General features: G+C 35.4%; 1 protein-coding gene across 1 annotated transcript; it reads left to right on the forward strand.

Annotated features, from left to right (window-relative positions):
• Window positions 1-1,724: 1,724 nt before the first annotated feature.
• On the forward strand, window positions 1,725-40,116 carry Rrp46 (exosome complex component Rrp46). The gene is made up of 5 exons (XM_081729937.1): window positions 1,725-1,892; window positions 8,186-8,299; window positions 26,057-26,178; window positions 29,880-30,020; window positions 39,874-40,116. The coding sequence occupies exons 1-5, from the start codon at window positions 1,811-1,813 to the stop codon at window positions 40,057-40,059; spliced, it is 645 nt and encodes a 214-aa protein (XP_081586063.1). The 5' UTR covers window positions 1,725-1,810; the 3' UTR covers window positions 40,060-40,116.
• Window positions 40,117-72,089: the final 31,973 nt, after the last annotated feature.

Consider the following 72,089-nt stretch of genomic DNA (forward strand, 5'->3'; position numbering starts at 1 on the left):
AACATGATGACTAAACCACTCCAAAAGAATGCACACTGGATATGCGAATATGATAGTACAACACTATGAAAGCAAGCTTGAAATATGCACACACACAAGAACGGCTCACGTGGTGAGCTAAGGCGGATGGCCGTTTCCCAACACCATTTGAAATTTGATGCTATCCAAACTAATTGCACACGAGAAATATGTGAGAAATTGTTCACCAGGTTGCAGGGTAAACTAAAACCATTCTTGAATACTACGATGATCACTAACGAGTGAGATTTAACAAAATTATGTTAGTAGGCAAAGATTACTATCACCATTGCGTCTTCATGTCCCTGATTGAGTGCCCAGAAGCCTTTGCGCCAACCCGCGAACATGATGTTTCAACAGGGTTGCCAAATGCATATATTTACAAGAAGTACATTGTAAATTGTACTAGTAATACAATTGTAGACAAGTTGTATAGGGGCGTTACAAGGAGAATACTCACCTATTTGGACTTTAATCTGAACATTATTGAAGACTAATAATTAGCTGATCTTTTTAAATACCGATTGCAATATTAGAATGCATGTAATGAGCAGGGCACCCTGTCCCAGATTACTTTTAAAAGACATGCCACTTATATATATAAGTGGTCAATACAATCCCACTGATAATTTTCGGTTTTTGTGCGTATGCGTAAGTTATAGATAGTTATTCGATGAGTGAGGGTGGAGTCACTGAGAATTTTGCCTAGGGGCGCGAAAGGCCATTTTGACGCCACTGATTTTTCGTATGGGTTGAATAGGTCTATGGGAAATATTTGAATCCCTTTCTTCTTTAGGATATTAATTTTAATGAAAGTGTAGTGATAAAAATGCAGAAGAATGGAAAATTTTTGAATAAATATTGAAACATCCGACCGCTACAATATACAGCTTAAATCAAAGTGATATTGGGCGGTATTCAGAGAGAATTCGTTAATCGTAGGTTAGTCATAGAGTAGCTAGACAGCATACTAAATCTTTACTAAGGAAGGTGCATTTTTTGGTATTCAGAGTCTACTTTGAGTACAAATACAATGATGATTTGAGTATGATTAACTTATAGAACCCCAATGTATCGGTGAGTAAAATAAATGTGGCAAGTACGGAAAAGTAGATGAACGCATGCGTAGTCTGTAAAAATGAAAACACATGAATTACGAAATACGAAAAGTTGTGTCGCACGCTAAACCGTGGGTAAAAGATTAGCCTCTACTCTAGATTAATTAGTCACATGTGATTAACTTCGTCAAATACTACGTCCTAATGAGAGACTCTAAATACAATTTTGAAAACCATCCGTTAGTCAATCTCGTAGTATGCCTTTAATCAGACTTCAAAACGACTCTGAATAAGGCCCATTTATTTTATCAGGAATTGGACATTCAACAAACTAGGGAAATTTTCATAAGGAAATGGAAAATTTTGTTCCGCCAAGGGAAATTTTCAGAAGGAAACCTACTAATACTGGTTCTAACCCGTTCCTATTACTTCTTCTACTACTACTGCTACTTATACAATGGATCCATATAATAAAACTGCACGCAATTTGGTTCGTGTCATCTATGTTTTCTTATTTTTGCAGTTGTACTGTAGATTGTTAATTACTTTCTATTTTTAGAAACAATTTCAGTGATTTTGTCGACATAGCTCGAAGCTCCGACCGTAGTTTGAATTCATTTATTACAAAAAAAAAAGAAAGAAGAAATAAAAGAAAAGAAAGAAGAAAAATTGAGAAGCATGATTTGATTTGGTTTGCGGCACTTCTTGCATTAAATGAAAATATAATTTAAAATATGGAAGAGCAGCGGCTTCGTCCCGTTCACTGTGAATTAGATGTTCTATCAAGACCCGATGGATCAGCGCTGTTCACTTTGGGTTTGTACTATATGGAATTTCTCTATTATCTAGTATCCACTTAAGTTTGTATTCAGCTTTACTATTTGTGGGGAGAGAAATAATAATTGACAGAAGTGCACTTTGAGCAGAACATTCATAGCAACTGATTCACAATAAATAGCAATACAAGAAATTACACACTGTCAATTTTAACAAAATTGGTTTCAAACTATCCTAATCCTAACTAAGCTAACGCGACCTATCCTACTTATCCCTATCCTAACTTTCGTGAACAATGCCACATCGTGTGACAAAATCCCTTGGTCTGCTCAAAATGCACTCTTACCGAATAATTCAATCATATATGTTCGTATTTCTGTATTTCTAACGCTGTTGTGGGCAAAATCTGTATCGCCGGACTACATGAAAGTAATTAGTAATAGAAAAAGATAAATATTTAGTCTCTTTTGCCAAAAACTAGGTTGCCGCATCGCCGGACCAATTTTAGAAAATTACCAGATGAATAGCAGAATTTATTTTAGTTTATGAGGAAAAGTGATTAAAATTAAGGTGAGGAGAATAAAAATAAAAAGTGTCAATTGTTGAAATTGTGTGAAAGGCATGGTCTACTAAACAGGCGAGGAGTTTGTCGTAAGTGTAGAAACGAATTTGGCATTACTGCTGTATCGCCGGACCACACGAAAATAAATAAATAAAATAAAAGGTAAAGGATTAACTGCCGCTGATGGCGTCCCCGAAATACAAATCCCAAAATGATAATATTATACATCAGAACCCCCTGATCTGAGTTTCTTCTGTGTTCTATTACCACTTCTACATGAAATACCATACATTTTCTACGTAGTGCAATAGTAAGAATCTGCACATCTGTATATCTGCACAAGACTTGCGATATGCGTTAAATTCTCCACACAGAATCATAGATAAAGTACAAGGGCACTACGTATGCAGATATAAAGTACAGGTACGTTCTTTTTTATTTTCGTATCAGTTTCTAAGTAGGCCTAAATAAAAGTCGCTTTGTTACCCCCTTTGTAAGTTCGTACATACTCAATGAATAATCCCTAAAAGTATGAGCGTCCTGCTACTTCGGGAACTGATGCAGCTTCATGTATACTATATCCCAGGCGAGCAGTTTGTCGTAAGTGTAAAAACGAATTGGGCATTACTACTTTATCGCTGGACCACATGAAAATAAATAAATAAAATAAAAAGTAAAGGATTAACTGCCAGTGATGGCGTCCCAAAAATACAAATACAAAATTTACGGAGAAAAAAGAATCAGACGAAATGTGATTTAAGAAAAAAAATATTTAGCTTCTTCCTCAAATACTAATTTGTGACCCTGGCTGACTTGGTACTGTTTATTGTTCGAAATAGAGGTAGAGTGGACTAAAAACCAGTCCACAAGATACAAACCAACGTGACCACTAAAACACACGAATACTATTTAACTGAGTCAGGGCAGGAGCGCAGCATGGGGTCCCGAGCAACAGCGAGGGGGTGCGTCAGTACGAAGCAGGCGCGTCAGCGGCGGTGGCTATATGCATAAACGAGGATAATGGAATTCATTTTGTCATAAAATGCAGAGCATTGATGGAGATACTAAATCCATTCCAAAACTAGCAAAATGTTTTAAATTACATTAGATTAGGTTTCGGTAGGGTAGGTTTTTTTCTGTAGTTTCAATTCGCGGGTGAGTGAAAGTCAGGTGAGGGGAATGGTTGAGTTAAGAAAATACATGTTGTAGTTGTTTTTGAGTTAAGCGGCATTGTATATGGAGGCAGAAGAAAGTATTTGGTGGAGAGGTACATTTGTTATGATTTATGGTAAAGGCAGTGGTAACAAGATTGTGACATACCGTGTGTGAGTTATGCAAAAATAAGGAGTGTCAGGTGTTGAAATTGTGTGAAAGGCATGGTCTACTAAACAGGCGAGCAATTTATCGGAAACAAATTCCGTACGGACGCACCCCCTCGCTAATGCTCGGGCCCCCGTGCTGCGATTCTTTCTGACTGGGTTAGGTAGCATTCCTGATTTTTAGTGACCACTTAGCACAAGTTGGTTCGTGCTTTATGCACTAATTTTAATGCCATACGTTCACATTGTATTTCGAAGTGAACTAGGGTCACAACGTAGTATTTTGGAGGAGAAACTAATTAATAATCTTTCTTTTTCTTCGATTTTCGTATGGTTCTGCGATTAACACTTAAAGGCCGATGGGGATTTAAATTTCAAAACTGTTCTGTCCGGCAGAAATCAAGGGTTATTTTAATACATCATATCTTGCTTATTTTTAGTAGTTGGACACAGAAATTTTGTGAAATGTTTGCTAACATACTGGTGCATCAAGATAAACATATTCATTAACTTACCTTTCTTTCTTCTCCTGCTTTCACAATTTGAATTTAGCACAAAAAATTCACCTCAGTCACTCCAATAAATATTCACAGAAGCACATAAATAACACAACTATTTGCATATAGAGCTATGATACATTGAACAAACTGAATGTTTTTCTAGAACAAATTACACTGGTGCTTTCTAAGTCTCACTAACCTTCCCAGTATTTTTCTTTTGTGTGATACAACTGAAAACATCTTCCGACACACAGCCCGACATCACACTTTGGGCAATAGTAAGTTGTATCCTTTCTTCCGGCCTTCCCTGTGCGAAATTTCCCACTATCATAGCACACTTTACATTTCCTTTTTCCCTTACGTGTTGGATCGGATTGTGATTTTGGTATTTCAAACGGATAATGATCCTTGGTCAGTAACCTGCCCGCGGTCAGGCTCTCCGATTCTTCAGTAATTTCCAGCCCTGCACTGCTGACTAATCCTTCAGCTACGCAAATTAGAAACTGACGAAGCGTGATCTTCTTCTGGGATATTTTGCTGTACAGTATATGTGAATTCACAAGAACTAGATCAAAGAAATGAAAAAATAATTTTTTCCACCATTTTACTGTTTTTCTCTGGAAAGCGTTGTATGATAAGAGCTGATCAGATTTATCAACTCCAATTTTGTGTTTGTTATAGTCTATTACTGCACATGGCTTTCTTTTTTCGTGCTTACCTCTAGATGTTGATATTTCAATGAAATCGTCGTTATGATGAGTTGAAAGCATATAGACATCTCTCACATCCCTCCATTTGATAGCAAGAAGATGGCCTTTTTGTCTTACAATATGTTCCCCCCTTTTTAGTTTTCCAGCAAATGCTTGTTTTGGCATATCTTTTCTTGTAGCCATGACTGTACCTACAGCTTTTATCTCGCACATCCACAAATGTTCAAAGAGTGCAGGACTAGAAAACCATCTGTCCATATACACAACATGCCATTTATGTTTGTAATGTTGGCAAAGTCGATCCACAACTTGTACAGCTGTATTATAGTCTGGTTCATGCGCGTTTGCACCGGTATACACCTCAGGATTACAAACGTAACCACTTGAAGATTCGCAAAGCATAAAAATTTTCATTCCATATTTGTGAGGTTTTGATTTCATATACACGCGGAATGAAATTCTGCCACGAAATGCGCAAATCGCCTCATCAACAGTAAGGGATTCCGCGGGAATGTATGCTTCACGAAATTTGGGAGTAAGGATTTCGAGTATTGGACAAATTTTGTACAGTGCATCATATCCTGGGTCACCTTTTCCTTTTTGCATTTCATTATTATTGAGATGCAGCATTGCAAGAATTTGCAGGAACCTATCCCTGCTCATCCCAATAGCAGTAGCGTAACTTGTTTTCAGAATGGGGTTGGTGCTCCAGTAATCCCGAATATTACGCTTACGCACAAGACACATGTGTATTACGACGGCAAAGAATTTCCTTAGTTCTAAAGAGGAAACATTTTTCCACAACGCAAAAAGTGATTTCGGTTTCAGGGGTCCCTCCTGTTTTTTCTTGTCAATTTGTTGCTGCGCATACCTATTTGTTTCATTTTCCAAAGTATCAAAAAAGTTTTGCCCAAAAAAGTATGAAAATATATCAAAAGGGGAATTTTCGGGAGCAAGATTCACGTTTGGATTTACGCTAGGTGCACCACAGAAAGGGGGTTTAGTTTTTCTTTGAATTTGATCAACCCAACCCAACGCTTCATCACCCCTGGGAACAAAAACGCTTCTCTTCCTTTTTCTTCCAACCGGCATTTCAGTTGTAAGTTCGTCACCACTGCCGGAAGACAATTCTTCTTCAGATTCTTCCCATTCATTTTCGGTATCTGTGTTAAAACCGTCCGAATCTGAATCATTCATTATTTCCGCGATTACCTCATCACTTAGATGTTCTTTACGAGTCGAACCACGTACCGCGGTTATTCCCGTACTTGTACTCGGACGTTCCATCACTGCCTATAGAAACGGAGTAACCGAGAAAATACAGAGACAAAAGCAAAACACACACACACCACATGCTAAGGCCAGACTATATGCATGCTGCAATGAGCTGTGCTTTCTTTGCTGTGGTTCCTTATCACAACGAAGAAGAAACATGTTACCTCTGCGACACCCACGTAAAGGGCAAGAAACAAAAATATGAATGGAGCACGAATGTCTGGACACCAAGGACAAATGTTTTGCATATGACTAAATATCACGAGCAAAATTTTAGTGTTGCCATCCTGCAACACAGAATAGAGTAGGAAATCAACTAATTTTTAAAAAGTGTGAAATTAAGTGTAAATACCCTTTCCTTTTAAATGTTTAAATGCCAGGACGCTCGTGAGCGTCCAGCGGATTCAACGTTAGTAAAGGGTTGGACGCTCAGGATCGTCCATCGGTCTTTAAGTGTTAAGCAGTAATGCCCTGCAGGACACAGTGTAGTGGAGTCATAGTTTGTGAGTACAGATTTTTTTTTTTTTTGGCACGAATTCTATTGTAAGCACCGGTAATGATAAGCAAGCACATATACATGAGTAAGAAATATTAAGGGCAATGCTTCATTAAACCTAATCCGTTAGTTATATAAACAACTGTTTGTTAATATGAAGAAATGTAAAATAAAATCTTTTTTTGGTGAAGAAAAGGTTATCAGTAGAGAAGAGTTTTACAAGCAAACTTCATCAGTAATAAATTTCTTCAAAGCAATATAAATGGTTCATCGGATTTCTAAGATATGGCGTGTTTCGAGTAAATAGGAACAGAGTTACAAGAAGTTTAAAAGTTGATTTTTTTCTTCGAAAGGCTTTATTTCAAAGAAAAAAAAATCTTAGATGAGTATAATATCTAAATACTTCTGTGTTTTGCAATGGACGAACAAATCATTTTTCCGTTTACCGCTCTTCGATATCTCAAACCGTTTCGGAACTATGATAAACATTAGTGAAGTTTGCAGCACTGCTTAAGTTCTGAAGTTACGAGTATGGTAATTATAGCTACCTAGAACTATTACTAGAATGTTAAAAACGGAAGGCAAAACAACAATAATTTTAAATATTTTCCATAAGTACGCTATTTTAACCAGTGTCAAATTTCATCAATGCCTATCGTATCTCCGGAACGGTTTGGAATATCGAAGTGTTGTAAACGGCAAAACATTGCACTTCTAACGTCATTCCTGTCTATCCGTAATATGTAATGTCCCGCCCATGATGTCCAACCCTGTAGAGGCTTCCAGATTGTGAATGTTTGTGATACTATAGCCTCTTAGTTTGCAACACTGAGTAATAAATGTGTTGTTTTAACTTTTCGTTTAACATGTTCATTGGAAATATGTAATAATCTGACGTAGTGCCATTAAAAAAAACAATATTTTATTGGGTTGGTAACAGTGTTCATTGGGTGTTACTGCTTAATGCGTGCGAAGTTTTTCTCTCTCTTTATAGTTAATTCGTGGAAAGTTTCGTTTCCGTTATCATGGTTGCACATTGTAAATGCTTCACCTTGTATATAGATTTATATAAGGGTTGTATGCTTGAATGAGTTGTGAATTGTTTCTTAGTAGATATGCATCCTGTGAGTTCAGTAAGCATTAACAAGGTGTCTTGATTACGTCGAACTGCGTTTGAAGTCTTCGACAAGTTCTGATCAAATTATGGATGGCCAAGATCATTGAAAGGAAAGTAGTATCAGGGCAACAGTGGAATAATCATCGAAAAACAACTTCTATAGAAGTAGGTGGACGCCCAAATACACACAATTGTTTATGTGTACATTTATTGTCGTCTTTGGTTTTTGAAGGGAAGCTCTTTAAATATAGTGTAATCCTCGCTCCAACTTTGGTTTTCGAGAACTTATGTAGTTGGTTATGTAAAAGAAAGGATTTACGTAAGTTTTTAATTATTATTATTATTGTTTTCAGGTGAGACTGCTATGATGGCTGCTGTGTATGGACCTGTCGAAGTGAAAGTCCAAAGAATACGAATAGACAAAGCAAGCGTTGAAGCAATATATAGACCGAAAGTAGGATTACCACGTAAGCATGGATTAGTAATAGTCACTTATTCTAAGACTTTAAAGATATAGGAAAATTTTAAAATTATTTCGCATATTAAAAGTAATTTATCAACCGAACTAAAGTATGAATTAAAAAAAAAAAAAAAAAAAAAAAAAAGAAGAGAGAGAGAGAGATTGTCAGAAAAACAGTATATCACGTAGGTGATGTTGGAGACATGTTTGTACTTTTCATTATATAAAAATGCACATGATAAACAAAACAATCTACTGGAATTTACAGAATAGATTATGAATATTATTTTACAGTTAGAAAAATAGTTATTAAATTTAAAATAAAGGAATATCGTTGAGAATAGTATTTGAAGAAAATAAAAAGAAATAGGGCTCATTCCACGTCAAATCAGCCAGGCCATCTCACCCGCTAATTCAGATTTTAATGAAACTTCGTGTACTTGTCAACATTACTAAGGTATGAACACCTGTAAAATGTTTCTTCCGAAATCCTAATAGTTTGTGAGATCCCGGTCGTTCTCGAGGCCATCTAATATTTCGTAGAGCTTAATACAAAAATTCATATCTCAGTATCTACGCAATGTATCACTTGGAAATTTCTACCCGAGGTTTATGTAAGTCTGTAGAGCTAATTAAAAAAATGCACCATTAAGATTGCTGTACATTAAAGGTGAAAAATGCACCCTTGCACTTCAAAATAATTAACTTTTTATGTAAATTTCTAATTTCACATAATGCGCATTATCGCTGTGAGGCGGACCAATTACCTTGCCGCTCTTTTTTTAAAATTAAACCTTAAGGTATGTTCTAAGAGACTGTAAAATAAAATTAGTGGTTTTTTGAATGCTTCGGTTAGTAATTCTCGTTTAACCCTTCAAGGCCAACGCGTCAGCTTTTCGTGTCATCTGTAAAGTGTTACTGCCATTGATGCAAGCAATGTATTGGCACATTATTGCTCGATTCACTCATACAGGTCTCAAGTAATCACTAAATATACGTGTTGTTTGTGTTGAAGTATGTGGGGGTTCAGAGAAGCGGGATAAACAGGGTAAAAACATTCACTTTCGAAATTTTATAGTTTTTTTTTTTTTCTGTTTGCCGAACTATTAATATAATCAAAGTTAATTTAATGTTAAAATTGAACTAATTTTCCAAATCTATAGTTCATTATCTTTCAAATAAAGTAGAAATGACGGTTATATAACAGTCAAGGGGAAGCCAGTGCCTGATAAAAGTCCTGCCAACCCAACTTAACCTAACCGCACAAACTAAAGTACAAGTTTTTAGTCATAATGCAAAGTTTTGTATGACTTGAAGAGTATACATTTATTTAATATATTTGGTGATATATGTACCTATAGTGTCAAAGATCTTACGTTCGTAGTTGTTAAGTATACAGGGTGTCTCAAAAGTCCCCTGACATAGGGTAACTGTTTTTATTATAGTTACAACAAAATGTAAGAGGAAAAACAGTTTCCAAATATGATGTTTTCAATCTAAAGTGAAGGATTTTTTTTTTTTTTAAATCGGACTTGCCGTTTGGGCTGTGCACTCTTTATGCGCCGAATGTTAAACGAAAATGCAACGTTGCCATTAATGGAGGGGCTATCGGAGGTGGATCAATTTTGTAAAATTATGGTGAATAGGGGGTTAAAAGACAATAACTACATTTACTTATGCTGTGGGTCCAGGTAAATGGCAATGTTGCATTTTCATTTAACAATGGGTACATAAAGAGTGTACAGCCCAAACAGCCAGTTCGATTTAAAATATTCCTTCACTTTAGATTGAAAACATCATATTTGGAGACGATTTTCCCTCTTACATTTTGTTATAACTCTGATAATAACCGAGTTACCCTATATCAGGGGACTTTTGAGACATCCTGTACACAAGGACAAATGTTCGTTTCATGAGCACCCGAATAAAATACTTTCTCCATCTGAAGTTCTAAACTCACTGTTATTTTTAGAGTTATTGTGTAGCTTTCAGTATTTGAGACGAACTGAGATTGACCGAATTTGCAATTTTTTCTTCATCTCAGAACTTTTAGCTGTGAATGTACACAATGAATAATAAACTATCACATCTAATATAGGACTAGTTACGGATTGAAAATCATTTAGTTAACGCGAACATGCAAGTTGTGTCTTGAACTACCCTACCAAGCTGACGTGCAAAATCTTGTCTGCGCAATGCAAGTAGGAACATGTCTAATCTTGCCTGATTCTGCATTGTGGCCGTACATAAACTTGTTCATTTCGGTTTCAGCTGTGTTTCTGTGCAGATGTTTATGTCGTATTGAGTGCTTAAAACTGAATACTTATTGGGGTTGCTGCAAGATCCTGTCGGTGTTGTTCATCCTGTCAAGTGATAATTTGACCTACAACGATGACGCGAAGTGAATTAGAACAGTGGAATGTAGGAAAGGAAACTAAAAGTGAATGGCACAAAAACAGCTATACACGGGTGGTCAAATTGCATTGTATTATCAGTGCATCCGAGAAAGAATTGTTATCCCAAAGGAGTGTAATCAGTTATGATTTGTTAACTAGGGTTTGTGAACATCATAAAACATAGTACTTGAAGAAGTATAAACATATCAGACAAGTTGTTTTGATCCATTTAATTGCCACAAAAAACCAATCACTAAGGCTTTGCGAAAAGTAAGTGTTGATTTTGGTAATGAAATTAATAAAAACATTGACTCTGTAAAGGCTATTCCTGGACAAAAGATATGCGGTAATTGCAGAAACAAACTTGGAATTTCCTTTGAATGCAAAGACGTGGGCGGATTTAGTGAACACGATGTATCTGTTTTAGAAGAATCTGTCGCAAAAAACGAAACTGTAGAGCATCTTAATGTTTCACTTACAGCATTAGGGGAGTTACCTCTAAAATTCCATGCCATTCCGTCACACAGCAAGCCTGCATATGCTAAAAGAAAGCGTGACTCAGCAAGTTCTGCTCTGAAAAGTAAAATAAGCAAAGTTGTGAGAAAAGAGCTTGGCTCTAAACAAGATTCTTGTAAAATTTCAAAAGATGTGAAACAAAAGGCTCATGATACGGATAAACGTCTTGATTTAATAAAGGCCAAACTCCAAGGTAAAGTAAAGGCCAAACTCCACTAGAAGAAATAAAATACAACTGCTAACTTTAGTACCCTCATCTTGGAGCAGGAAACAGATTGTCGATGAATTTAAAGGAGCAGTTCGACTTAAAAACAAGTTTGGTGCAATAGAAAGAGAAACAAAAAATAAGAGACCCGTATTTTTTTATATCTTGATAGGCCGTCTCGTTCAGCTTCTACAGGCATTTGTTTTTGATGAATCGTAAATCGTGACGTCATTGGTGGGATACGTGAGAAACTCAATGTGAGTCAGCAACCACTCCCTTGTACGCAGCTGATAAACCTTTAATAGTGCATTGGATTTAATAGATTGTGTTTTGGATTTGTTAGCAGTCTTGCTGTGTGTTGAATTCTTGAGGGAAGTCTTTGTTAGTTGTTTTTCCTATAGCATTAGTATAAAAAAAGAGTAGAGAGCAGTAATTACGTTTGTTGTGCGAAACAATGTTTCTTCCAGACATGTTTTTAGGGTGGCACTGTCTCCCGGAGCTCTGAGAGATTCCCCCGGAGGAGACCAAAATAATACGTCTATAATGTAATAAATATAATAATACTGTGTAAAAATAATGTGCCTCTCCGAATACTGAGTGTCCCTCCCCCCCCGGATTTTTTTTTCTGAAAGAAACACTAGTGTGAAGTAGAAAACACGTGTTAGTACAGCGCGTGCTGTGTCTGTGAAATGAAGTAGAAATGCCTAACAAATGCTGTGTTTTTGGTTGTAATTCTTGTGCAATTGAAGCTGAGGACGTAAAGTATCTTTTCTTACGTTTCTAAGTCGTGAGAAATCATCAGATCGATATAAATTATGGCCCAAGAAAATCAATGGGAAAAAAATGTACCAAATAAAATCACCCGTGTTCCAAACATCTTGAAGAGCCGGCCTTCGAGAAGTCAAGTTTACTGAAAGAAAAGTTAATGCCAGTGGCGGATCTAGGCTGGGGCCGGGGCCTAGGCACCCCAGTTTTTGAGTGACAAAATTGATTTAAGCAATTATTTAGATATTTTTGAAAGTTTTTAGTAAACATGATATACATATCATAGTCTGGGTTCTGACTCCCCCCCCCCCCCTGAGTTTTTAGCGTCTAGATGCACTTCTGGCTAATGCCAGAAGAATTATTTACACGCAAACTGAGAAAGAATGCTGTTCCAAATATATTATTGAAAGGTTTAAAATCCGAGCCATTGAACAAGCACCGATCTATGTCCAGTTACCAACGTACAAATATCGTACAAGACGCAATTGATGGTTGTAGTCAAGACGAGGCATTAGAGGGTAATTGAGACGATGTCACTTATGATTCTAAAGATACTGCTTTAGAAATAAGGTATACAATGTGAATTAGGGAGTGAAATATACCGCTTGTAGAAGGAATCAGTGACGATGACTGTTCCTCAAGACATTGAACCATCGTTTAATTTCTCTGTATCATGTGACAATGATGATGAAACGGGTGATGAGAGTTGTTCCGCGGACAGCTATGAGAATAAAATAAATTTAACCGGTGAAGTGTTTTTCGTATTCTGGCAAACTTTACAGATGTTATTTCATTTTGCCTCATATGTTACGCTCCTGTACATACCTTGAACTACAAAATTATAGGGTCAGCGTTAAAAATTGCAACAAAACGTGAAAATGAACATACTTATGTTTGAGAATCGGAAGAATGATTAAAGAAAAGGTACTTAGGTGTTGAAGCAATCTCGTCCGCCATCTATTTACATATTGGTTTCGATTTTTTTTTTTTTTTTTTTGAAACGCTGAACTCATGCTTTATAGGATACGTTTTATAATATTATAAAAAAATGTTTGTACAGCCCACCATCAGATATCATTTTCTACATGCAGATGATATTTGTAAGTCTTTGCAATCAGTTCTGAAAAAGGAAACCGCACTTAGGACGTGCCACCGCACCTCTCACAAACGAAATGCTTGGCACTGTGAAGTATGTAAGCCTGCTCTCGCTTCTTGCCCACCTATGACATCATCACAAAATCTTTCTTCCTCTGTTACTCGCTAACGACTGAACGTATCGCGATCAAACAAACACCATTCCTTTTAGAATTTTCAACTCTACAAATGGAAATAAATTGTAAAAAATGCATTTCTAAGTCGAACTGCTCCTTTAATGTGAGTGAATATGCCGTCCGGCAAGCAAGGGAGGTTCTGAAGAATGAAGGAATTTTAGCTATTCCTGAATTGAGAAAGGGAAAACAGCTGAGTGAAGGTACAATTCAAATAGTAACGAATTTCTACGTTGATGATGAATATTCCAGAATTCTACCTAGAAAAAGTTAGCATTTTAAAAAAATGTACACACAGAGAAGCGATTATTACTTGGGAATTTAAAAGAATTATACTCCTCATTTAAACATCAACATCCCAACATTAAAAATTGGATCTTCTAAATTTTGCACGCTACGTCCTAAGTGGTGTATATTAGCAGGTTCTGCTGGGATACATTCCGTGTGCGTGTGTACAATACATCAAAATGTTATTCTCCTACTGCATGCATGTCATATAGAAGAGACATATCAAGACTTAATCCGTCATCTGGTTTGTTCTGTGTACAGTCGGGATTGCATGCTGAGGCATTGTTCCGAGTGTCCCTCCAGTGAAAATTTGAGGCAGCTTCTGATTGCAAAATTCGAGGATTTTGATCTTGGGGAGGAAGTAACATATTACCAGTGGGTATCAACGGGCAGAACAGAATTGGTAAGGAGTACTGTCACATTGGACGAGTATATGACAATTTTGATACGAACGCTTGAAAAGCTTGTGCCACATTCATTTATTTCCAAAGCACAGTCACATTTCTTAAAGGCCAGAAAGAAAAATCTTGAGCCAGAGACAGCCGTCATTCTGATGGACTTCACTGAAAATTATTCCTACATAATTCAAGACGAAGTTCAAGGGTATCACTGGTCTACTGATTCCTGTACCCTACACACAACAGTACTATATACACGTCTTCCTGGATCTGCAAACCTGACTGTTTCTAGTTTGTGTGTGATATCGGAAGACTTGGAACTCATGTCGCATTTGTTTATGAGACTCAGAAACAAATAACTTCTTTTCTGAAAGAGCAATTTCCATATGTCAAAAATGTAAATTACTTTAGTGATGGATGCGCTGCGCAGCACAAGAATTGTAAAAACTTCATGAACTTGTGTTACCATTGTGAGGATTTCTCCTTAAGTGCATCATGGTCATTTTTTTGCTACAAGCCATGGTAAATCCCCATGTGATGGTATTGGTGGGACAATTAAACGTCTGCTTACTAAAGAAAGCCTTCAAAGATGTTGATTTTTTAAATACGCTGGAAAAAGTTTTTACCTTTTGTAGATCTCGCATTGAACATATAAATTTCAGCTTGCTGAAAGAAGAAACTCTCATAGATACACGCAAAAAACTACAAAATCGTTTTTCTTTTGTGAAAACAATTCCTGGAACATGATCATATCATCAGTTCTCTCCTCTAAGCCAAACCTCGATTGGGACAAAGCGAATCAGTGCTGATCCAGATTTAAGTTCCATTTTTCATTTTACAGAAGAAAAGACATCTCCAATAAACATCGCGGACATCATCACTAATTCGTATCTTACATGTGTTTACGATAACCATTGGTTTTTTGGGTTAGCGTTAGGTAAAGATGAAGAGGAAAATGATGTTGAAGTCAAGTTTATGCACCCTTTTGGACCGGCTCCATCCTTTTACTGGCCTTCTGCAGGAAAATATGACCTGTGTCATGTTCCGATATCCAATATTATTTTTTCTGTGTGCGCCCCCTTTACTAACGGTACTGGAAGAGTATATTATTTCTCAGATAAGGATGTTCAGTTTGTGGAGGAACAATACAGGCTGCGTTTTGCTTAAACGAAGTAGCAAGTTCCTTCAGTCTCAAATAGGGAAATCCAATCACTGGGATTGGCATATGTTGAGGTGAGAAATTGATTTCATGCACAAGGAGTTTTGCATATTTCTTTGGTTACAAATTTTCAATTTAATGTAGTGGAAAAGTTCAATCATTATTTTTATTTCGTTTTGAAGACTAAAATGTAACTGTCGTAAATGTTGATAAAAAGAAGTACGAAATAGAGTTTTGATCTGTACTTTGTATTGGTCCTGTTGTTCCTATTTGTAAATTACGTTTATGAAAATACGTCTTCCCAAACGAAAAATAATCCCTTCCCCCCTTCGGACTGTCATATAGCCTTCATTTCTACGTTATTTGAAAGATAGATGTAGATGGATTGTAGATTTGGAAAATTAACACAATTTTAACATTAAATTCACTTTGGTTATATTAATAGTTCGGCAAACAGATTTTACATATACATTTCGAAAGTGAATGTTTCTAGCAGGGTTATACCGCTCCTCTGAACCCCCGCACACTTCAACACAAACAACACGTATACTTAGTGATTACTTGAGACCTGTGTGAATGAATCGAGCAATGATGTGCCAATACATTGCTTGCATCAATGGCAGTAACACTTTACAGATGACACGAAAAGCTGACGCGTTGGCCTTGAAGGGTTAAACGAGAATTACTAACCGAAGCATTAAAAAAAACCACTAAGTTAACTTTATTTTACAGTCTCTTAGAACATACCTTAAGGTTCAATTAAAAAAAAAAAAAAAAAAAAAAGAGCGGCAAGGTAATTAGTCCGCCTCACAGCGATAATGCGCATTACGTGAAATTAGAAATTTACACAAAAAATAACTATTTTGAAGTGCAAGGGTGCATTTTTCACCCATAATGTACAGCAATCTTGATGGTGTTTTTTTCATTAGCTCTACAGACTTATAGAAATTTCCAAGTGATAGAGGAAGGTTACCAAAGAGCACGCACTTAATATTCATTTTCAAATAGCTCCGTAAGTAATGAAGCAAAAATTATATAAATTGTACAAAATTTTAATTGAAGTTTAGGCTATATTGTAAGATATAGAAAAGTTTACTACTAGATGTAGAAATGGAGATATACGTTAAAAGGTTAAAAAACTCAAATGCGTACTCTTAAGGACCAGTGTCCCAAAGAGTGCGTTTTGCGGTCCCTAAGATGGCGCACTCACTTACCAAACGAAGGGGTTTAGGTTTCAAGTACCTATCATACTTGAAACCTAAACCCCTTCGTAAGACGAACACTGCTCATGTCACCATCGTTTACAATTAATGCACTGAATCCAGTCTTCGTCAATTGGTTCTTCATTCAATTCGTGACAAACTGCGCATGAAGTTTTGGTTGATCTCAGCTGCAGTATTCTCTGGTGAAGTGGATGATTCATCGGGCTGATCAAAGAGTTTTCTCTTTGACTTAACATTTCCTTTGACCCGTTTGCTCCGAAGAAACTTGTGAAATGGAGAAATAGTAAAAATTTCAGATCGACGTTTGATACGTGCAATTTGTCTCTCTTTCTTCTTCTTCTTCTTTTTTTTTTTATTTCGGAAGAGTAATGATGTATTTCGGATGAACAAACGTGCTTGAAGTTGCGGTTTCTGTAGGTCGAAGACGTTTTCCTTTCTCCATGGTGTAATGAAATTATAAGACTTGAGTTTGGAAAAAAGAATAACATTTTCTGAAAAATATTGTTGTTATCTAACGATGAAAAAATAAAAAGTATTTTAAACTTTAATTTACCCTAAGGTTTGCTTTCAATTGTTGGTAATTTTATCCAAAATGTTAGTTATTACTAATAAACACTATATTATTTAAGTACAAATGATTCTAAACTATTTTGCTTTTGCTTCCAACAATTTCTTGAGTACACGTCCATGTGGTTTTAAAAATTATATTATGAACATACACGAAATATAAAATATTACAGAAAATCTTCGTTCAGTTTCACTCACAAATTATGATTTTTATGAGTAAAATTAATGATGATTTTTTTTTTAATTCATAGTTCGTGGTTTCATTACATTATCCTACCAACTGGGAAAAAAAATCCTGAACATTATCTTTAGTGTATATCTCTTTTTTTTTTTTAATTCTTAGTTCGTGGTTTCATTATAATCGTAATCGAAGCCCTGTTTAGCTCAGCGTCTTCTTCCAGAACACTTCCAGAATCTTCATATGAACATTTCCTCACTTCTTAGGACGATGTCATCATACCATGAAAGGCAATTGCAAACTACCATGGACCAAAGGCCTGCCTTCGGGCAGAACACCACATCACCATCATCATCATCATTGTAATTTAAGAAATTCTGTAAATTTAAAATACTTCTTATAGATGATTTACAGTTGATGCTTGAATCGAAGACAAACAATTGCAAATAATTCTACAATCCATTCAAACATCCCATTATACTCTGAGAGTAACTGATAAGAATAACCACACAGTTTGTAATATGAATGCCACTATCCACACACTCTCTCAAAGAAATTGTCCCAAAGAGTACGCGCGCGTTCTTTGGTAACTCACTAACGCGCACTCTTTGGGAAACTGCAGTCAACTCGAGTAAAATTCATCCAAGTGGCTGCACATGCAAGACCCCCGAAATAAAGCCATGGTAAACAATTCTATTTGCATTCATGTTTTCTACCATGCAACAAGGGTACTGTAGTTAGCTGCTATATCAGAATAATTTCTTAACTAAGAGTACTAAGATATTACATCAAGAATTCAAAAAAGTTATTTTTATCCGTATTTTCTGTTTGCATCGATACATTAACCTCCCTTTTCTTCATATCAACTCTCATACAAAGACGCATTAAACAGCGTAGCAATAATAATTCTGTGTGTTACCACTTCAGCGTAATTGTCACTGCGCGCTCTTAGGGCGTGCGTGCTCTTTGGTAACCCTCCTCTACATTGCGTAGATACTGAGATATGAATTTTTGTATTAAGCTCTACGAAATACTAGATGGCCTCGGGAACGATCGGGATGCCTGAAATTCTGAAATTTTGGTCTCGTATTTCTCACAAACTATTAGGATTTCGGAAGAAAAATTTTTACAGGTCTTCATACCATGGTAGTGTTGACAAGTACATGAAGTTCCATTAAAATCTGAATCCGTGGGTGACATTTCGGAATTTTTTCTGGGTGATTTGACGTGGAATGAGCCATAGGAAGTTCTTTTCTAGTCGGTGTAAAAGACCTACGTAACACATATCCTACCATTCTGTCCACTAGAAGGGCGTATTTGATTCACCAATATTTTGGGAATCTGAAGTTGTAACCGACCGTTTATCGGTTACATTTCTGTTTAAGTTGGCTCCCGTACTTTTAATGTTTACCGGTTGTTCATGCAGCGTTAAAGTTGGTTCGTGTATTGTAACACTGCACCCTAGTGCTTCCAAAGATTCGTTTTGATGTTAATTTGTTTCGTTGCAAATAAAATAAATGGTGCAAATGTGATTAATTTTATATAAGAGATGCAAAACATACCCATAAACTTACTCCGAAAATTTTCAAAATGTTTATCTACAACTGTTTCACGTTTGTATGTTGACCTTACGAAACCCCGAGCTTAATATACATTTAAATTTAATTTATACTTTTACTTTACCTTATAAAAATATTTTCCATCAGTTTCGGAATGTATGATTTAACATACCATTGCTGTTGTTATTCAGTTGTGATACTACCCGTCGTTCATTTGTTAAGCATTCCGGCGTTCATTTGTTACTCATTCTGGCTATCACTACAAGAGGGCACTCGAATCGCTGTCAAGCAATCGCTGCTAATCAAGATGGCTACAGTAGGTGGGAAAAACACGACTAACTGTCATGGAAACTGTGTAAATAACACCGGGCGGATATAGGTGAGTCACAAAATTTTATCATATTTAAGGTTTCTAGGATCGGAGTATTGAATTCAATATCCAAATTGGTTCGTTTCGGAAGTTAAGTATCGGTACTGATGTATAATGACTATAAATATTATTTCATTCGTAGTCAAATATCTTATATCGAAAACACGTTTATAAAGGTCTGGTATTGTGAGAAAAATGACGTAGTTTACCACCATGATGTAAGGAATACAGAAGGCGGTCTGAGTTAGGCTCCTCTAAATTTGGAAATTTGATAACTAAAGTAGACGTTTGGAAGTTAACCTTGTTTGAATTTTAATCTTTTGGTCAACCTAAACAATTGGAAAGGAACGAAAGCAACCGAGGAGCCTGACTTCGAAATTAATTTTAAATACCTTTAGGCCCAAGGCCGCCAAATACCATCTCCGCCATTACTGGTGAGGTATAGTGATGGCAGGGGATGTAGTTTTTCAAAGTTGACGACAGCGGTTTACCGGGACGATCCCCTACGACTGTAGGATATCGAACTAGTGCTCCGGTGGCATCAATTTTGGAATTTAAGAAGCAGGTAGACGAAACCCACCTTCTGGACTGAAAGGTTGGACTTGCATAACCTGTGGAACCCTTTGAAATGGTAATATCTTTTCCTTGTTTTTCTTGTTCAGTCATGGAGTTCTTCAAGATTACTATGTTTAGTTAAATCGAAAAGCGTTACGCGTCTTCAAGCTCATCGTCATCGTCCACTCATATACATATAATTGCATGCCATAAGCATGTATGATCGAAGTATTAAATCTTATTTATTTGATATGTGAACCTGAAAAATTTGTATGTTGATATGGTGAAACTTTACTTTGGACGCACTTCTCCATAGTAATGTACTTTGAGATTTTTGAATGTTTAGGTTAGGTAGGGTTAGTTTAAACACATTGCTATATTATGTCCCATAATGGTGTTTTGTTTTGTGAAATATTTGCTGTAGGTTAGGTGAGGTCAAAATTTTAAGTGTGTGAACAATAATATTTATGTCGGTTAGGTTAGGAAATTTAATTTTGTCCGTGCTTTCGAATCTAATATGTGCCTGTAGGTTAGGTTAGATCTGGATTTAAAGATAAACGTGTATTCCATAATACTTTGGTTAGGTTAGGAAATTTAATTTTTGTCCGTGCTTTCAAATCTAATATGTGCCTTTTGTTTTGTCGTGTGATATATTTTGTTTTTGCCGGGGTGAACTTTACTTTGAACGCACTTGTGATAACTTGACGGTTTATGTTAGAATGTTAAATGCTCCGTAACGTATGTCATTGGTAAATGTTAATGATGATGAAATTTCTTTGAGATTGTCTTCACATATATATATATACCACTGTGTCCTTTTAAAATACATTTGTGTAGGTTAGGGAAAAGTATATCGTACTTGTAGAGCCGGTAACAATTGTACTTTGAACGTGTTTTCCATATTCTGCCGTGTGTCCCTGTGTTTTCCATATTCTGCCGTGTGTCCCTTTGATATTATTTTGTAATATATTTTGTATATGCGCTTTCCATATTTTATCGTGTGCTCTTTGATATTGTTTTGTAATACATCTCTACATGCGCAATACGTGTGAAATCGGGAAAATTTGTACTTTGAACGTGTTTTATTATTCAGTTATGTGCCCTTTCATAGTGTCTCGTAATATATTCGTAATTTAAAATTCTCTTTCATATGTCGTGTCACATTGTTTTGCACCGTATATTTAGTCTTGTAGGTTAGGGAAAATTAAAAAGAAAATAACGTGTGTTCTTTGATGTTGATATCGGGCTGTGCTAATCCGGTAAAACTTTATTTTGTACATACTTCCGGATTTAATATCATTATTTCTAAAATTACCATTTCGTGCGATGTTTTTTTTTTTTTTTTTTTTTTTTTCAGTAGGTAGATGTTTACTTTGAACGTGCCATGATTATAGTTACGTGCCTACTTACTAAACATATATTTTGCCTCATCGAAAACTAATAACGTTGGAATATGTCTCAACTTGCTTCGCCCAATTAGAATATGATTTTTTTTATGCGTATCCATCCCTCTTCGAGCTTAACTAGTTATGAACAGAAACAATAATAAGTTAAAGTGGTAATAGTTTGAAAGGCGTTCTAATATTTGTACCTGTCGAATAGATGTGATTTTTTTTTTCTTCTCTTTCCTTTCACTCGCTATACATTTGTAAATATTTCATTTTTCCATTGATAGCAGTGCCTTTCACGTTATATGTATTATGAGAATGATGGCCTACGGCTAATGTAAAGTAATGATGCTACTTATTTACTGTAAGTTAAAAGAATGTCGTTGTAGTAGCAATGATATGGCCTACGTCTATATTTCATTTGATAAACGACAGGGATATCATAAAGAACGAACGCCCAATTAAGATGTTTTTTTTATAAATACATAAGTAGAGAGGATGGATCGCCAATTTTGTTTTAGTATTAAGAATTTCCTATATGTATCAACGTTGAGAATCATGTTTGATAATCTGAATATGTTAAACCACTATGATAACATAATTTCATAAAATGTTGATAAAATATCTTTGAGATACCACGATGGAGGCAAATGTTTAATGACAAATTCTTTCTCTTTGAATATGTTATAATGTAATTGTTAACGAATGGCACGAATAAACTAGTCATGAAAATTTAACTCTATGATTTCGAATATAATCTATAAACTTGAACTTATACAGTTCTAATTGCTCATTTTTTTTTCTTTTCTTTCTTAGTAATATACTAATTAAGCTGAACAATGTTGACTTTTCATTCTTGGTTGGCCACAAAACAAGAATTTGGAAATCTTCTGATGATAGATAAGAACTTTATTGTTTTGTCTTCCTTCTCTTTTGCTAAAGCTAACGCAACCTGGACATTAAGTCTAATATAACCTTGATATATATTTTTTTTCAATACCCTGAGATGGTGTTGTTATAAAGTGATATTCTTACCATTGAAACGGTGATTTCCATTTTGTGTTAGCTCTGCCCGCTGATCTACAGGTTAGCGCGGGCGCCTTGGTGCACGGGATCTATTCTTGGTAGGACACCCTTAAAACTAGAACATATTACAGTGGTTGGGACTCCACCTTAAACGGTAGACCAATCTCGATGCTGGAAAAGGATGCTAAAATGCAACCAAACAATCCATTTTGTTTTTCACGAAACGCATCTCGTATGTAACATAGAAACATCTTCAGTATTTTATACTTTTCAAGTTGAACAACAGTAGCAGTGGATACTTAACTGAACGAATATAACCTTAATACGCACAGGAAACTTTTCACAATTATTTTTCCATTAACGCTGTAGTTATTTCAATATTATAAGCTATAAAGGGTCTTGGTTTACAAGCAAAACTGATGGCCGCCATTGTAACAGTTCGAAAGTAACGATCACTTCCCCAGTGAATAATAGTTCAGCAGAGTCCTTTGTTTTTCTCATGGTAGACAATTTGTTTTTAAGCTTGTTTCATAGAGAAAACAGCATGCCAATCAATTAGTGTTCTTTTTCCAGGTACCCCTCGCACATACTTTTCCCATCGGATATGATAAATCTATTGTTGCAATTTGTAATTCATTATTATTATATACTTACTAAAATACCAAAATGAGCTACATCGTGTATATATTGTTGCGGTCTTTTGGGACCTACGAGGACTTAACACAAGAACCGCTCGTGTGCGAGAAAATTTCGTTTTTACCTAGCTTTAACCAAAAGACATGTACAGAAGGAAGTATTTGAAGGAAAGTGTGGGACTTACAACAAATATACAGTGTGTTCTGAGAATAAACTGACAGTTACCTGTACTTTCACGTGGGAGCTAAGTTAACCCTTGCTGTTGACTCAGATCAGTTTGAACTTTCTCCAGTTGCTTTACGATTCCTGAGAGATTCTGAAGCGAAGTTGTGGTTGTGAGGTGTTACCAGAGTGTCTCTCGGTCACGAAAGTCATGAAAAGGTCACGAAATCACAAAACGGTCATGGAAGTTTAGCTTTTGGGTCACGATTTTTTAAACATCTACAAATGTAAGTATAGACTGGAAAATTTTGTTTTATAAAACGTCAAAATTTACCACCAAAAATGTTTATGGTCGGGCTTAGACGCTACTAAATCGGAAGCAAAGCACGCTTCTATCGCATGGATGAAAATTCGGCTCAATTCGCACCCAAATTTGCTCTTGAAAATGTTACTAAATTTTATGGTTTGGGAAAGAAAAGGTCAGGAAATTTCATTTTTTAATTTTAGTAGACACCCTGGTTACGAAAATGGTCCGCAAGACTGTATCATCAAGTTCTGTGTAAATCTTGGCAAATCCATTAGTGTGACGTATGAAAAGTTACAAAAGATTCGCATCCAGGGCCCAAGTCCATTTTAGAAGGCGGAGAAAAAATTCAAAATCAAATTGATGCTCATTTGCTTTTTTGATACTCAAGGGATCACCCACAAGAAATTTGTGTCACCAGACAATCTGTCAATCAAACTTTTATTCAAGAAATCCTTGAAAAACTCGGGAAGAGCGGGCATTTTACGAACTTGGATGCTGCAATACGACAACGCATCATATTTCACGGCAGTCTTGATCGATTAATTTTTGGCAGAAAAAAAAAACATTCCTGTGGTTCCTCAACTCCCTATTCACCGGATCTCAGTCCCTATGACTCATTTCTCTTACTCAAAAACCACTTGAAAGGCTCTATTTCGGTACTTTGGAAGAGAGGAACCGACAAGCTGAAAGATACTCCAGCAGAAACCTTCCAGCACTGCTACGAAGAATGGAAACAACGCCTCCTTCGCTGTGTAACTACCGAAGGGGACTTCATTTGTAAAAAATAATAAAAATTGATCGTAAACAGAAAATCAGTGGCATTATTTTCTAACACAACTCGTATTTTCTGAATTGCGCTTTCCGCTTAATAATGAGGAAAATAAACTTGGTGTTAAGCGTAAAAGAGCAGATATTGTTTTCTGTGATTAATCGTGGAATTTTATTATGCTACAATATTTCACATTGCCTTTTCTAATTTATAATATTATACACGTTCTTCATTAAGCCATGCAGAACATTCTAATTTGTTTTGCTCTTCATTTCAAATGCTTCCATAAATAGACGCTTTCTTGTTGGAGAGTCCTATTCAGAATGTGATTGAAGGCTAACAATATTAATGATATTCCATAAAATCAAAATTTATAGTCTCGAGTGGCTATTAACACAAACTAGGGAATAGTAAATTACTAAGGATAAAATTGAATAATTTATTCTATCGAAATGTTGATAATTCCATTATTTTAATTTGTACATCATTTACTTATTTCTTTACATAATAAATAGCACACTTATTAAGGATACAGCAGGGTACCAACAATCGAGTATTGCGTTATGTAATCTAAATTTTACGTGTTATATATGATAAATAACTAAAAAATATTATTATTATTATTATTTCATTGCTCCAACTGCTGTAGGAAAACGTGTGGCTGATAAGAAAACATTTTGAATGGTTTATTTTTTGTTTTATAGATCTTCATCCATAACTTGTTTCGGGTTTAGAGACGAATCGTTATTTAGAGTGAAAAGAATGGAGCAGGAGAATATGTATATTTTTTGTTTTCCTATTTAGGACACTTTTACAAAATACTATCTGGCTGTCGTGAACTAATTTATTCCAGTAAATTTAGGATTTTGTTCGTCAATCTTACTCAGTCGTGAATATAAATATACTCCATTTTTAGTTTTCGCTTTCAAAGTAGGTTCATCTTATTTTTTAAATACAATAAAAGTGGTAAAATAGATTAAAGTAGGCAAAATGTCAACATGCACGTTTTAGACAAGACAGAACTGGGCTTTTTGCGTCTAATTGCTTATGAAATATACACTACATTTGTTTTACTAGGTCTGCAGTTGATTCATCACATAGAAATGGGAGGGGGATAAACGAAATATTATTAGCAACTGCATAATATGTGATAGTGCTACAGTGTTGAAACTGAAGAGAGAAAACTCATGCTATAACGAAATGATTATATTATTATTATTATTACTTCGGCTAAAATTTATGGCTAAGCGGTTAGTGTACGCACCTTTGGGGTGGGAGACCCGGGTTCAATTCCTGGCGGGAGGTCCACGTCTCATAGTCTCGCTGCTGAAAAGAGACGCTAAACTGAATATAAAGTCAAAATCAAATACTTTGGCTAAATAAAAAAGTACCCGATGTTGAGTTCATCCTCCAGATACTACGCGTAGCTTCTGAAATATACAATGTATTTGCAAAGAACAACAAAATATTTTTGGCAAAATCCTCACGTAGAAACGTGGGGAAAAATATAGTTTAAATATTTGTGTACGAATGCGTCACTTGGGAGCTGTAGCGCGCCGAAAATTAGTAAGAGGTATAACCCGAGAATGAAAGTTCAGGAGCCTATTTTCAATTAGTCTCAAAAGATGTGAAACAGGGACGCTGACAGAAGTATAAAAGTACATTTATGAAGTCTTCTGGGACAGATCAGAAACTGGAAACATTCCATATTAACTGGAATATTAATAGAATGTACGTTTAAAATAATTGCTATGTTCTTTTACCCGATTTTCATAAAATATTTTGTTCTCATTTGACAATTCTTCATATCTTCCGCGGGTATAACTCCCAAATAATCTATTCGGGGATGCGAATCCTTTGTTTATCAAAAGAAGCGAGTAAAGCATAAAAATGTGTTATATGTAATAAATAAATAGTAACAAAAATAAACAAAACAAAAATATAAAAAAGGTAATAATTTTAAAACTCAATTTTATCTTGAAGGTAATAAGTGATTAAAAGTGATTATTTGTCATGTATCGTTTTGCAGGTGTTGCTGATAAAATGAGAGAATCGTTAATTCGAAATACATGTGAAACAGCACTTTTAGCGGCCCTTCATCCTAGAACGTCAATATCCGTTATTTTGCAGGAAATGCAAGACTGTGGTGGAGTAAGTAGTTCCATAGGCATAGTGTGCGGTACGTAAAGAGTGGATCTTCTATATGTTGAAGGCTACGTCCTCGAAATTATAAACATATGTTGGACCATTGAATGAATTAGCTTCCTTTATGTCTTATATAAAGCCACTGTATTCACACCATGAACTATAGCAGTATATTAGTCAGATATACCTGCGTTTCTAGGCATTAAAATAATTCTTATGTTACGTTTTAAAACGTGTATAAAGGAGGTCGTTCGCGTGTCCTCTTCATTTTGTGATTTTCGGATTGTTTATGTTGTGAACTTCTTTCTTTTCTTTCTTCTGTGGGAGAATTCTTCACAGTTACTTTTTTTTTTTTTTTTTAAATGATGGTTAACATTTTCAGCACTGCACTCTCTCTCTCTCTCTCTCTCTCTCTCTCTCTCTCGTTCTCGCTCTAAAGACAGAAAAATTTATCATTATGTTTGTAGCTTATGAGTGAAGTAGCTGAAGTGATAGAGCGTTGGCTTCGCATTCTGGTGGTCGTGAGTTAGATTCCCGCTGGCGACTATCCTGACGGGTTTTCCAGGGCTTTCCTCAGTCCTACCAGGCAAATGCCGGGATGGTACCTACTAAACAGGCCGTGGCCGATATCTTCCCAAATCCTTTCTGTTGTTATGTATCCAGTATAAAATAGTCTCTGAGCGATGATTGTTAAATAAATAAAATAAGGTTTAACAACCAGTGTGAAAATTCCATAACAGACAGATGATGATGATAAGGGGTTATTGAAACTGGTAATTATAATACGACTGCTTAAGTGGAGTTCAGGGTTGATATTTCATTAATGAATATGAATCGATTAGATCATTTAGCTATAATGATTACATAATTTCTGGAGCGTAGGAAACATAAACAGTCTTTAAAAGAAATTTATAGAGAAGCGTTATTGGGAATATTCTTATATCAAAATGCTGTCTTGTTATATATATATATATATTAAAAAAAAGTAACAACCTCCCATATTTGTTGGAAACTCGTGTATTCTGAATCATAATTCGAATTAAATCAAAAATGGATTTTCTTTAACCACTTGAGACCTTTATTTAGGGTCCAAGTTTTACAGTTTCGTACGCAAGATTGTCAAAATATCGCCTTCTAAATCAAATGTCCAAGATTTTTTTAAACAATGTTATGTATGGGAATAACTTAAAAGAAATATAAAGGCTTTTTCGAAGCATGTTTGAGAGTTAAAAGAGAAAATATCAATACAATTATCGAATTCTTTGAAAACAAAAGAAAATCCGTAGTTATTCTTCATAGATAGAACCCCACCTCATGTTAATTTGTAGGTTCTCGTCTTCATAGGTTGGCTGCTACAAAGGGACGTTCAACTAAAAATCATCATAATGAATGATGGTATGAAATCATAAAGAGGAGTAGAAACAGAAATACAGTGAAACCTGTCTATGTTGGCCACCATCGGTTCCATCGAAAAGTGGCCAACTTAGACAGGTGGCCAACTTACAGAAAATAAGTGTGATTTTGGTATTTTTAGAATAGGATTTCTAGTATTACTTGATTGTAAAATTTTAATAAGCAGTGGCACGACAGCTACTTATAAACGTATATAGAGTAGTCATAAAAATATACAGCACTAGAAAATATTAGTATAGCATGCAAGAGCGCCGATTTCTCTGTAAATTTGGGGGGGGGGGGGAATTCAGATGCAGAATGTATATATATGAAGATTTTAAGACAAATTGCACTCAAATTATACCAAATATTGTATACTCATGAATAAAATAGGGGCCACATGAGCTTTGGGGGTCCGGGCCCCATTGGTCCCCCCAGGATCGGCGCTCTTGATAGTATGTCTAATATATATGCATACTATCCTGAAAATTAGTCTGGTACATTGGATTATTCGGATTGAAAACACAATAACACAAACAACCATGAAATAGAAGTGCATGTACGCAGTTTATTGAAATTGATATTATAGCACACTGAGTTATTCAGATTGAAAACAAGAAAAACTAAGTTATAAATTGAGAAATTCATATGGAATTTATATGACTTCTTTTAAGCTGTTACTGAATGGTGGTTCATTCTAGACATATTTGCTTTATTCCTTTTGTCAGATATGCACATTCTAATAAGCTAGAAATGTTTCCCTCGGAACAAAAGATGTTTTGAGAAAATCTTGAGCGAATTCATATCTCAAAACCTCCGCTACCTTTTGACATGCAGTCAGGTGCCAATAAATGACAATTGAGCTTTAACCTTGAGAATTTTCCGGAATTACTAAAGCTTCCCACTGATGAAAAGAGACGAGCTAATGGTTTTACCAAAACAGACAGGATAAACAAATAGGCTACGTACAACCATTTCCTGAATTCCTGTACGTGCTTTTTCTTATTCACATCTTCCTTCACCACCCTTTTATGAGGGTAGTGTTCTGGCCATTGACCTTCAAGAACAAATCGTGCGAATCTATGCTTTTTTGTGTCCAGTCACAAATACAGAACATCTGCCTCTCATATGGGAATTCGAAAGAGTTAAGAAAAATAACAAAACTGTATTTTTCGTGGCCAAGATACGCAGGTAAATTTATCATTATCATCATAGGGTAAACATTGCTTCAGTGTGGCCAACTTCCAAGATAGACAGGTGGCCAACTTATAGAGTACTAAGTAACGAATGTCCTATGGGAAAATGCAGGTTCAAGACGAACTAGGCCAAGATAAGCAGGTGGCCAAGTTGACAGGTTTCACTGTATCGATATTGCTATTTGCCGCTCATTTTAACATCTTTATAAAAGTAAGGAAGTCGAATCATAAAATAAGGCAGAAATAAAAGTAGTATCACACACATATCGTTGGTGAAGGGGCGAAGTGGCGTATCTTGATTTTTGTAATTTTAGTGGAGACCGATTTAAAATGTTCAACGTAATACCGTACTACACATTTCAAGATATGTCATTTTCTAAACGTTTATACCTCCGTTAATATAAGGAATTTCAGTATGAAATTATTTGTAGTTGATAGAGCAGGTTAAGTAAGGATGGATGGTGATCGCATTTCAATTACGCCATTTCGCCTCTTCACTGACCAATAATAATAATAATAATAATAATAATAATAATAATAATAATAATAATAATAATAATAATAGTATGTCATCAAAGTCTCTTTGGTAAATCAAATTTAAATTTTAAACTTAGTGTAGTAATAATATAGGGTAAATTTCTGAAATAAATATTCGAGTATGTCGGTCCAAAGCAATGGCAACCATGAATTTGAAATTGGGGGAGAAAAGAAGATGAAGGAATGATGTAAAAGTTAGTATATATTTACAAATCATTTTGTTTAGCTACGGAAAAGTGGGCTAAGAAGGTGAAAGAACTTCGAACATAAGTGAAATCAAAGTATTTGTGTAATTTGCAGCTAACTCATGAAAACTAAACACCATTCTATAGACCATGAAGAATTTACTGCAGTAAAGTATCGAAACTTATGTCCACAACAAAGCGTTGGACTGCTAATTGAGAAAGTAAATGGTATTTTTATATCTATTTTAAGGGGTATATATTTAATTGTTCACACAAATGTGGTGATAAGCACTGCAATGCTAATGCGAATTGTTTCCCACTGTTTAATTTCATTGTAATGTGTTTGATATTGATGAATCGTAAAGGTAATGAGAAATATAATATTCCTTATTTTCAGCTGCTGGCATGTGCAGTTAACGCTTCGTGCGCCGCTCTAATAGATTCTGGCATTTCCATGAAGTTCCTGGTGGCTGGTGTCAGCTGTGTTGTGGATGATGATGATAATATTATTCTCGATCCAGACAATAAGCAATCTAAGGTTTGTTACTTCTGAGCTTTAATATAACTGATCGTTTGATCGATTGATTAACAATCTAAATTTCAATCATTTCAAGAATTAGCCATTTGTAGCAAGTACAAATCTGGGATGTAAATCCTAATAATACAGTAGAGCGTCGATTATCCGAACGTCGGTCAACCGAACGACCGCTTAACCGAACTGTGTACTCGCTCGCACCTGTTACTCTCCCACCCTACCGTCCATCATCCCCCTCACTCCCAAACCAAGTTTCCCACAGTAGTCGCCGCACTGAGCCACCGCTGGCGGAACATTGCTTCTAATGGGGCCTTCATAAGGCGCTGCTGACCGGCCAAGCCGCCAGTCGCTGTGTTTCAACAATCAGCACACTTCTGTCGGTTTGGCACTGGCTGTAGAAGTACAGTCCAGTACAGTGCAGTACAGTACAGTACAGTTCGATTATCCGAACAAACCAGTTTTCCGAACACCCATGTCCCCCAATTACTTCGGATAATCGACGCTCTACTGTATTAAGATTTCATTTCAATCATAGATCCAGCGTGACGTCACTGGTATGGAAATTACCAGTTTATAAATGTCTTGAGTTTAAACATTGCTTTTATTTCCTAATCCGATTTGAGAACGTACCATTTGTCCAAGATGAAACGAAGAAAATAGGAAATTGGATTTTTGAACTTTAAATTAAACTTAATTAAATTTATTAAAAAAAATGCATGAAATGAATGGTAACACACTTGTTAATGGACGCTATGGGATATAGACCTGTAATTAAACAACAACAGATAATCTTTGTATCTAATGGAGTCTTGATAAGTAACGTTCCTTCTGCTGCTATTTTTCCTTCCCGGCTTCAAATATTAGAACACAGAATGTTCCGAAAACACTTAATTAGTATTCTGTGTAAATCCTCACTCATTTTTACTTCCAGACACCTGTTTTTTAAAGTTGAAATTTTAATGGAATATAGAAAACTATAAAAGTATACCACACATCAAGAGTATGAAACTATTTGGAAATGTTAGAAGAAATATATTCTTTCATCACAACGACGTATTTACGGCTTTTAAAGATCAGACAATCATCAACACACCTAAAGTACCTTATGAAACCAAATTTTAAGTGTGTCCGTGTCAAATTGTCAAGGGGCAGAAAGGGAGTTTACTCGACCATCGCGCAGTTTTTAAATCTATTTACCAAAGTTTACTTTATTAACGACGTGCTGAGAAAGATTATCAGATTTTTTTTTCATCTGCTTCCATCTTGGATTTAGACTCATTTCTCTCCACTGCCTCGCGTGAAAATAAGGGTTTGTAGTGGTGTAGAAAACAGGCTGCTCCACGGCTACTACGAAAGATAGAAAGTTGCGGTCTGTACTGGCTTTAAGATTAAGCAGAAATTCTGGTCTTCAATAAAGTATACATAAATGCAGGATAACGCTTTGTTAAAAATGATGTTCAAGACATCCAATGCAGTCATCAAAATAAAAATTTGCCAATTTCGAAGGGCTCTTAAATCGAAAGTATCCGCAAAAATTTTATCTTGAAATTTGAAAATTTTGATTTTTTCTCCCAAAAAATTAGTATGAAGGACTTTCAACTTTAGTTACATTTCACCATTTCTGATTATCCTTCTAGCCATAGACTGGGGTTTCCGCACAAGAACTATGGCTAGAAGGATAATCAGAAATGGTGAAATGTAACTAAAGTTGAAAGTCCTTCATACTAATTTTTTTGGGGAAAAAATCAAAATTTTCAAATTTCAAGATAAATTTTTTTTTCTAAAGGAACAGCAGGAAGAAATATAAAATTCTGGCCCTGGATACTCTACTAGTTCTGAAAAGAAACTGGTTTCATTCACCTGGTTCGCAGTGATGCATAATTTACACACTCAAAATCCTTATGTAGGGCACTACGTTAAAAAATTAAAAGCCCCTTATATCTGCATTTTATACCATGAATAATTTGGTAAACAATCTTTAGGTGTGTCTCATAATTGTAAAAGAACAGTAACAAGATACAGTGCACAAGAGTTGCTATTTGAAAGTACGTTATTGAATGAAATAGTCAACATGTTTGAAACAAACAGTTCTCGCGATGAACATTTTCTGGAATTTATCGTAACACACTTTACGTTATAGATTATTTTTTTTTAGAGTTTCTTAATAACTTTAGTGAAACTTCTGTGCTTTTCTTATCTGTAACAGTGTACGTTCTGCCAGTAGCTGTAGAAAACTGACATGGTGCTAGAACATCAACACATGGGGGTGGTATTTAATTTCACCCAGTAAAGCTGATGGATGGTTCAGCTGGTTTGAGAAAACATCACTATCAATTCCCTTATCAACATACCACATTTCACTGTAACCACAAACAATATAGTTGTTCAGAGCTATTTGATAACACACTTCATTGTCTATGATCCCTTAATTTTGAACTGAATATGATTTGCATTAAATGATGTTTTACTTCTGAGGTGAGTAGATCAGTCCTTTGGGATGTAGGAGCGGTGATCCCTTGTCCTTCAAATCTCTGATCCGTTGGAGTGGTTGTTGAGATGTTCCTATTCTTTCTTGATATCATTTGCAGTTTCAGAAAGTTAATTCCTTTAATATTCAATCACACAAAAGTCAAATATGTCTTGAGGAGTAACGATTTTCCCTCGGATGGTCGCTGTAGGCTTGCTTTTGTAGTCTCCGATTCTATCACACGGCCCCTAACCATGACTTGTGGTAACGAAATGCCACTCGGCATCTACACCAGGCATCTTTGTGCTTACACAAGTTAGCAAATTTTTAAAATGTTTATATTATGCTGCTGATTCATCTTAAAAACAATAGATCTTTAAATTTCGTATTACTTCCTAGATAAATCGAATCTAATTTTGGAATGCATAAATCGTGGTTGTATCGTATTGCAGGCAGCCACAATACGAAAATTTTGTTTGATGATTTTGTTTTCCGTTCCAGTTCTAAAATAAACATATAACCGCTTTGCGGATGTGCCCTACCAACGAGCACTTTCAGGAGACGTGAACTTACCTGGTTAAGACATCAAAGAACATTTCCAAAAACTGATTACAGAACTTTTCGCGGATCGTCCTTCGGTCTCAACAACAAGATGAGCAGTAAGCACTGAGAGGTTCGGATGTATCGTCTCGAAATCCTCACGGACGTTCAGATGATCGCTCAAATCACAGCACACAAGAATATCATTCACACATGCAACGAAAACAGATTAAACACACGCATTTTTTTTTCACTATTCATGGGTGTGAGAAAACGAGATGTGATTTAAACACCTGCGAGATAACTTTCGTTTTCCTTTTTTTCCACTGAAACCGCAGAAAGCGTTCATAGGGCTATTTAAATTCTTACTTTTTAAATGCTTTTCAATTCGTTTTAAATGTTTTAAGTGTTCCGATTCGATTACTTTATATTGTATAATGTAAAGTAAATACACAATAACTATTCATAGAAATATTAACTTCAAAAATTATCATGAAACATTTAAATAAAAGTCAGTAAAAAATTCTCCTTTTAGAATATACTTTCATATGTATTTAGAATATTAAAACATGAATGAATATGTAAATAGCGAAAAAATGTAAAAGATATCAATTTACGACAATGTAAAAATTATTAAAAAGGTAAAATGAATCAAAATATAGATATTATCGATTGGCAATATACAAACAAAAATAAGGTTTCCACCAGTATGTTCCTTTTTTCTCTCTCTCGAATAAAGTTAGTGCTTTGTGTTGTTTAGAGAAAAAGAACAAAAAATAGCTTTTCTAAAAAAAAAAAAAAAAGAAAAAAAAAAGAAAACTTAAGTGTCAAAGCTGACATCCATAGTGATTCCAGCAAACAAACATGTATCTGTATACAAGAAATTTTGATCTCGTTAACATGTATCAAAGGAAACCTGATATACCATAAGGTCAAATCAATATCTGTTTACCACGTGAAAGATGGAGACTTGATTCAATAATGCTCGGGACAAACGTAATTTTATTAACGTATAGTTATTGTTATTAGCGTAAGTCTAGAATAATATTGGTTATTTGCTTTCTAAATACGTAGATATTGTAGGGTTACCACAACGTGTGGATATTATCTGTAAAAGATTCATTAACGAAACGGTGAAAACTATACAACGTGGATCCGAATTTTCTAAATCATGAAGTTGGCTCATTTAATCCAAACGTTCCTGAAAATAAAAGGTCATTACGTCATGTACTGACCAAAACTATAGGTGGGGAAATGTGCACTACACGTACACACAAAATGCCATCGTCTCATCCGATGCAAAACTAGAAACGAAAAGACGCCTGCAACCATAGGCACTTAGAAAATGTTTCTATACATAACTGACATATAAACACTTTAATCTTGACAAATTTCATCTTTAATCTTTTGAAAAAATAGTTCGTGTTCTTCAAGCCATTGTTACCGTTTTCCTTTTTGGAGAAGCTGAAAAAGAGGTTGCATTTTTTCTGAGAAATGAGGAATAAAATTTCGAGACCAATTAGAGACACCAGTTACAGATTGTAAAGATTTAATATTGGTGGGCCTAAGCAATTTACGAACCGCTTCAGTGTTTTTCGGATCCTTCTTGATGCTTTCGGGAGTAATCAATAAACCTGAAAAAGATATTGAATTACTAGATTTTCAATGTTAAGGGTAAGGTTGTGCTCTCTAGATTTTTCAAAGATTTGTCTCAACAGTGCGAGGTGTTCTTCGAAGGTATCTGTAAAACAAGCCAAGTCATCGATGTATTGAAAGATCTTAGCATGTAACTCTTGTCCCAATACTTTTTGAAGCATGCTGTTCAATACACTGCTACCATTCTTGTAGCCAAAACACGTGACTCGATATTGGTAATGCTGGCCTTCGAAATTGAATGCTGTATATTCCTGGGACTGAGGATTAAGCAATGCTTGATAATTACTAACAAGATCTAATGAGCTAAGAAAATGTTTACGCTTTACTCTTAGTAACAAGTCTTGTATACCTAGACAATTATTTCCACGAACAGAAAATTACACTTCACATTTTAGGACGTTATAGCCCTTTAGATTTGTATGTAGCTTCTCACAGTGAAAAAACATTTGAGGTAAATGTATGAGTGAACGATGAAAGACTTTTGTTCTAGTTTGTGAGGAAAAAAAATTGAATTATCAGCAATTCCCACCGAAGAAAAGAAATGAAGTGTAAATTGAAGAATGACTTTTGTCTTTCCAAAATATACAGAGCTTCCACAAAAATTACTTATATAACCTGGTGACGGTTGTAAATACAAAAGGGTAACTTGCGTATTCACCCAAATTGTTTTCAGAAACTGACTGATGACTGGAGCTTTAAAGCATTTGGCAGCATTTATTATCTTATTGCTAATCTGAAAATCAAACGGACTTAACAATATGACTAAGTGACAAAATTTGATCTAGAAGAAATTTGCATTTCTCTAGTGATAGCTTTAGTCCTACATGTCTTTACCTCACATGAACATTCTGTAGAATATCAACCATGTGATTTTTGATCATTTGTATAAAAAAATATGTTGTCATTACAAAAACTTAGATGTTCAGGACATTGCTAAAGTATCTGACATAATTCATGTGTATATCGCAGGGACTGATAAATACCTTGAGGAAGACAGCGCATGCTGTAACTTCCTAAGCGAAGGCTGTACGAAGCGTTTGTAATTAGTCTTTGATGATAGGCTGATTTTACATCACAGACAGAAGTGTTTTCCTGTAGTCGATAGTATGTTATGTATCGGCAGTAATAAAACAATATGGAACGCAGCATGTTTATTCAAGAGTCAAGCATCTATTTTAGGCCTATTAATATTTTCAATTTTCTGTTCTAATAACTTTTATTTGATGTAATGGTTTCCATGCTGAGGGATTGGATATGGTGGTTTTTAATTCTATGTGATGTTCATACTTTCTAACCTTCCTTACGGAACTTTTCTTCCAATCAAATATATAGTGAACTTATAGCAAAGATCCGAACTTGTTTTTCTCCTTTTCACCTGTTACTAGCTGACTCATAAAAATCCTCAGTTTCCTCTTCTTTGGATCTATAGTGCGTCCAGTAAGAGAACGTCTCTGACAGCTCGCAGTGACATTGCCACTACTCGTATGTCAAGGTTTTTTTCGATGCAATTGTAGTGGCAATTTAATTAATGGTATAAGAAGAGTGATCGTGGTTGGTAACACTGGTATCAAAGTAGGGGCTGCAATGTCCCACCGCATGTGGTAAGAAACGTCAGAGACCATCTCTTGTTGGCCGTGCTATAGGTGTCTACTCTTCCTTCCTTTTCTTTCTCCAATATTTTTTTTGTACGGAGAGAATGACCTTATTTTGTACATTTTCATTTATTACACTGGAACGTGACTGAATGAGTATGGTATGTGTATGAAGTAGTTTCTTTGGTCAGCTTTTCTTATCGTTCTGTGATGTTAGAGCCTCCGAGTCGAATAACGTTTCCACTGTCTCTTTTTACATTCCGTCAGGGAAGGAGGGAAAGAGTGAGAGCAAAAAGGAAATGTTTTACTTGCTTTATTCAGTGAGGATTCACATCAATTTTTACTCTTGTCTCAAACCCACTTTCCCAGCTTTACTTTTCTTTCTGGAGCATGCACGACCTTTTTGCTCTCTAAGGAAGACACTGTCACTAATTGTAGTGTGGTTTGGGGGTTTTTCAGGTGAAAAGGGTAGAGGAAGTTTATATTTCTTACCACAAAATGTGACGGTGAATGTTCTTCAGGACCATTTAGTGGATATGCTCCATATTCACGACTGTGATTTTTTAATGCATGATAGCACTCAGAATTGTTTGGGAACAGCCCCCATCTAAATCCAATTGAAAATTGTTGGCATCGTATGAAGGTATTCTTTGAACAGAAGAAGCTTCACAACCTACAGACCCTTCATACAGAATTGAAGGAAATGTATATTAACATGGACTTAAATTATTTTCGAAGACTTAGGGATTCCATGCCTAAGCGCATTCAAATTGTTCTCAAAAGTAAAGGTAACATGACTCAGTACTAATGTATGCATTTTCTATGTGATACGTTAATAATAGGTTTTCTACCAAGATAAGAAACGAAAAGTTTTGGATACCTTAACTAGAATTGAGAAAAATATGTTTATCTCAATATACAGATAAAATTAAGTATTTGACGTTCTTATATAATTATATTAGACAGCCAATAAATGAATCACTAAAATTGTATAATTTTGAGTACAAGGTGAGAATATTAGGTAATAAAAGTTCTTACCTAAGGAAGAAAATAAAAAAAAAAATAATTTTTTTTAGTGTATCTGACGAAGCAGTTACCGAAGTTGTAGCACAAGTTAAATTAGAATTATTGAATTTAGTACCTTACCAAAGTTTTTAGTTATTTGCTATATAAATTTTTGTACCGCAGAAATTTTAATGTGTAATTTTGCGCCTGATCTACCACGTTCCTGTATAGAGGATAATAAATTATGGTGTATTAAATTATGCAACTGTTTATTACGTACGCTTAAACTAATATTTGTACAGTAAAACCATATTTTAAAATTATGTGCAAGGAAACGACTAAAAAATAGTAAATTTAGAAACTGTAGAAATAATTTTCAGTTTCGTTTTAAAAAAAAAAGCATGAAATCAAGATCTATAAGGGAAGTTAGTGGATGATAGGGCCGCGGTGGCTCAGTGGTAGGACGTGAGGCTTTGTGATAGACAAACCCCGTGAGCGTGGGTTTCGTCATTTCATCATTCCGTTCATTATCATAATCACAATCTTCCTTAGCGTCGATGCATAATCCTGGAACATTAAACTAAATAAATAAATAAATGGATAACCGATAATGACTGAAAGTGGAAGGTAGAACTTGAGGAATGGAAGCTCTATCATCTTTGTCGTAGTGAGTATATTAGGTACTCTAATAGTATTATAGGAAATGTGGACAAGCTTAAATTTTATTTCGACAAAATTACACACACACACACTCATATATACACATATACCCATTAGCATTCTTAGATTTTGCTTTCTGCGTAGGAGTTTGCGGAACAACGTTCAATGTGCATTGCAGTTTATAATTTTTGTATAGCAATGGAAATGGAAATTATTTTTCTTTCTTTTGCTGTTTTATGTGAGCATAAAATAATAAAAATAAGCAAATACGTGTAATAACGAAAAACAAAATGGAAGAAAATAATAATTTTTTTACAGTACTAACTTTGTTACTTTATACATTGCCTAAGATGGGGCTTGGTTGTGGTTGTACCCACTTGGAGCGTTTTATTAAATGTAAACCCATAAAGCCGTCACGAAACAGGGAATTGGTATTATGCAGCCCACGAAGCATACATCAACCTATATTTTTTGACATCAAAATAACTTAATTTCACATATGCGTTAACCCATTAGTGCCCAGAATTTCCCACTGGTATTTTGAAAAGTTTTTTCGCCTATTTGGTCTTACTAGTACTCTAAAATATATATTAGAATATTTTTGAAAAATATTTATGTTTTTTTCTTGTTTTTTTTAGCCCGGCAACTTAAGTTCCCAACAGGCAACATATTCAAAAAAAGGAAACATTCTGAAAAGTTACAATTTTCAAGGAGAAAATACACTGGAAAATCATAACTATCAAAATCAAATCAATCTTTCCTTTACAGACCCTCAATCCTGTCTTCTGAAGTCTTTCAAATCAATCCGGTTGCGTCTTTCTCTTCTAAACACATTGTACCCAAAAAACAGTGCTAATCCCGCATCAATATATTATACAAAGAAAATCCAACAATTCTATAACGAAACAGACCCCAAAGTTACTTTACGGTTACAACTAGCAATGCTAATCCATGAGTTTTTGCGCTATGACGAAAAATTGCCATGGCAACTTAAGTTGCCAAGGGGCAGTAATGGGTTAATTTCATTACTCATTTTGTAGCCAAATGATGCTGAAATTAAGTTCTATTTTCACTCTTAAAAGTTATTGACCGAATACTATTTATTTTTCGGTATTTCAGTGAAAAAGGAGAGGACACAGCAGAATACTGTTTCTGGGTTAATTCTACGAAATAGCTATGCAGATGTGCCATTTAGGAACTTTCTATCTCAGAGCATAAAACAGCGATATATAAGAAATAGTTCCGTATTTTCGTTATCTAATTTTCGAAAAGTAAGCTCAGGCCTTGCATTTAGAGTGTCCATTGAAGTGTTTGAGTTCTGTATGCTGAAAATATTGAAGTTCACATGTTCTGCGTTCATTCTTCAGTAATATGGTGTATACTCCATAAGAAGTTGGTATATTTTAATGCAAACCTGAGAGCCACCGAAGGAGGGGAACATATTCAAAGTGTAAGATTTATTACAACTATGAGATCAAAAGAAAACCAGTTTATCATGAAGGAAAGACTATCAACTATTATGTTGTTTTTTTGTTAAAAAAATAAAAATAAAGCCCAGTTCGGTAATGAATTACATTTTATGATACAATATTTCGTTTGCATCGCACTTATTTTATTTTAAGTGGGAAGCTGGGATGTGATACCACTTAAAGAAAGGCTGATATATAAAATTGAGAGGAATTTGAACTTGAGTGATTTTTTTTGGGGGGAGGGGGGATATTTTCTGTTTTTTGTTATTAAATATTATTTTTGAATTCTGTTGCATTTAGAGCATCTATGAGTTTACACTGAGTATTGAATGAACACTGTAACCTTTATTTAATGTTGTACATTCGAAAATTCAAAGTTGTATTGTAATGGATTTTCCTTCTTTTTATTAGGAATTAGAAAGTAGTAATGCAATGATGAGTTGAAATTATTAATAATCTATTTGCAGGAAGGAAAGGCTACCATGATGTTTGTTTTTGATAGCATTGACAAGAACATTGTGGCATCTCACACGACCGGAAGTTTTACAGAAGGCCAGTACCAGAAGGGACTGTTATTGTGTCGTGCTGCAAGTGATACAGTTTTTAACTTTTATAGAGACCTTGTTTATAGATACGCAGTTTCTTTTGTGTGAAAAATAAGTGAGTGTAAATATTAAATGTTATAATAAATTTTTTCGTTCTATTGATCATTCCAAAGTGTTATGTATTAAGCACCAGTGCAATACTTAAAAGATCAGAGAGAATATTTTTCATGTTTTTCTTGATGGTGACTACGGAGATAACCCTGGTGTAGGAAATCTAAGAAAGTCTTAAACATATTCCTTTAACCTCTGAAGACCATACATGAAAATATTGTTCTGAAAAACAAAATTGGCGTATATCTAAGACGGTACTTACAGAATTTTCTTATATAGGACATTTTATTTGGAATTGTTTTCGTAATGGTCTAAGTAAGAGTTAATTGCATTTCTGTACATTGTTAAAAGTTATAGAAGCTGCCGAAAACGATAGAAAATTAACTTGAAATCTCCTTAGCTCCAGAAGTATAGTACACCCTGTTTCAAAAAGAATATACGTATTACGAAGAATTATTTTGTCCAAACTATCGATCGCTGCGCCTCGGCTCGGCTATTGGAGAAACGAATACATAGTCTAGTTTATATTAATAGCTGCTAGATGTCAGTTGTCTTCTGTTTTGCTTGGTAACCGTCATATGTTTAAAATGGCTACTTCGCAGCAAAAATCATTTTGTGTTCTCGAGTTTGCGAAGTGCAATTCCGTGATTACAGTTGTAATGTATTCAGAATCTAGTGATTTATAAAATATTATTATTATTATTATTATTATTATTATTATTATTATTATTATTATTATTATTATTATTATTATTATTATTATGTTATTGTTTCCTTGCTTTGGTTATTATTTTTACTTCACGGCATTGTAGTTTTGTTTTTACGAATTTAATTTTTCACTTGTTATCTACTGGAGCATGCTGGGAGTTTGCTAGCTCGCAATGTAAAAATTCTCATATGCTTCAGTTGACGTAATTGACTGGTGAGTTAACTTCATTTTTTTTAGCTCATCAATTATTTATAGTTTTGTGACAGTATAATCGAGTCTTGCCAGTAATATACGTATTGCAGATAAGTTTAAAATATATACATATACATATATTTATGTGAATATTCCGACTATTAGTTCATATATTTTTCATACATAATAATTATAATTATTTGTCATTTTTTTTATCTTTTGGCTGACGCCATTTTTGTAACAAAAAGAAGAAGGACTATTGTGTCCTCGTGGTTAAGGTAATTTTGAATAAAACTAAAAATATTACATATCCACAACTTAGAGTTGACAAAACTAAATTGCGTTTAATTTCTTGTTGAATATTTTTGATAATTAAAGATTATATATACAATTGTTAATTATTGACTTTTTTTTTTAATATTTCTAAAAATCAGCAGTATAACCTCTATAGTATATAAAATTCATGTATGTATTTTGGCCAGAAACTAAATTAGATTCTCGGGAAGTTAAATAACTCATCCAGATGTGTGGCTGTTTTGTCTCTCTGGCCTTACGGCCTGCTTTCCAATACATGTTTGGATTTATTCAATGTTGTCTTGGGTGGGTTGTGGGGACGGAGAGAGGAAATGGTTACATATAATAGATTACGTCAACTGACTCTCGTATGTTTTTGTTTCTGGCCTTTAATCGAAGTAGCTCGGGGGCATGTAGTCTTTGCTATTACTTGTATTTGCTTGATAGTGAAGGAAACCTGTCTGTCTTTCGTGTTATCAATTGGATTATAAACAACAGGTGTAGATTGCTGGTGTGTAGCCTTGAACTTACGAATACAGGTACGTGCTATTATTTAATAGGGAAAAAAAAGCGACAGCTATATTCTGTTAAGGTCTTGCAAACTTCATTTATTTGTTTTGTCAACAAATATTTGTAATAATTCATAATGTCAGAAGCTGAAGAAGATAAGGACTTGCACCTTACTCGTTCCGGAAAGGTATGGGGTTCAAAACCCGAGGCGAAGTCACAAGTTACTCAAACCGATTTTGTGTCAGGAGGTGATAGTGGGACTAGTAAACATATGATAGGCGGACAAACACTACCTCATATGAATGAGAGTTCGGGTTCAATCCCTCATAGCAAATTAGAACAAAATGTACAATTGAAGCTTATTGATATGTATGTGAATCAACTTCCGATGTGTGATGGTACAGTGCCCGACCAATTGTATACCTTTTTAGTCCAATTGAGTGAATTGGACGAGTTGAACATTTTTCCTTTCGAATGTTTAATGTTGGCAGTGAGATCCAGGATGAGAAATCCTCTTAGTGATATTTTTACTGAAGCGTGTTCTTTAGCTAGCGCTTGGGACCCTGTATGTAGGCACGTTGTTCGGCAGTTAATTTCTGACTGTGCTCAACATCACCTTATGGTTACTAATTTTTATCGTCCCCAAGGTCCATGTGAACGTATTAAGGACTATGTAAAGAGGGTGTGTACTAGTGTAAAAATTTTAGATCTTACAGTGGGTGAAGAAAGTATATTGCGTGCAATTGCTTCGGGTGTTACTCCCAGTGTTAGGGAGAAATTATTCTATGCTGGAATGCCTAAATCCATGAGAGACTTTGAACAATTATTGGAACAGTATATGAAGCATGAACTTTATTCTCTGCAATTCAATAATTCGTTTCAACCCACATCGTCCTCTACGAGAACTGCTACTGATAGTGCTTCCCCCTCGTTTCATAAATCTAGATCGGGGCATTATTTTTCTCCAAAAGGTGGTAGAACTTTTCACAATAAAGATAGTGCTGCGCGCTTGCCTTCGTCTTCCTTTAATTCTATGAACACAAAAGGACATTCGTATAATACTGAAGGCCAGGGACGCTTCAGTACCATTTCACAAGAGACTAATAGAGGTGTTTATGTGTTAATTAAGCTGTTTAGTAAACAATATCATGCTTGTATAGACTCAGCATCTTCAATCAATTTAATAAATAATGAGGTGTTTCAGTTTTTGAAAATAAAAATGAACTTAAAAATTATTCCTAAAACATTTAAAGGAAAGGCAGTTAATAATACCGAACTTGTGTTAGACAAGTGTGTACGATTCAGTTTTAAAATACAAAACAAACTTATTAGTGTGCGCTCATTTGTCTATCCAGAACTTGAATTTCCTGTTTTATTGGGTTTGGAATTTTTGAATGATGCTCAGTGCTACATGGACTTTAAGAGTAAATCTTTAAAACTTCAACGCTATCAACTGTCTATTCCCCTACTTACGGGAATAACAACTCAACTCCCCCCATCCTCCCCTGGATCTTTTTCCAACATGGATACTGGTGCATTTGATTCTACTTGCAGGAAGTCTGTCGATGAAGGGCACCCAATACACGCTCTTTTTGGGGATGCTGTCACCTCAGATACTTCCTGCGCTGTTCGAATGTTTAATAATGCAGAGGATCGTCGATCTAAGACTACATCTGTTTATTCTGTTGCTGGGGCACAGTGGAAGGATTCACATTCTCGGCTATCTGAGGGGAACCTGATTCCTGGCGTTTCTGGTGAGGTGGATGTCCCGGTAAGATACGCCACTGACATTCAAAAACAGCAGGTGAGGTCTTTATCTATTAATAATTATGAGAATCGAGAGTCCACACGTTCAGCGAGTGCTTATCATTTGCCAGCGAAAAATGAATGTTTATCAACAAAAAGACAAAAGAAAAATAACAGCTGTTTTCCTATACACCTGTTTGTGCCAGACATTCAACCAGTGGAATATGAAATGTACTGTTGTAGTGTTGATAATGCAGCCACTTTGGCTAGTAGTGTTAATATGAATAGTATTATAAATGGTGTTGATAAAAAGTTGCTTGTTTCAAATCCTACATTAAGTTCGTTTGTTCAATATATGTGTGATGAATTTAAAGAAGTTCTTACAGACAAAATAGGTAAGGTTACCAATTTTGAATATCACTTAAAATTAAAGGATAACACTGTTGTTTGTGAAAAACAGTATCCGCTGTCGAAAGCTCACAGAAATGAGATGAGAAAATTTATAGAAGAATATAAGCGTAATGGGGTCATTCAAGAAGCGAATTCTGATTACCGATCTCCTTGTTTCATTGTTAAAAATTCCAAAGGGGAAGGTAGAGTAGTTTTAAATTACGCGAAATTAAATGAGCATTTAATGGGTGACAATATGATCTGTCCTAATGTAGAAGAGTGTATGGCTTCACTAGCTAACGCTAAGATAATATCACATATTGATGCCAAACGGAGTTTTCATCAAATTGTCCTTGCAGAAAGTAGTAGGGCTTACACGGCCTTTGCTTTTGAGGGGAAAACCTATGTGTGGAATAGAATCCCTATGGGAATAAAGATAGGAAGTCAAGCAATTACTCGTGTTTTGTATGATGTGCTGGGTAATCTAAAAGGAAAGGGTGTTGATTTCTATATTGACGATATTGTCCTAACTTCTTCTGATGTAGAATCTCACAAGAATTTGTTGCTTGAGGTATTTTCTAGATTGCGTTCTAGAGGGATCACGGTCTCGCCTCAAAAGTGTAAGCTGTTTCAAACTTCTATTCAGTATTTGGGTTTCTTGTTTTCTGATGGTAATGTTTCATTACTCCCTGAGCGTATTGAGGCGATCCGTCGATTGCCACCCCCCCGTTGTAGAAGAGGGGTTCAGAAATTATTGGGAGCTCTGGGGTATTATGCGAAACATTGTCCTAATTATGCGGAAATAATGTCTCCTATTACGGAGTTAAAATCTCCTAAGAAAAAATTTGAGTGGGGGCCTAGGCAGGTCGATGCCTTTAAAAGAATAAAGGAAGCCTTTGAAGAAAATATTATACTAAAGGTTCCTGACTTTAATAAGAGATTTTATCTTCAGGCAGATGCATCTCTAAAATGCCTGGCTGCGACAATCTCACAAAAGACAACTGATGGTTCAATGCTCCCTATTGCTTTCTACTCTAAACGTTTAAAGGAGGCTGACGCTAATCGTACAATCTTTGAACTGGAACTGCTTAGTATCTTTAATGCAGTGATTAGATTTCAGCAGTTCTTGGTAAATGAATTTACTATCCTTACTGACAATATGAGTTTGGTACATATGTTACGCAATCCTAAGAAAGTATCTCGTTATGGTAACATAATTCAGAGACTTTTTGAGTTCAATTTTAAAATTGAACATATTACCTCGGGACAGAATTTAATACCGGATTTTCTCACCCGTATATATGACACCAATTTGTATGATGTGTTAGATGAACCACTGGATGAAGATGTTTATGCTAAGAATTTTATATGTAGTTTGCGAGATTTGCCTCTAGCCTATGGCGATATTAGGAATTATCAAAAAACTGAATCTGATACGAAAGACATCTATCAACAAGTGGCTAATAATGGAAATAAGCTGGGTAATTATAGAATAGAAAATGGTATTCTTTACCAGCGAACTAAAGCTCGTAATGTTCAGTATAAAATATTGTTACCTTTGTGTTTGAGAAGTATGATCATGAGTTACTATCACGAATTTCAGCTAACGGGCAATCATATTGGTTATTTTAAAACTTTGTGTAAAATTCGTAGGCTTTTCACTTGGCCGAATATGATGGCTGATATCAAGTCTTTCGTAACCACTTGCCATACTTGCCAAATTTCGAAACCTAGACTAGCCAAACCACAAGGGGAATTAATATCTAAATATAATAAGATTCCTAATGGGCATCTATTTGCCGATTTGGCTGGTCCTTTGCCCATTAGTTCTGGCTATTCTTATGTGTTATTGGTACTTGATAACTGTACACGTTTTTTGCATTTAGTTCCATTGCGGAAGGCCAATAGCACTATTATTACACGCGAATTATATAACATTTTTTGTAAATTTGGTTTCGCCTTTTCTCTCACTACGGACAGGGCTTCTTATTTCACAAGTTATACCTTCAGGTCTTTCCTGCATGGCTTAGGTATTAAGCATATACGCAGTTCACCCTATTTTCCTGGGGGAAACGCCGTGGAACGATACGTGCAGGTTTTGAAAACGGCTATTAGAAGTTATTTTCATGACAAACAAGACAAGTGGTCGAGTTATTTGAAAGAATTGCAATTTGGCATTAATGCGGCAGTTCATTCAGAACTTAAATATAGCCCATTTCGTTTGTATATGGGAAGAGAACCCATTGATCCCTTAATGGCTAGGTGGGATATTTCTGATAACGATATTCTAGCTCAAGATGCCAAGGATATTTGGTCTAAGGTAATTCACAATATGGAAAAAGTATGGAATGAACGAAGACGTATTTATAATAAACGAGTAACTCCAGTAACATTTTTAGAAGGGGATAAAGTGCTGTATCGCTCTCATATTCTGTCGTCTAAGAAAGATGCGATTAATAAATCCTTGTCGCCCTTATGGGTTGGGCCCGTGGTTATTGACTCGTTTTTGAGTAAAAATACAGCTTTGTTATTCAATGAATCTCAAAATAGGAAGTTTCCTTATCATGTATCGTTATTAAAACGCTACTTACCTCGGATGCATGTTAATGATCCTTAAGGTTTAAGAAGGTCTGGCATGACTACTAGATATATATATATAAGATTCACATATAAGTATGTTTCTCTGGTTTTGTTGTGTTAATTGCACTTTATAATTTGTTTTTGTGGCCACAAAAACGTCAAAATCATCTATATGTAATACTTATTTCTTTTGTATATATTTGGTAGTTGTTTCATTTACTATATATTATATATATGTATTTCTGGTTTATATATATTTTAATGGTCTATTTTCTGAATAAGGTTGGTATCATTCTGGGCCTGAAAAAGTTCAGCCTGATCACCTGAACTTTTTCAGACGGAGGAGGGTGATATGTAATGTATTCAGAATCTAGTGATTTATAAAATATTATTATTATTATTATTATTATTATTATTATTATTATTATTATTATTATTATTATTATGTTATTGTTTCCTTGCTTTGGTTATTATTTTTACTTCACGGCATTGTAGTTTTGTTTTTACGAATTTAATTTTTCACTTGTTATCTACTGGAGCATGCTGGGAGTTTGCTAGCTCGCAATGTAAAAATTCTCATATGCTTCAGTTGACGTAATTGACTGGTGAGTTAACTTCATTTTTTTTAGCTCATCAATTATTTATAGTTTTGTGACAGTATAATCGAGTCTTGCCAGTAATATACGTATTGCAGATAAGTTTAAAATATATACATATACATATATTTATGTGAATATTCCGACTATTAGTTCATATATTTTTCATACATAATAATTATAATTATTTGTCATTTTTTTTATCTTTTGGCTGACGCCATTTTTGTAACAAAAAGAAGAAGGACTATTGTGTCCTCGTGGTTAAGGTAATTTTGAATAAAACTAAAAATATTACATATCCACAACTTAGAGTTGACAAAACTAAATTGCGTTTAATTTCTTGTTGAATATTTTTGATAATTAAAGATTATATATACAATTGTTAATTATTGACTTTTTTTTTTAATATTTCTAAAAATCAGCAGTATAACCTCTATAGTATATAAAATTCATGTATGTATTTTGGCCAGAAACTAAATTAGATTCTCGGGAAGTTAAATAACTCATCCAGATGTGTGGCTGTTTTGTCTCTCTGGCCTTACGGCCTGCTTTCCAATACATGTTTGGATTTATTCAATGTTGTCTTGGGTGGGTTGTGGGGACGGAGAGAGGAAATGGTTACACAGTGCAAAGACGTTTCAGGTTGAGGTACCAAATTGATCATCCGAATGGGTGGAACATTCGCAGATGGTATCGACAGTTTGTAGATACAGGATGTGTATGTAGAGAAAAGAGTCCTGGCCGCCCTCGTGTTCCTGAAGAAAATGTTGCACGAATTCAAACTGCTTTCCAACGTAGTCCTTCAAAATCAACTCGTCGTGCCAGTCGGGAGTTACAAGTGCCGACAACAACAATTTGACGTGTTTTGACACGTCGGTTGGTTATGAATCATCTGTTAATCGACCATCTGTTTACGGTCCATTCTTCTTTAATGGAAACACAGGTAACAGTCAGCAGTATCTCGCTATGTTACAAAACTGGTTGTTTCCGAGGTTGCACGAAGACAACTTCATTTTTCAACAAGATGGGGCACCCCCTCACTGGAGTCATCAAGTGCGTGAATATCTGAATGAAACTCTACCGAACGGTTGGATTGGTCGTCAAGGTGCTAGCGACTTAGCATGTCTCAGCTGGCCTCCACGGTCACCGGATTTGTCAACCTGTGACTTCTTCCTGTGGGGTTTCGTTAAAGACAACGTTCATGTACCACCACTTCCACAGAACCTGGAAGAGTTGAAGAACCGGATCCGTACTGCCATAACATCAGTGACGCAGGACATGCTTGCCCGAATTTGAGTATCGATGTGATATTGTTCGTGTCGCTGATGGAGGACATATTGAACATCTGTAATTTGAACTTGAGAAATTCGCAAATGTGTGTGTAAAATTTCATATTCGTATGTCTTAAAGTTTAAGAAATATATGCATTCAAAATACGTATATTCTTTTTAAAACCGGTATATTCTTCTGTCACAGTTTGTTCAAATCACTTAATCCACTTTTTAAGGTAAATTTTAGACTTTCAGTCAAACATTACTGCTTCCTTACTAAAGGGTTTTTTTTTTTTTTTGAGAGAGAGAGAGAGAGAGGCGGAGAACTTTACGTTCAAATAAAACACAGAAAAATGTTTTTAATATCCATGGAATTGCCTTTGACAGATCATTTTATAGTATTAATGCTTGAATATGATTTCGGGCATGTAGCCAAAGGGACTGGCGGGTACAGGGCGTAATCTGGAGGTTCAATTTTCACACACTCTTCGGAGTAAATCAGGCTGCATTTCGGTAATAACGCGTCCAATGTTGGTTTCCAAGTACTCAGTTGTTTCTGGTTTCTTGCCGTAGACATGTGACTTCACATATTACCAGAGAAAATAACCCAATGGCGTCAAATCGCACAATCAAGGTGGCCAGTTAATAGCTCCTTTAGTGAAATTAATCGTTCGTCAAATGTTTCATTCAGTAAATCAATTGTGGCACGCGCTGTGTGGCATGTGGCGCCGCCTGCTGAAACCACATGTCCGCAGCATCAATGTCTTTCAATTGAGGCACTAAAAGCTAGTAATCATGTCTGTATACTGCTCACCGTTGATTGTAACATTCTTTCCAGCATCATCATTACACTGCACACCACGGATGCGTATTATCGTTCACAGTAAAAGTATTGCGAAAACGAGCCATAATTTCTCGAATTAATCGCTCTGATAGACGATTATAAGCAATGTAAAATGCATGTAATGCCCGAATTGTCGAATGAACCGTGGTTTTCAAAATAAATTTGCACAATTTGCAAACGTTGCTCCCGCGTGAGTCTGTTTATGATGAATTGCCAAACCAAACTAACCTCAAAACAACAGAGAACTGTAATATCAGCTGTCACAGAAAACAGTGTTGCCAGTTTAAAGTTATCCACCTCTTAAAAAAAAAAAAAAAAACTTTATTTATCTTGGTTCATACCCTTTGTTTTTAGAATAGAAGATACTTCCCAACGATACCACTCGCTTGTGCGTATTATACACCAGAAATGGGAAAACAATTTTTTAAAATCTTTTTCCAAAATTTTTGCGCCCCTCTGCCCGGGCCGGTGTTCATGTAGATATTGATTTTTTTTTCAAAAAACGTAGTTATACATACAATGCGTGTGCAAAATTTCAAATTTCTATCTTAAAAACAAAGGGCGGAACAAATTTTTGAAGTCTGAAGGTGAGCTGTATGTAATAAAAATTCACTGCCTGTAGAGTCATGATTCAAACGCCATTTTCTTCAGTATAAGGATTCCTTACCAATGGTACCACTCACATGTCCGCATCATACACCTGAACCGGGAAATTCTGGAAAAGCAGAAAATTTTTCTAAAAACAAATCACTCCCTCGGAATAGTTGCGCCCATCGGGCTCGGACGTGGGTTCACGTAGAGATCTCAAAAAAAAAAAAAAAAAAAAAAAAAAAAAAAAAAACTTCAGAAGTGCACATAATTGATATGCAACATTTCAATTTGATATCTTGAAAACTAAGGGCGTACATTTTTTAAAAATGTACCTTAAGAAAGAAAAAGTCACGTTCGTACTAGGCGCCGCCAAGTTGACAATCCTGTTCCAAAATGCCTCTGGGGTGTTCTTTGATCCATCCTTGACTTGGTGCTATAACATTAATAATCACACTTGAATTAATATCCCAATAATTCATTTAGCATTCTGTGTGTGAGTACGCATAATTCAAATAAGGTCCACTGAAAAATATCCTAAGAATGGCACTAGCTCTAGCCTATCCAAAATTTCCTGAGTACGGTCATGGTTCATATAAAATAATTGCACTTCGTTTACCAATCGTTAGTCGCGAGTAAAATTCAAATTAATTATTGGCAACTTTGCAGTCAGATTAAGAAGTCGCTGTTTGGTCATTGATGTTTATTCTTTATTTGGAAGGAAGGCAGGGAATAATCACTTCCAAATAAAATACAAACGAATTTAGTCGTAGATTGATAAGCGTTTGATGTGTCATTATCTAATGAAGACGAAACACTTTGAAGCAAATGAAAACGATAAGGAGTTGAAAGATCTGTTTGGTATTTTTGGAAAGCACAATTGTTACTATGGGATCCATTTAATTTCCCATGTCCGCACTGTTTCTTAAATTTATTTTCTGCGATCTCTGAAAGAAATGGTTGAAAGATTTGATTCCTATTTAAAAAAGGATACCATGAGCTTAGTATGGGGAAACTGGGTAGAATTAATACCATTTTCATGATAAAGCCAGTTGCTTTGTGCATTATTATTATGAAACTTGTAACGTTCCTCTTTGAGCGTTACATTTTCTCAAAGAGATTATTCGTAGAGATGTTTAATCAGCTCTGAGTTAGTGTTATTTTCTTTTATATTTTCTCAATTCTCGACCCTCATGAAGGATCCAAGATGGTCGACAATTGGACTAGCATGTGTAGTCGAAATATGCTACTTTTCTTTGTATGACTATGGCTTGCGTCGAGCGGATGTCTCTCAGTCTCGGTAGATAACGCTGACTGCTTGAAATAATTTGAAATTTTGTGTTTCGTTTAAACGGAGGGATTTGTTATAAATGTGCATATATAAACATTGATTTATGTAAATTCTATATTTATTTAGTCATATACATTTTATTATTAAAGTTGTCGTTTCGGTATTACGCTCTGATGCGTAGAAAGGAGCGACCAATCAGAGAACGAGCGGGATGCATAAGCGCGCTCCCTTTGTTTTAGCTCTGGTGGTGAGGATGGAGGAGGAGTTCTTCGTTCTGTCTTCTAGACATGAGTTGCTGCATGTCATGCGGTAAAGTGATTGTTTTATATCACAAACTTTTCAACAGGAGATGCCATGACCGAATAGTGATAACAGATTTAGTGTATGTGTAGTGAATTACAATAACTCACCTACGAACATTCAGCTCGTGCTCGTTCCGGATACTACTGGGATTGGCTTGATACTCGCTAATCGTTTGCTGTGTTGTAAGTGGAAGCCTGATAGTCCCACCGAGAACTGTCTCTTGGATCGAGTTTGATCCTGTGTACTGCCTCTTCCTCTGAAGTAGAGAATCTCCGTCCTCCTTTCCTTAATTGGGGACTCCATCCCTTGTTACTTTGCCGGCTGACTCCACCTGCTTCTGTGGGACCTAAGCGTATCATTAAGTGGAATCCTCATCTGTGGTCGTTGTTGTGAACATAGGTGTTCCAGCAACTTATACAGTGAAATCTCGTCTATCTGGTGAGAGAGTTGATGAAGTGTACTTAGTTGCTGTTACCTAAGAAGAAGGTCGCTATTTGGTCAACCTGTACCTGTGGCTAGGATTACGATTACCACGTGTCAAGATGCCTCAGAGGTCATTGGAGACCGGTCGCCGCCCGAAGATGCTGCCCGAAACTGAGCCCTTTGAACTGGCTTGTGGAGCCGGTATTGTCTACTAGTAAGCGTCAAAAGGTTGGGTGAGCTTTGGTCACCGTTTCAGGTAACTCTGTTTCACTATTTTTCTACCTCAATCTATGGAAGGAATAATGTCCTGGAAACTGTAAAAGAATTTGTCCGCAGTTCATATAATTCGTTCAAGTTGTTTCTGTTTATAATATCCAGTGTTGTATTATTACTGTCGTGTGTTTATTCTATTGTCTCGAATCGTTCCATAAAGCAAAGACAATATATATTTATTAATCATTGGTTACTCAGTGAATTTACATAATATATGTATATCGATTCTACAATGTCCATAATATCGTTTCAAGTAAATCTTGTCCGCAACATGTTTGAGTAGACAGAAGTGAGTCTCTATCCAGTAAGTCGAATCATACGCCGACGGGGTAGTCTGATATCAACACCATTTCTCTCTTGTTTTAAATGAAATCATTTTCCGAGTTGCGTAAATGTATAATGTATCACTCGCTACCATCTAGCTTATGTTCGTCCAGTAGCGGGCACTCCGTATTGTCTATTTTACAAGTACTATGTTTGGTGAAGTAAAAGCTTGATTAGCGACGGCTAGCTCATGTCTGTCCGGTAGTGGACACTCCGTATTGGTTATTACAATATATATATAGTTCATAATCTAAGTATTAAGTCGCCACGCAGGAAAAATCTATGTAAATCCTTGAGTTTTTTCATGTCATATCTCTAGTTATAAAGCTACTTACTAGTTCAGTAGGACGCGTCGAAGACGGTGGGCATTGCGATAGCTCTCACACTTTGATGTGATGGTGTCAGGGGTAGTCTAATTTACTGGTTGGTCTTGTACTTCCTATAATGTTTCTGCAGTATGTATTATTATTACCGCCGCTGTTAAATTGTAAGTTATGTCGAGGGAAGTGCCCTCTTAACAGCTGGTTGCGGAGAGTAGTGGAAACGTTATGTTTTTAGGAAGGAAGGTTAGTCGACACAGCCACATGCTTACTCCCTCTGCGGTAAGATGTTTTGTAAACAGTAATGTAATATGTAATTTCCCTTCACTCGCTGTGATGCAGCCTACCGAAGATTATGTCCTAATATTTGGTCGAGAAATGTAAACAACTTTTCTGCTGTTATTAAGGATAATGTTCAAACATTGTTGTTACTTATCTTTTAGTTGTGTTGGCGCTAGAAGTTTTCTGGAATCTTTAAAGACAGAATACATATGATTTTTTTTTTCCCTGACAATTGAGTTTAGCTGTCCATGATCACTAATGTCGATGCCATTTTCAATATTATACGTTGTTTGCAAGAGAGTTAAATAAACATGATTTGCAAGGTATGTGGTGTTGTTCTGAAATGATTTTTTTTTTCTTATCTTCCTCTTTCTCCGTGCCGACGATGCCATTAGTGTGCAAGAGTCTGGAGTAGCGTTGTGCTCACTGGTCTATAATTGTAGCTTAAGAAAGGAATAATATCGGCGACCCAATTTTTTTTTCTTCCTTTCCCCTAACGTCAGCTATGAACAAAGGTGTAAATAATTGGTGCAACTTGTACAACATAACGGTGACTTTCTAGTCACGAGATTCTAAGGTCTTTACGAGTTTACTTACCCAGCCAGAATTCTAATTACTGTAAATTGTAGTGTTTCAAGTTGACGACCTAGCACAGGATCTAACCTAGCACTTTTCAAGTTGGTTTTATGCAGCCAGGATTGGCTGGTTTCAAGTTAGCACCCTAGTTTAGGAATTTAGAGTAAATGGCGCTTTTCAAACTGTGGCGTCGTGGATTTGTGTCTGATGGAAATAATTATAAATGTCATTAGGTTTCTTTATACTTCACTAATTGGCATAAAAGATAAGGTATACACCCCTGCATTGATAAAGTATAACGTACTAGTTTATGGGTTTATTTGTTTCTACTGTTCCGTGCTTAAGGTATAGGTAAAAAGGTATTAAGAACAAACAATAAAGAAATTAGGTGTACAATAAGAAATGATATGAAATACAGTGAGGTGATCAGTACGGGAATATACCTACTTTTGGGTCACCCTATATATTCCACATAATTTTTATGGAGACATTTATAAATCAATAGATAAGGCTTTTGGTATTTCATTCGTGTTTATTTTACTTAACTGACGTTTCGAATATTTTGATTGAGATTAAAGCATTACTTCGTATAAAAAATCCATTTCTTATATGATGCTGAGTTTAAAAAAGAATAAACATAAAAATGTCACAATAGAATGCTAGTTATGCTCAGGGGCTTAATACTTAAGATGGCCTTCTGTGGCCATCTTGAGTCAAACTAAAATTTTCTTTTGCTTGTTTATATACATGTATAAATGTTCGAAAATAAAGCATACCAAGAAAAAAAAAGAAAGAAAAAAAATCGTATACCCTATTTTGTTGCAAGAAACAAACTGAAAGTGAATCACAGATCTCCACTATTGAAGTAGCTGTTCAGGATCGCTCTTCGAGATTGATAATTACTAAAGTAATATCAGCTATACAGAAGAAACCCACCCGCAAGAAGACTTCTTTTACAACTATAGAGGTACAATATATTCTACACTCTTATCACTCTCAATACTTCTCAAAACACTAAGAAAATTAGCCAGAAAGACGAAAGATTTAAATTGCGTTATTGAGGACGTGGAACCAACCGAAGAATAGCTCTAATCTTTATGGGCACATCTGGAAAAAGCGAACATTATATTTCGTAAACTAATGATTATTTATTTTTCAAAACGACCTACTCTCCTTGTAGGACTTTTTTTAAACCCACAATAATTCAGGTACCTTATTGTTCATGGTATCACTGTCACTGGCATACACATCAGGATTTCTGCTTCTAGAAAAGCTCTTAGAATAAAACCATGTTGATATTGCTGTCAATATGGTCACACTACGGGCCAGTGTACTAATGACACCGTCTACTATGTTTACAGAAAATCTTATTCAGATGATTCAGCAGTGCACCCATGCAATTATTCTCTTTCTAAGAACTTTTGTATCACAAGTAATGATTATGGACACCCTACTGGGAGAAGCAAATGTCCTAAGCGTCCTAAAATAGCCAGGCCACCCTCCATTTCAAGTGTCACAGCAAATAACTCAGTATCAGTAATATCAGTCCCTCCATTTAAACCAACAAAATGGTTCATTATCAGAGACTACCTCATTACGCAGCAAAACAACAATAACCGAAGCAAACATTTGGCTCACCGAGATACCTTGATCCTAGTTCAAAAAGTTAAACACCTCATGCAAGAAGCTCTGGAACAACACACCAAACTAATTACGACCTGGAATATTACCATCCACTTCTAAAGCCCTTCCTATTCCTAATCTATAGAAGCAAATCCTTTCATACATCCATAGAGTTATCAAACAAAAGATACCCAAGGTAACTTTTATACCACTTTTGAATTTCAGCAGCGATGCTATATAACGGGACCTACTGATTAATGTGAAATCCGAACCACGAGCTCCCGCCAGGAATCGAACCCGGGTCTCCACGCCCAAGGCGCGTACGCTAACCGCTTAGCCACAAAGAGCTCTATACTACTTTTGATATCGCAATATATATACAGTATATATATATATACAGTGGCGGATCCAGGATATGATCAAGGGAGGGGCTAAACCGTAATTTGCTATTTTATCCAGTGTAAAGCAGAATTGAAGCCCATTTTATCCAGTGTAAACCTGAGCGTCAAGGGGGGGGGGGGCTATAGACCCGTAGCCCCCCCTTAGATCCGCCCTTGTATATATATATATATATATATATATACAGTATATATTGGAAAGAGAAATTATATTGTATATATATATATATATATACAGTATATATTGGAAAGAGAAATTATATTGTAAAAAGGGGGATGCGGCACAGGATCGACACGGCACAGGATCGACACGGCATACGACCGACAATTCAGCTCAGAAACCTGTTTCGGTCCTGTGCCGTGTCGATCCTGTGCCGTTTCGGTCCTATGCCGTGTCGATCCTATGCCGTGTCGATCCTGTGCCGTTTTGCTCTCACGCCGCTGCTCTGAAATAATTTAACTTTTAATCATGTGCCTAAAAAATAATATTTTTATTATCTGTTTAATCTTTGCTCTTACAAATTATAAACTCCTGTCGATTCTATGCCTGTGCAAGTTATATGCATAGAATACGTACGATCGAAACGGCATAGAGCCGACACGGCATAGGATCGACACGGCACAGGATCGACACGGCATAGGACCGAAACGGCACAGGATCGACACGGCATAGGAACGAAACGGCACAGGATCGACACGGCACAGGATCGACACGGCGCAGGACCGAAACGGCATAGGACCGAAACAACGCACGATCATCCCCACTGCGTAGTATCTATAACACCAAATATTTATTTCTCATAAAAGCAATCAGAGACCTGTCAATTGATTTTAAAATATAAGAATTATAAGATATTTACTATATGAATATTAATAATTGTGAGTGACAAAAGAATGATAGTGCTAAATGGACAAAATATAATTTCTTGTGTGCTTGGTCAAAAGCATTTCTATATGTATGGAATACTTATATTTATTATTATTATTATTATTATTATTATTATTATTATTATTATTATTATTATTATTATTATTATTATTATCATTATCATTATTATTACGTTTTAACTCGTTTTGAAATCATGGCCTGATTCCACTAGAAAGCGAAAGCCATGAGAAATGTAAGCTAAGTAGTAATATGGAATACTTTTAATGTTGCTCACTAGAGGAAACATGCTCGCATGTCTTCTCGTCTCGATATCGAGACCACAAGAGACTTTTTTTAATAAGAAGCTCAGTTGGGAAGTAGTAACTGAGCCGATGGCTCGAGCCGGCTCGCTCGGGGTGAACCATCGGCTCGAGCTGGCTTGGTTGGATGAACCATCTGCTCGGTTCGGCTCATCTGGGCCGAAGGCTCTTGCTGACACGGTTCGGTGAGCTGTTGGCTCGGCTCACTTCTCGGTTCGGGTCCATAGTGAGTGAGCTGTGAGCCCAGCTGCTCAAGTTGTTTACAATTGTAAACCCGGGCCGAACAGATTTGAAGATATTTGATTTGGCCAGTGCCCTATAACTTTTAACAATGTTTGGCTCGAGCCCGAATACTCAACCTAAACCCTCAACCCAAATTCACAAGCTCGTGAACAATATCCTTGACTCCTAGAATTCACGACTACCGAGGTTAGCAATCAACTAGTTTTTTAGTATTCAAACACAGACCGCGTTTCTTTCATGTTTAAACACAGTGTTGTTATAATTATAATTATAATTATTATTTATTATTAATAATAATAATAATAAAAGTAGTACTAGTATCATTGATAACCTATATTGTCTATGCAAGATACTTGAAGAGAATACTCGAAACTACAAACCAGATTTGGTTCGACTCGACCCGAATTCGAGTCGAGTTGGAGGAAATTTTTCGAATCGCGTTCAAAGATGTCTGTTTTTAGTCGAATCGAGTTTCAAAGAATACTCGCTCGTACTCACTCGTGCCCATCGTAGGATGACCACATTCTAACAATCGAAAAGTAGGACACAAGTATAATAGTACTGTATATGATATCTTACTGCGTCGGCAATACGCATATCATTATTTCAATTAATGTTAACCTTAAGTTAATGAACATTTTTGTTAAGAAGAAGCACTGAACAAAATTATTAAAGGAATTAAACACAACTCCAAATGCTTTGATGAATAACAAATTGGTTTATTTTATGAACGTACAGTCAAAGTTCGTGTTGGGCTAAATAATAATAATAATAATAATAATAATAAATTTCGAAGCGTGGTATTATTTTAAGAAATGAAAGAAAATTTAGACCGGCACAAAGGAACTTCTATTTAACTTGGTTAGCATCACTGTCATAAGTTCAATAAGAAACCTTTCCTACTTTACCGATATCTCAACAAGGCCTTCTCAGTAAAAGCGATGTATTGTAAAAAATGGTTTGTTGATTGTTCTCCATCCCTAGTCTTCTGAGGAGTGTTAAAAAACACAGCGGTTCATCATTCAGGAAAAGAGTGTGTTTGATTCAAAATATTGTGAATAAAGAATGAAACATTAAGATATTGCAAATAAATTAACTCTGGACATTTCGCAGGACATTTTAAAGAAGAAGGATATTTCTCGATTTCCTAGACATCTTCGCAACACGCAGGACAGCTCTTTGAAAAACAGTACTGTACTGCGAAAATCAGTACGTCTGGTTACCCTAGCCCATCCCTACGAGTAACGCAGTATGGCATTTTAGCCAATGTTACCTTATATGAAAATATTCATAACTTATAGCTGTCAAGTAAAAATGTGTCCTTGCATTTACATAAAGCAATTCAGAAAGGGCAATAATAATAATAATAATAATAATAATAATAATAATAATAATAATAATAATAATAATAATAATAATAATAAAAGCGATAGTAATAGTAGTACGGAAAATTGAAGTGATAACATTTGTTCACATATTCTAAGTTTCAGACCTAAAAGTAACGCGTTACTTTCGAAGTAAAGTAACAGTTACTTTTTGGGGGCAAGTAACGCGTTACATTTTAGGAAAAAGTAAAGTAACTTGTAACGCGTTACATTTTTACATGTAACTTACCCAAAACTGTCCATGGGAAAATTGTTCACTGCTCGGGCCAAGATTGTTTCTGACTGTCGACAGATGGATGCCGTTTATGGCAGACCTTTGCCTGAAGTACTGCCCAAAGTTTGTAGTCCAACGGGTTAAGATCCGGGCTGCTAGAAGGCCAATCAGTGGTAGAAATGAAGTGAGGGACGTTCCGCGCCAGCCAGTCCTAAGTTGGTTTCGCTGTGTGGCCTGGAGCGGAATCCTGTTGGAAGGTCCACCTTTCTCCAGGGAACATGGTAGCAGATAGTGGTTACACTATAGGTGTTAGCACTGTGTCCTGGTATACCTTGGCAGATGTTTTAACACCTTGTTCGCAAAAATACAGCTGGGTTGTGCTTGAGTAGCTCACTCCCCACCAAACCATCACTGAGGCAGCATGATGTGTCGGGTGTCATGAAAAAGGCACAAGACCTAAACGGCACAAGTCCTAAAAGGCAGAAGTCCTAAACGCCAGAAGTCCTAAAAATCATATCGCGGCACAAGTCCTAAACGGCAGAACTCCTAAAAATATAGGCACTAGACCTGAATTTTAGTACTTCTGCAGTTTAGAACTTGTGGCACGGTATGATTTTTAGGATTTCTGCCTTTTAGGACTTGTGCCGTTTAGGTCTTGTGCCTTTTTCATTCACTTGCTTTAGTTCTGAAATTCGCCACCACCCCACGAAATTGCGACGATGCAGCAACTAGTTGGCAATAATGTCACGAACGTAGCTAATTCCAACAATAACAGCTATATTTGTACTACTAAGATTATTATTATCACTATCTGTTCTGCACTTATACGTGAATTACATAATACAACTTATTTCATTCTAAGAATTAATTACATAATTAGTTAAGAAATTCGTTTCTTTCGAATGGAGATACGAGAATCCCAAGACAAATTCCTAAAACAAAAATAAATAAATAAAAAATTGAAAAAATGTTTAAAAAGCATATTTTACCAGACTTCTGAAAGCAAGAAAACATTCAGAATTTCAATATATACTGTGTGGAGCGAATTTTATTAAGAGTAAGACAAAAATCCACCAAAGTTTACTTAATTAAGACAAAAGCTCACTAGACATTTCACGAGTGAACATTAAATACCAACGGTATACATAAAGAACGCAGTAGATTTAAAATTGAACAAAGAACATTTATTATGCAATACATTGGGTGACATTCATAAGTTCTAAACGGCACAAGTCCTAAAAATATAGGCACTAGACCTAAATTTTAGGTCCTGTGCCATTTTTGCAGAAATTACTACATAGTCATTTAGGCGTGTAGCCTGCAATTTTTTCTAGGGGAGCTTGATTTTTATATATTAAAAGCAAATCAAAAGTTTATTTTCAGATTACGAAAGCTTCAATAAGACAATAAATTTATACATATTACACATGTACATAAATACATAATATTATTGTATTTCCAGTTACTTCCTTTTTGAAACCTGGACCTTGACAGAGCGTAAATTTAAAACCACAGCTTGTGGGAAATGTACGAATAAGTTAGTTATAAGAAATCGGAAACTGTTCATGGAAGTCCATTTGTTTGACTGTATTTATCTTCTGTACTCTTATATAAAAGAGTCAAGATGAGTGATTTTTGGGCAAACTACTACAAGTAGAGTCGATAAATTTTAGTTATAAAATATAATTTTCTTATAAAAGCAGTACATAAGAAAGAATTTTTGGAAATAAGTATCGTAAAAAGGGTGGGGTAAGATTTTTTTAAAGGGTAGTGTATCTCGCAAGTTTCTAAAGCTAGTAAAATAAAACTTGGCATATAAGCTTTCCTATTAAAAAAAAAAACTGAAAATTGAAAATTAAAAATTGAACACATAAAAGGGAAAGAGCAAAGGGAGCACATTTTTTTATGTTCGATTTCCCCATTACTTACTCAGAAAATATGTAAATAAATTAAGGAAGGATTTGTTTAAGCTAGATGCGTGAAACTCGGCATTTGAACTTTTAACTAAAAGTAATAAAATACTATATGTTTCAGCGTCTTGAAAATTACACTTCTAAGCGAAAGGAGGGTCAGTTTCTATAATATTAAAATATCCCACTGCTTATGAGATTTGGGCAGAAAACTCTTTTTCCTTTAGGCCTCGGTTCATCCAGTTAAGCAAACGAGAGTACAAAGTGGCTGATTAATTAGGTTCTTTTAATTATTTTAACATGTTGACGTAGTTTAATTCTTTTAAAACTGTATTCTTTCACATTCTATTATAAACATATTTCATTTGCTGTAATTATTAAACACGTTTAATAAACATAAAACAGACCGGCCCGGACCGGTCCCGGCCAGAATATGTTTTTGGTGTTAAGCCATCATTTGCCGTCCGTAACATAACCTTTGATTTAAACTTCACGTACTATCAAGACTCAAGTCTCAGAAATGTAGCATATATGAAATATACTACTTCTACTACTACTACTATACTACTACTACTACTACTACTACTAAATATTAATAACAATAATAATAATAATAATAATAATAATATGTACTTCTGAAATACATATGTATCTATGTGTTATTAATTCTTTCATAATCTTGAAAGAAACTTTTGATTTGTTTTTAGTTTGTAAAAATGAAGGCCCTCTAGAAAAACTTGCTGGCTATACCCTGAATGACTATGTATTGGTTTCTGTACACGTATTGTGTTATCACTTACTAGTCTAGTGTTATTTTTAGAACAAGACAATGGTTCTTGTCTTGGAATATTACTAGTTTGGTTTGGTAGTACAGTGATAGAGTGTGACCTATGATTTTATTTCCCTGTAGGGTATGCTATCTGCAATGCAATAAACTGTATATGCTTCTTCTTCCTAACAAGGCTGGGCGATAAGCCCCTGCAATTCCATTACAAATAAGGACGATATTATTTTATAAACTACTTGGTGAACCTTTGTTAATATAACGCTATTAGTTCTTACAACCTTTTGTTAATCTTATTTAACAATTGCAAAATGGAATAAGAGAGAAAATATATAATGATGATGATAGTTTATTTACATAAGGTATACATACAACAAAAGGGAATCTGTTGGTCACTACTGTGTATCTGCTAAACCAGGGTCAAACTCTGTGTGTCACAAAGGTTAGTTTAACAGAGTTTAAAATAATAATATATATTTTGTTTGACTTACAAAGATTATCATATTAGCAAAATGATTTGAAATAACACGCCAGACATAGGATAAGCCTTGGGCTATATCGCTTAGAATTGTTTTAAGAGTAAATATATCATTTATGCATTAAATTTCATTACTGGCTACTTACACGTTTCGGCCTCGTATTGGAAGTCAGCTTCTCGTGTTCTTTTCATATTCCACGATAACTGTTTTAATTGCACACTCCGCCAAATTACCTTTCCGACCTTACAATACTTTCTTGGAAAACTTCGGCTAACATATATCACCAGACGTTTCGAAAACCGACATCCTTTACTTCAGGATACAATGCGTTATTTAGCACTTCACCCAACACCTCACCGTTACTATCATTCTCCACTTTCGCTCCTATAATCTACCACCGTTAGATCCCTCTTTACTTATCATCGCCGATTACGTCATTCATGAACATCTTCCTCTCATTCACCCATCATTTCCAGCACAGTGATTACCATTATTTACTAACATGGGACTCATTCATTTTCATCATTGAATAGAGCAGCCTCTAGGCTAAAGATAAGCTCATTTGTCTAACTAATATCACCCACGTGTTGTCCTGTGTATGCATCTCGCCACATCATTCACGCCCATTACTATATCATACGTATCGTGCATTCTATACCTAATCCTTCGTTATGATCATTAATGTTCTTTCCTTATAATATACTGCCTGATTATTTTCTTATTTATCTTCTTACTAATAACAATCATATATATGTAAAGTAACTTGGCTTCAGTTATCGCATCCTTATTGGTATGCAACCGTGCACATCACATTGCATCAGTTTGAGGGAATATTATTGATGAATTGGCAATGGCTTTCATGTTCTTGACGCTAATCCTTACATTTCCGACGATTTGAACTCACGTTTACTGAGTATGAGTGCATTCTGGGGATTTTTCGTAAACTGTTTCCACACATTTGAATCACCCTGCTTCACTGTTATGCTCTACCGACACTGCAGATGTCTTTCTAGAGCATTTGAGTACAAATTCGCTATACTTAATACTCAGAACATCACTGTTGTCCGGCATCCATACCTGGCGATTATGCAACCACACACAACGGGCATGGTGTCCGCCATTTTATATTTGTTCCAGATATCGACTTAATACAAACGAATTATTGTTACCTGGTACAAGCCTATCAATTCATATCCATTTAGACCAAGTTTCACTTGGAAGATTATCCGGGACTCCCTACGTTCCTTTGGGGAACCCTTGCGCGTGCATAGTAGGATTGTGAAACATGCAAAATTCAATGGAGCAGGTATGACTTCTTCAGTGAATTTTTTACCCGCCCTCTTTATGTTGGTTAGTTTCCGAACTATTGGCGTCCGAAACTCATTTTTCCACGCTTTGTAGATCTGAAACTATGTCCGATAGCCGAAAGTTCAAGAGAACTTTTTTTCTTGTCTCAGTGGCAGGAGTCACCTCTCAAGAGTTGTAACACTTATTTTGCAACACTCGATATCTATCTATCTATCTATATCTATATCTATCTATCTATCTATCTATCTATCTATCTATCTATCTATCTATCTATCTATCTATCTATATATATATATATATATATATATAGTAAGTAAAGATCTAAGGGTTTACTTGTCCCTACCATAAATCCTTCATTGTAACCAGATTCCGGCGTTGCCGCTCTAACTCAGGTAGAACTGTATAAAGCTCTCAGTATGGCTAACCCCATTACGGTTATCATAGTAGCCCGAGCCCGTGCAGACCTATAAACACATTACCCCACAGAAATGAGTGCCATAAGTCCATGCCTTCTAAAGGCTGTTGCGCCATGAATTTAGTTATCATTATTATTATTGCTAATATTAATATGTAATATTAGTAATAGGCTTAATAAAGATTCTGCCTGTTTATGTGCTCTGCTTGTAAGTATATTATTTCTAACTTTAAGATATAGTTATAGAGGTCATTATATAATTGATCAGTTTCCTTCTAATGTGATTCGTCACGTATATAAAAACTGGACAAACTGCAAATTAGGATACTATACACAGGAAATTAATAATGATAGCTTTATTACTCAGATATTAACCTGCATACATTAATACATATGAGATTTAGATACTTAATAGAATGCTTTTTAGTCATTTCTTTCTTTAAAAATAAAGTTTTAAATTGTCATTATAGACAGATGGCCTGTCGAATATTATTATTATTATTATTATTATTATTATTATTATTATTATTATTATTATTATTATTATTATTATTATTATTATTATTATTATTATTATAGGACAACAGTGATGGCTTATTGCTTGCAGTGCCCAGTAGTAGTTGTTTCCTTTCATCTTCTCAGTTAGAACTTCAGACTGCAGGTCAAAGTGAGCTTCATGGATCACCTGCAAATGCATCTAAGAAGATAGTGTAGAATCCTTCAGATGATCTCCTGAACATGTATGGTTCTATCCAAAATCTGGAACTAGAAAACTGACAGCTCGGAAAAGGAAGAGATGTGCTATTCTCACAGACACTCTAGAAAAAAGTACTTTCGAAATGAAAAAGAAGCATCTAAAAGCAACCGAAAACGTAAAATCATCAGCTGAGAAGAATTTATTCTCAAGTCGTCTGTTTGGTTTCTGAAGAACCGTACGAAGAACAGGATACAGAAGAAGACTAGGTACAGTGTTTATGTTGTGAGAAGTGGTCTCATTGGTCGTGTTCCGAGAGAAATCCGTACTACATCTGTATAGTTTATAGACATTGACTGCCACAGTGAAAATGAGTGAAGCGATGTTCAAGCTGTAGATTTGATAGCATTAAATTTCTGAATCAAGTCCGATTGTTGCAACTTACCCCAGATGATGTTGCAATTTACCCCATGGGTGGGGCAAGTGTCAACAGTCGGACTTAGTTCAAAAAGTGGATGCTATCAAAACTGCCGTTCGATGTTTTGCACTTCTCTTTTTATGGTATGTAGTTAAGGCATGTACCTTTTAGTACACTCAATATAGTTTTTATATCTATAATAATTTTCGAGTAAAAAAACAGACCTGAAAATTGTTGCAACTAGCCCCATCTTCCCCTACAATCACTTTTTCAAAAAAAAAATGTATAAAGCCAGTAAAGGAATTAACATGTAGGTCTATTTTCGAAGATAATATAGGAATTTTTCGTGCTGCTAATTATTTATTTTTAAAAAATCAGATGCTGAAACCAATCGATATAGCGCAGTTTAAGCAATTCAGTTTGTTTTATTTAAAAAGAAAACTCTCTATTTACAAATTTGATTGTTCCTATGTATTAGAGCAGTCTTCGAAAAATCAGTGCCTATTGTATTTCTAAAATATAGCTGGAGCCGCGGTGGGTCAGTGGTAGAGCGTTCACCCCTGGTGCATGGGGTCTCGGGTTCAAACCCTGCTCCCGCCAAGTGAACTTTGTGGTCGATAAACGCCGTGTGCGTGGATATTCTCGGGGTTCTCCCGTTTCCTCCCACTTTCTTCATTCCACCATTTCATTCATTTCTCATAATCACCGTCTCCTTCAGCCTAACCGGCATAACCGTGGGACGTAAAACTCAAAGATTTCATTTCATTTTCTAAAATATAGCTGTATTGATTTATTGGTATATATTTACCTTCAGTTTGTTTGAGAGAAAATTATTACAAGAACTAAAAAGTGTTTCTCTAGTAAATACGTTTACATAGTTTAGCTATTGACGTTACTAAACAAATTTGGTTTTTTTAATACATAAAATGGCGCCCGTATATATATAGGGTGTAACTTAATTAATATAACAAACGTCGTTAGGTGATTCCTGACACCGAAATAAAACAAAAACTATACAACAACCTGGGTGTAACACCCGAAAATTTGTCGGAAAAATGTATAAACCGCCATAACTCATGAACAAAACGTCGGATTGAAGTCGGGCAAAAGAATGTCCATTGTTTTTAGTCGTAGATTCGATTAGTGTACAGTGACGATGCAAGGATGACTTCCAAAGAAACTGGAGTATTCCTTTGAGTATTTTATCAAACGTTGAATGAAGAAATGATCAATCAAGTACAAGATTTAACATTAAAAAATAATAGTGCATCGTTCAAGTTAGAAGAACACTCAGAATTCGAAAGAAAGAGAGATACACATGTGTGATTCATCTATTTTGTCTCAGTACATAATGACGTCTCGGAAGAAGATTTTAAATGGAACGAAGTCTTTAACGTATCACACTTATATCTTCTAGGCTAATGGTAACGGATGATAAATGAACGGCTTCCTGTCCAAGAGTGTGTGAAAAAGGAAAAATAACTTTGATCCAGATTAGGTTTAAAACGACTGTGCATAGGACAGTCAGGCGGCATGTAAATAAATATAACATCGAAAAATGCAAAGATCATATGTGATGAACGAGTGTACAAGGAATTCTCCACATGACCCAGGGATTCCAAATATTGTGTGAATAGATATGGGGCAAAAGTAAGCTGCATTAAACGGTTTCTTCCTCGTAATATGTAATTCCGTGGAATATGGTACTTCTGTGCACAGAAGCAACAAAAGTGGAGAAACAAGGGATGTTGTACACGTTGCATAACGATACCAAGAAGTGCGCTGGAATAGTATACTTGATTTATCCGTTAGATGAATCTTCTCCCAGGAATACTTTTGATGGCGTTTTCCCCTTCCTTCGAGTTGGCAAACCTCAACTTTTCCTTGAGCTATGAAAAACTTCATTGCTGTTGTGAATATACCAAAATACTATCCTAGTGTAGACCACTTACATTTTGATTTTATCATTGCCGGAGAAATTTTCTCAAAGGAAGCTCGTTGAAAGTACATTTTAAAAAAAGGATAGTCTTTTTTCGACATTCTAATGTACATACCTTAGAGCTGTATGGGATACCTACACGGAGGAATACCTACGGAACTATCGTCCCTTGTGTGCCAATTGCGAGTGGCTTACAGAAGGCTGTCTTGAAGTTTTATTGTGGAATGGCTTCAGTTAGCATGGCTGAGTTGTAATAAGCATCTACGCAACTTGTGAGTGATATACATAGTCAGATGCTCTACTGTTACACGTGTAATTGCTGTATAACAGGATGGGAAATGTTGTGTTCAACGGTAGAGGGTTGTGTCCAGGTATTTAAGGTCGTGTAAAAGTGTAGACGTTGGTGTTTAAGTAAAATTGATTGTGTTAACCTGTACACGCCTGCGCGATGGAAGATTACCCTGTCCACGAGCTGGCAGATATGCAACTCATTTATGGAGTAGCAAAGGGCAATAGCCCAGAAGTGAGGCGTTTATATCGTGACCGTCGCCCTCAAAAGAGAGTAACTTTCCTTGTATTTTTCCACGCCTCCATATTCGACTTCGAGAGAGGGGTCCCTTCGGTTTCTCGTACGTGAAATCGGAGGAAATAGCCCCATATGGACAGCTGAACTTGAAGACAGCGTACGTCGAATGATCAAAACCGTCTTGAAACTATCATGTGTATGGCGTAAAAACCCACATGCAACTCTAGTAAACGATCAGCAGCAGAAATTTGGTGTGGTGTGGTGGATAATTTTGTGGTAGGAACTTATTTATTATCGGTCTGCCTGTGTGGGAGTACGTATCTTTTATTTTTACGTAATTTTCTCCCAAAATTGATAGAACATGTGCCCTTGAAGATAAGACAGCAGATGTGATTTCAGTATGATAGTACACCTGCACATTTTGACAGGAATATGCAGACTTACCTAAATGAAACATTCCCAGATTGGGAGAGAAAAACCTGTGTTATGACAACCTCGTTCATTCTACCTCACGCTGCTTGATTTTTTATTTCGGGGATACGTATGAAACTCCGGCCACGACAGTCGAAGAACTTGTAGCTCGATGTAATATAGCTGCGGCAATCATCTACGAAATTTCAGATATGCTTGATCACACGCGGAAAAATTTGCTTCGCAGATGTCATCTTTGCAATGCGGTCAACGGTCGACAATATCAGACTGTGAACTGTTATTCTTCATAGCTGTCTCGTGTACACATACTGCATTGCACAAATACTGTACAAGGTACCTCTGAGTATTTCAGTTATCCTACCTTCTCCGAAACAGAATAAATCGATAATTTGAAATTGTATTTCTTTCTTTCCTTGTGCAACACGCGCAAAACCTTGAGTATCGTCGAGTTTCATTCCTTCTGTACTCGTAGTTATTATCTTCCACGAATTTACGCATTACGGGGAGGAAATCTTTTAATCTAGCTTACTTTGGCTCAAATTATATTCACATAATTTGTGGGAATCACTGTTGTTATGTGAAGAATCCCTTATACTCTAGTTCATCGTACATGATCTTTTGCCCCTGACTGTCTTATGCACAGTCGTTATAAACCTACTCTGGATCAAAGTTATTTTTTTCTCATTTTTACACATTCTTAAGTTGAACAGGAAGCCGTTGATTGATCATCCGTTACTATTGGCATAGAAGTTATAATTATGATAAGCTAAAGACTTCGTTTCATTTAAATTCTTCTTCCGAGTCCAGGAATCACCTCCAGACGTTCATTACATTAATGAAGTTACACACTATATATATAATGATAAAAAATAATACCGATATTAGTGTCGACGAAATAGTATTTGGAGTCACTCAGACGAACAGTAACACTCCCGATGCAGTTTAAATCCATACTCAGATTCCATTGCCCTTTATGCTCAAAATGAAACTATTCTCCCCGTGCGAAGAACGGGTATTCTGTTAATAATTTATTATTAAACATCACACCATAAAATACAAAGTGTATCACGTAATGTACACGTTATACTGTTACTTCTTAATGTATAAATGGAGGATGAAGGACTATTATTGGATCAAAAGATCCAATATATTTCAGACAATAAATTTCTTGTAGGCTTTATATCTGGAGAACAACATATAGTGTACCCAAACCTAAACTATGACTGAACTCAGTATGATGTGCTTAGTGCCTGAATAAAACGAAAGCTCGATTTAGAGGCCATTCAAAAATTCTGTTGCCCTTGATCCAAAAAATCTAATATATTTCATTCAATAAAAAAAAAAAAAAAAAAATCTTGTACGTCTTACATCTGAAGAACTACATACAGTGCAGCCAAACCAAAACTATCACTTAACTCAGCATGATGTGCTTATTCCGAAAGTAATACGAAACCTTGATTTAGGGACCGTCCAAACGTTTGTAGCCCCTGATCCAAAAAGTCCAATATATTTCATTCAATCAATAATTTTATTGTATGTCTTATATATGGAGAACTACATATAGTGTAACCCAACCCAAGATATCACTTAACTCAGTGAGATATGCTTATTGCGTAAAAAATATGAAAAGTCGATTTAGGGACCGTCCAAAAATTTTGTGGCCCGTTATAAAAAAAATCCAAAATATTTTATTAATCGAAATTTTTCTTGTACTCCTTATACCTGGAAAACTACATATCTGGAGAAAACTCGATTTAGAGACCGTTCGAATATTTTATGGTAACTGATCCAAAAATTAATATTAGCCAAGATCATAATACTTTGATCCATTTTTTAGATCATTCCTAAAATTCTTGTTTTTATCCAATCTTTCTTTTAAACAGTATCACTCTCTTTGTTCTCAATTTGAAATTTATCAAGCAATTATAAAGCATTGCTTATTATCCAATTTGTATTCGGTGTAGAGCTTCAATTTTCTCAAAGTTTCAAATAAGATAATAAAATATGATTTACTATCGGAATTCGTGTCAGGTATTATTATTACTTTTATTGGTGTTTTCCTTTCTTTCAATTGTTAAAACAAGAAACTACCTTGCACTGTCGTAAAATATGTGCTCTTTTCCAATAGCATAATAAGTGCTCATATAATTTTGAACTTTAAAATTAAGGATTGAATCAGTACAAGAAGTACAATTTGGATAACGAATGACTTATAATTGATGTTTAGTGGCGTACTGAAGTAAAGGGATTAAGGACTTTGAAACCCCCCTTGAGCAAGGTATTATGCAAAATTAAGCACGTTTATCATATTAGCACGTTTATATATATAAACACTTGATATATTTTATAAACTTGTGTTCCTAAAGCCCCTGAACCCCCTAAACATTTGCGTAGAGTACTGATTGTGTTTCTCTTATTATTTTAACCGTTTTATGCTTTGAACGAAATTTGAAGTGCAGGAACCCTGTGAAGGTGACCACCTTTACTATAAAAATTTCTTTAATGGTTCTTAGTTTTTCTTCAAAACAATCAATAACGAACGAAAAATAAATGATTGAGTTTGATTTTAAATCGAAATTTGAAATACCACCAAAAAGTTGGCCCACCCAACCTTATTTTGTAAATGACTCTTAATAATTTTCAAAACAAACTATTTCCTCTTCAAACCAATCAATAAGAAAGGAAAACATGTTATTAGCTTGAGTATTGAATCGATATTTAAAAGCAGAAAAAACAGTATGAAGTTGACCACCAAATGTATCCTGGAAATAGATATATTTTACTGGTTGTTTTGAAACAAGTGATTTTTTCTTCAAAATAAGCAAACCGCCCCGAAACAAATCACCTTCATCAACATTATTTCTTAATTATATTCTTATGTTTTTCGAATCAAATTACTTTTCTTCCAAACAAGCAACAACAAATCCATATCAAACGATTGATTTTGGTCTTGAATCGAAATTTGTAAGTAAAGGAATCAGATTGAATTTGATCACATTCTAAATTTATTTTGTAAATCTCTTTCTCTATTTTTTCGAAACAAGCGATTTGCTCTTAAAATCAACCAATAAGAAACGCTTGGCTTCGGTTTTGATTCGAGACTTTAAAGTGGAGCCAATATGAAATTCCATCACCCATTTCTCTTGAAAAGACTCTTTATGTTTTTCGAAACAGACTATTCTTTTTCAAAATAATTAGTAGCATACGCATATCAAACAATTGATTTTGATTTTCAATCAAAATTTTAAGTGGAGGAACAAGGGTAAATTTGGCCATATACCAACTTTATTTTGTAAACATCTCTTTATGTTTTAAGAAAGATACGATTTTTACTATTTTTCTTCAAAAAAGTCAATAACAAACGAAAAACAAACGATTGGCTTCCGATTTCAATTCGAAATTTGAAAGGAGGCAACTTAACATAGGTGCATTGCTTCGCTTAAAAAAAAAAAAATCCAAACGCAAATTCTAAGCCTACAGTTTTAAAATTGCAGTTACATGTACATACTTCAACTTAGTATACATAAAAAATTACAGCATTATAAAAATATCAGACAAATAATATTATTTATTCGGTATTGAAAACCTCGAATCAACTATTGGAGTTATTTAGCGTATTTTTTTTAATATCACAAAATTAAAGGTGTATTTATTACGGCATGGATATATTACGCACAATATTTTTATACAATTTGTATATATATATACACATAATTTTTTAAAAAATTGACCATTTAGAATTATTTATCCTTACAATTTTTTATATCCACAAATTCAAGGTGAGGGATATGCGATATTGATATTTTCAGAAAGTGTTGACCACCCTACAGAGTGTCGATCCTGTGCCGTGTCGATCCTATGCCGTTTCGGTCCTGTGCCGTGTCGATCCTGTGCCGTTTCGGTCCTATGCCGTGTCGGCCCTGTGCCGTGTCGATCCTATGCCGTGTCGATCCTACGCCGTTTCGTTCCTATGCCGTTTCGATCGTATGACGGTTCTCTCCTATATATCCTTGAGAAAATAATTGTTACTTAATATTGCGTAATTATAAAATAATGTATTTTTTTATTATTTCGATCGTATGAAAGTTCTGCTGTCGATCCTATGCCGTGTCGATCCTGTGCCGTTTCGGTTCTGTGCCGTGTCGATCCTATGCCGTGTCGATCCTACGCCGTGTCGATCCTATGCCGTGTCGATCCTACGCCGTGTCGATCCTATGCCGTGTCGATCCTATGCCGTGTCGGTCCTGTGCATGTAACCCGTAAAAAGAACAGTTCATATAACCGCTTTTTTTACAATATAATTTGTTTTCAATATTTTTCTTTTTTTGCCACTTACATCCCAAAAGTCTAAACTTGACTTGTTAAGATATCTTTCCAAGCCCACATGGCATGAATGGCACTCAAGCCCAACAGAAAATCAACACCGCGATCACTTGCATACGACGGCAGCATTTTCAGTGCAACGTAGAACTGCGTGTTCTTGACTTCTCGATCACCACAGATTAGAAAGAAATGGACATAGGTACTATAACTTTTTGTTTTGTACTCTTAAACAACGA

Source organism: Thermobia domestica, chromosome 11 (genome assembly GCF_964235325.1).
Source record: "Thermobia domestica chromosome 11, izTheDome1.hap1.1, whole genome shotgun sequence".
Taxonomy (NCBI): domain Eukaryota; kingdom Metazoa; phylum Arthropoda; class Insecta; order Zygentoma; family Lepismatidae; genus Thermobia; species Thermobia domestica.

Excerpts from the sequence above, each read along its gene's own strand:
- Rrp46 (XM_081729937.1), top strand. The coding sequence starts at position 1,811 with ATGGAAGAGCAGCGGCTTCGTCCCGTTCACTGTGAATTAGATGTTCTA. Across the intron at positions 8,300-26,056 it reads ACCGAAAGTAGGATTACCAC|GTGTTGCTGATAAAATGAGA; the intron begins GTAAGCATGGAT and ends ATCGTTTTGCAG. Across the intron at positions 30,021-39,873 it reads CAGACAATAAGCAATCTAAG|GAAGGAAAGGCTACCATGAT; the intron begins GTTTGTTACTTC and ends ATCTATTTGCAG.